The 72,089-nt window shown below is 48.5% G+C and overlaps 2 long non-coding RNA genes across 2 annotated transcripts; one reads left to right on the forward strand and one right to left on the reverse strand.

Moving 5' to 3' along the window:
- Positions 1-1,824: 1,824 nt before the first annotated feature.
- LOC142871855 (uncharacterized) lies at positions 1,825-18,090 on the reverse strand. The gene is made up of 4 exons (XR_012920023.1): positions 17,998-18,090; positions 11,832-11,930; positions 11,138-11,245; positions 1,825-2,466 (listed from the first exon to the last, which is right to left on the reverse strand). It is a non-coding gene; the product is annotated as an uncharacterized LOC142871855 (long non-coding RNA).
- Positions 18,091-22,040: 3,950 nt separating this feature from the next.
- Positions 22,041-38,440, forward strand: LOC142871920 (uncharacterized). The gene is made up of 3 exons (XR_012920136.1): positions 22,041-22,395; positions 22,599-22,699; positions 38,352-38,440. It is a non-coding gene; the product is annotated as an uncharacterized LOC142871920 (long non-coding RNA).
- Positions 38,441-72,089: the final 33,649 nt, after the last annotated feature.

Here is a 72,089-nt window from a genome sequence, read left to right on the forward strand (position 1 = left end):
AATATCTGGGGAAACATTCTGTTGCTGGTATGAAGCCGGGTGCCATCCCGAGAGACAACTGCCCGGCCTACAGATAGTCTGACCCACACAAGGGCGCTCTGCAAAAGTCACTAAGGTCAGGCCCTGATGATCCACATGTCACCTCATCGCCAAGCACCCCCCTGCTTCCATCATTCCTTGACTTAAGAATGGAAAAGGACAGTCAGAGTCTCAGGCGGCCTTGGGGACTTATGGTCTGAGCACAGTGGGGACCTCTCTTTCTCTTTCAGCCAACATGTAGATAATCCCCGTAACCATTTTGCCTTTTGATAAAGATAATCTCTATATGGTAACATACAAAGATGTTTTTGGTATACTTCCATGATGAATACGTAGCCCACAATGTCTAAAGAAGAAAAACCAGTTCAAATACAGTCAGGTCTCGCAATGAGGTTTGGGTCAATGATGAACCGCATATACAACGGTGGACCCATAAGATTATAATGGAGCTGAAAAATTCCTCTCACCTAGTGACATCGTAGCCTTTGCAACGTCATAGCACGAGGCGGTACTCATGTGTGTGTGGTGATGCTGGTGTAAACAAACCTACTGGGCTGCCAGTCATGTAACAGTATAGCACATACAATTACATACAGTATATAATCTTGATAGGAAACGATCATATTATTGGTTGACAAATTTACTACACCATACTTTTTATTGTTATTTTACAGTGTACTTCTATTTATATTTTTAAAAAGTTACGTTTAAAACTCTTTAACACAGACTCAGGCATGCCGTCCAGGAAGTAGCTATGAGGCATACTGATCATAGAAGATGACAGCTCCATATGTGTTACTGCCCCTGAAGATCTTCCAGTGGGACAAGATGTGAGGGTGGAAGCCAGTGATATGGACGATCCTCATCCTGTGTGGGCCTAGCTTCATGTGTGCGTTTTTGCCTTAATTTTCAACAAATAAGGTTAAAAATTGAACTAAAAATGTTTTAAATAAAAGAAAGCTTATAGAATAAGTAAAGAAAATATTTTTGTACAGTTGTACAATGTGTTTGTGTCTTAAGCTAAGTGTTATTACAAGAATCAAAATTTTTTTTAAATGAAAAAGTTTATAAAGTAGAAATGTTACAGTAAGTTAAGATTACTATCTAAGAAACAAACATTTTCATAAATTTAGTATAGCCTAAGTGTGCAGTGTCTGTAAAGTCTACAGTAGTGCACAGGAATGTTCTATGACTTCACATCCACTCACCGCTCACTTTCAGTCCTGCAAGCTCCAGTCATGGTAAGCGCCCTGGCCAGGTGTGCCATTTTTCACCTTGTATACCGTATTTTTACTGTACTTCTTCTATGTTTACATATACAAATACTTACCATTGTGTTACAATTGCCTACAGTATTCAGTACAGTACCATGCTGTACAGGTTGGTAGTCTGGGAGCAACGGGCTATGCCCACCTAGATTTGTCTAAGTATACCCTGCCATGTTTGCACAATGACAAAATCACCTATAGACAAACTTCTCAGGATATATCCCCATCAAGTGACACATGACTGTACTAAAATCACAAAGTAATCCCTGCGTATGTAGTAAAATCGAGAAGAACAGATACGCTTAGAGACTGCACTATGGGTGTCTGAGTACATGCAGGCAATCAAATGTTCATGAATGTCGCGCCCGCCTCGCCAGCAAGGAAGACGCGGCAACAGGAGTTCTTCTGACCGTGCTTTAATGGGGTTCCCTTTAAACTTGCATGATGCGGAAGACCTCCTGTTGCCGCGTCTTCCTTGCTGGCGAGGCGGGCGCGACAAGTGGTGCCGAAACCCGGGATTGCTCCATGCACTCTTCCTGGTTAATGGACTTCCAATCTAAATACTGACCTGTAGTCAGTACTGCCTTGACGAGCTGACTCCAATCTCTGGGCGTCATTGCTGAATTGCCCAGTCTCTCTACCAAAGATAAGGTGTAGGAGGCCCCATGTCCCCAGTTTCGGACAGCCTCCGCCACATGAACGTTTTCAACAAACAATAATTTGCTTTATTTCTCTCTTAAAATAAACCATAAGAGGGCCAACTGGAGGCACCGTGGATCAGTGTCTCTGATTTACAAGGGAGCAATGGAGAGCAAAATTTCTCTGAGGAATGGGGGAAGATGAGGAGACCTTCCCAGGAGCGGTTCTCAAGTCAGTGCGTTTCTGACTATGATAGAGGCAAGGATCAGGACGCTTTTCGACTCCCCAAAACTCACAGTTCCTTCTGGGATGGGCTCCTCAATTGTACTATCAAGGCTTATGTCCTGGTCAATAGTACTAGGTCCTCCTTCATTGCACTGCATGGCACCACAGCAACGAACAAAATAGAAACTATTCGTCTTGAGGCGTCTTGGGGCTTCAGGAGGCACTTGAGAGTGATATAAAAATGTGCAGTTGGTCGTACAGTTCTTATAAATGAGTAGTTCACGAGCGTTTAAACCTAAAAATGAAGTAGCAATGAAAATTATTGATTTCAAGTTTTCTGTTTATAGATATCAAAGCACCACACCTCACATTCAACCATAACTAACTCATTTCTACATTTCCAACCGTTACAACATTGTCTAGAATTCTTTACTGAGAATGTTCAAGTCCACTAGACCGTCTCATTACTCCAAGAACAACTTCTTCTGGAGATATTTTTCTATCCAAGCTGCCATCTTTATGTCTGCCTCTGGCCCTCCCAAAATGGCATACAATGGTACCCTGTCGTGTAGCTATACAAATAAAATATATTCTCATTTTTTTGCAATAAGAATTTTAGAGCTCTAGAAATTAAATGAAGACTAGGAATGATGCTTTAATTATGCCCCAGAGATCGCACAGACCTGTCACAGGCTTGCCCATATTAATGTGGCCTTGACCTGGTTTTCTGCCCTTGGAAAGACCCCTTTGGGTAAGCTTCTTCCCAGGACCCTCAGCCTGGTGTTTCAAAACTCCTGGACCAACATATAAATGCTGATGAGCCCTTAATGCCGGCCTTCTCCCAGCACAGACTTGACACACCATTACAACTAGGGTTGCACAGTGATGTGATTACCTTAACTAGAGGGCTCACTCAGTAGCCTCTGTCAACCAGTCCTGCCTGAACAAAGCTCCATCTGAGGTCCCCTTCAAGAATCCCTGGGTTATGTATCTTGGCCCTCACCACTACTTCTGTTCCCCTTGCAGTCTACACAGTACCTACACAAACACTTTATTCAGGAACTTACCACGATTGACTTATTCATTCATGGTTCTGGGTCTTGCCTCCTCTATGACACCAGAAGGAACTAATGATTAAAGACCACTCACCGTTTTCCTTTATTTTCCACGTAAAAAGTTTATTGAACTTCAACATGCTACGGAAAGTACATAATCACGAGTTGACAGCTCAGTGGCTTTTCACAAAGTGCACACAAGCATGTGATCGGCATCCAGATTAAGAAACAGAGCTGGAAGAAAGCTTTGAACTCCCCACTCAGACACTACTAGAAGCAGCCAAGGCCACAGATAAGAAGCATATGGGCTTCCAAGCTCATATATTAGTTATGCCTGGTTTTGAACTTTATGGAATGAAATCATGCATTATGTTTGTATTTGTGTATGGCTTGTTTTGCTCTACTTTGTGTTTATGAAATTCATCTCTGTTCTTGCATGTTGTTGTATATTATTCGTTCTCATAGCTGTGTGCCATTACATCGATGAATATACCACAATTCATTGTCAATGGACATAATGGTCGTTTCTGGCTTTCATCTCCAAATAGTGCCGCAATGAACATTCTTGTACTCGTCTTCAGGTGAGCCTGTCTGATATTTTTTATTAGCTACGTACCTAGGACTAGAAATGCTGAGTCTTTGGATAGGCGACCTTGGCAGATAATGTGGAAGTGTTTTCCAGACTGGGTTGAACCTATCTATACTCCAAAGGATTGTGTACACTTAAAAACCTTCACAACACTTGGTATGGTTATTTTCGGATATTTAGTCATTTCTTGTGGTATTATCGTGTTGTGGTTTTAAGTTGCATTTCCATCAAGAAGAATGACACCGAATGACTTTTCTTACATCTGTTACCCATTCAGATATCATGTTCTGCTATATTTCTCTTAAGCATTTTGTTCAAATTTCTGCCACACGATCTGCTTTTTATTCATTAATTTGTAGGCAGAATTTCCTTATGTATTATGAACAAGAGCTCTTGAGGGGTGGACGAGCGAGCAAAGCTTCGTCTCCATTTACAGCTGCTCCCCATCACTCCCATCACCACCGGAGCTCCGCCTCCCCCACTACCCTCCCCATGCACAGAAAACTGTCTTCCATGAAATGGGTCCCTGGTGCTACAAAGGTTAAGAGGCCGCTGCTTTAGCAGATACATGTTTTGAAATGCTTTCTCTTCATCTGTGGCTTGCATTTGTCCTGTTTTATAGGTATTTTCTTAGGAGCAAACGCTGTGAAATTTAACGGAATCCAATTTCTCAATTTCATTCTTATATGATCGCACTATTTTATTCTGTTTTTAAATGTCTTAATTCCCAAAGGACACAAATACATTATTCTACATTTTCCTCTAAAAACTTTGTTTAGTATTTACAGTGAGATCTACAAACCACCTGAAACTGCTTCTTTTGTATAGTACAAGTATTGTGTATAAAGATCTACCATAGCCACCACAATGTAATGCAAACAAGTGTCTTCCCCCACTACACGGCAGGCTCAACTTTGTCAGAGATTGAGTAACTGGATATATGTGGCTTTTGCTGAACTCTTTCTCTCCTAGTGTTTTATTTTGTGATCCTAACCACAGGATCCAACACAAACTATCTTCATTAATTAAACTATATAAATAATCTTGATAGTTCGGAGCACAAGGCCTCCAGCTTTTTTCTTTTTCTTCAAGATAGGCCTGGCTATCCCTAGCCCTTTACATTTCAAAAAGCATTCAGAATCAAGTTGTCAACACACACACACACACACACACACACACACACACACACACACACACACACACAGACCTGCTGAGACTCTGAAATTCTATTGAATTCATAGATTAACGTGAGGTAAACAGACATCTTTACTCTCTTGGGTCTCACAACCTATAAGCATGGTGTATTCTTCCGTGTATTTAAGTCTTCAACAGTGTTTTTGCAGTTTTGGTGTTGAAATCTGGCAAAAATCCAGTTACATTTCTTCCGAGGGATTGATTTTGTGGTGCTTTGAAAAATAGGATTCTTCTTGTAAATTTTATTGTCAGCTTGTTTCTTGCTGTATGGAAAGACAACTGATGTTTGAATGCTTATCTTGTATCCAGGGTCCTTGCTAAAGTCACTTGTTATCTGAAAAGTTTGTGTCTGTTGAATAGTAGCAGTTTAAATTCTTTCCAATCTCCAAGTGTTTCAATTCTTCCTCTTACCTAACTGAACTAAGAACTCAAGTTCCATTAGGAACAGAGGTGGTGATGGGAGTCATCTTATCTCATTTTTCACTTCAAGGGGAAATCTGTGATACATTCTCATTTAATTCTCATCATTTCTATGATATGCAATTTCCTTTCTGCTTCCGTTTCCCTCAGAGATTTTTTTTTTAATTTGGAAAAGGTATCGGACTTTATCAAAAAGTTTCAGTGCCTACAGTTATGTTTCTCCTTTTCTCTGTTAATATGGTGAATTAAACTAGTGGGTTTCAAATTGTAAACCACACGGCAATTCTGAAATTGAATCCATGAAGTAGTGGTTATGATGTGTGTGCGCGTGTGTGCACACATACATGTGTATGTGTAAAGGAACTTTTTATTTTAAAATAGTCTTCAATTTTCAGAAAAGTTGCAAAGATAGAGTTCCTACACACCTCGTATCCAGGTTCTTTGTCTCACATTACTTATATCTCTATGGTACATTTGTCACAACTAATGAACAATTATTGATAAATTCTTATTAAGACAACTCATATGTTATTCAGATTCCATTCATTTTTCCTTAGTGTTCTATGCCTGTTCCAGAATCTCACCCAGGGTACTGCATGGCATTGGATGTACTTATGTAAATCCAGGATTTTGCTGGTTAACATTTTGTTACTATTTATTTTTGCATTTATTGTCATGAGAGAAGGTGGTCTATAATTTCCCTTTCTTGCAAAGTCTTTGCTGGGTTTTGGTAATAGCATGAAACTGCCTTCCTAAATGTGTTAGGAAGCAATTCTTCCTTGTTTACCATCTGAAGGAGCATGTGTAAGATCAGTGTTATTTCTCCCATAAATATTTGGAAGAATTTGCCAGTGAAGCAATCCAGGCCAGGTTACTTGGTGGGTGGGTTTTTCATAAAGGATTGCATTTCATTAACAGGACACATCAGCATTACAATTTCACTGTGGGTCAGATAGGGTTGTTTTTCAAGTTTTGTTCATTTCATTAAGAATCTCAAATTATCACACACGGTCTATTCATGATAGCCTCTTATTTTCTTTGTAAGATCTGATGATGCCTACTGTTTTATTCCTGATATTGGAAATGTGAATTTTATTTTTCTGCCTTAGATTCTTCTCACTAAGTTTTACAAATACTATGAATCTTTCCAAGAACCACCTATTGGCTTTGTTGATTTTATATATATTATTTTCGACTTCAAGGATTTCTTCAGTCCTCTTTATATTTCCTTCCTCATTGCTTTGGGGAAACTTTTCTTTCTTTTTCCAGCTTCTTCAATGGAAGCTCAAATGTTTCCAGCCTTTGTTCCCTCTGCTATCTGACTGTGCCGGTAGAGATTTTGCTCTGAATCTCTTCTTCAGCCACTTTCCACTCATTTGACATGTCATGTCTTCATCATCATTCAGACCTTAGTATTTCCTCATCTCTGTGGTCGCTTCTCTTTCTGTGATTGGTTTTATCTAGAAACACTCTGTTTAATTTCCATGAGGTTGGGAGTTTCCTAGTTCACGATGATTTCTAGCTAAATTTCACTGTCACAGAGAAGGAACTCTAAATAGTTCCAGTCATTTGAACTTTGCTAATGCTTGTGTTATGTCATGTCATTAATTTTGTAAATGTCAATATCATAAGCGTCATGCGTACTCTTGTAAAGATGTCTACTTGCTCATTCCTGGCTCTGACGGTATACATATGGGTATTTCATTTGCTAATGAAATATCAGACCTTCTATAAAAGAGGTTGGCAAACAAGAGCCCAGGGGACAAATCCATCCCACCAACTGTGTCTGTAAATAAACCTTTGTTGGAACACTGCAATGATAATGTTTACTTATCATTTCTGGCCCCACCCATACAAAGGCAAAGCAAGGTAGTTTCCACAGAGACCAGATTGTCTAAAAAGCCAAAACCATTCAGTATCTGGCCCTTTACAGAAAGAGTTCACTGACCCCTGCACTATAGCCATAGCAGGTGCTGTCTCCTGGTGAAAGCATTCAGAAGCTATGAAGAGAGGTGTGTTGATGACAACTATATCATTGTGCATTTGCCTATATTTTCTGTCACTTTTTTTCTGTATATATTTTCATCCTGCATTATTTGGTACAGATTTAGATCCAGACATCTTCCTGGTAGTTCCCTTCATCTCCATAAAATATTGCTTTTCACATAAGTAGTGCTCTTGCCAGGCAGTTTACTTTGCCTGAGTGCATGTATAAGTTTTCTTTAGACAATGTTACCTATGTATACCGTTTTCTATATTTTATTTTTCGACTTTCTGTGTTCTGATTTTAAGTATATCTCCAGTAAAAAGAAAATGCTATTTATTGTTTTCTCTACTCTCAAAGTCCCAGGCTGCTAAATATAACCATTTTAATGTTTAATGTAGTTAGTGGTGTGTTAAGTTTCTTAACTTCTTTTTCATTAAATATTTTATTTCAAGATAATTCTTTATGCAAATGCAGCTGCACGAAAAAACACAAGATAGATCCCGTGTACACTTTACTCAGTTGCTCCCAGGGATAACAGCTTGCAAAACTACAGTACCTACAACAAGGAAAGTACTGTCACGGAAAACAGAACACACAACCGTGTTATCACAAGAATCTCTCACTCGGATACACTTTTCCCACCCAGCTCATCTCCTTGTTCCTCTGCAAACTAAGCTGGTGTTTGTTTTTATAACTTTGTCATTGCTAGAACGTTGCATGAATGGAACCATATGGTATGTAACCTCTAGAGATTGCTTTTTTTTACTCAGTAGAAACCCCTGAATATTCATTTAAGTTATGTGTATCAATAGTGTCTTCCTATCTTGTGCTGAGCAGCATGGCATGGTGTGGACACACTCTGGGGTTTGCTGAACCCTGTACCCACTGAAGGGTATCTAGAATGTTTCCAGTTTGGGGATATTAATAAGCGAAGCCATTGTGAACACCCGTGTACATGTTTTTTGTGAACACAAGTTTTTAGTTCTGTGGAAAAAGATGCCCAGGAGTGCCATTTTGGGGATGTATGGTGGTTGATTTTTAGTTTTTAAAGAAACTGCCGCACTGTTTGCTATAGTGGCTACATCATTTTACAGTCCTATCAGGAGTCTATCAACGGTGTGGTTTCCTTGCATTTTCACCAGCATTTGGTATTGTCACCATTATTTACTTTGGTCATTCTGATTAGGGCCATCTAACTGAGGTTTTTTATGCACTTCCCTAATGGCTAAAGATGTTTAGAATTTATTCACGAGCTCATGTGCCATCTGTGAATCCACTTTGATGAAATGTCTTCTTATGCCTTTTGCCTACTTTCTAATGAGACTGGTTGCGTTTGACCGTTGAACTTTGAGATTTCTTCATGTGTTCAAGATACTTGTTCTTTGTTGGATGTGTGGTTTACAGACATTTTCTCCCAGGTTGTATTTTGTCTTTTCATCCTCTTAACAGGGTCACTCACAGAACAACAGATTTTTAATTGGCTGAACCCCATGTCACAAGATGGCTCTGATGGGTAATGCTTTGGTGCCAAGTCCAAGATTCTCTGCTTCTCTGCAGATGCTGAAGATTTCCTCTTATGTGTTTTTTTCCTATAAGATTTAGACTTTGACCATGCCCATTTAAGCTCACGGTCCATTTTGAGTTAATTTTCATGTAAGGTTACCGTGCAGGTTCCTTTATGAATGAATGAAGAAGAAGTGAGCCTCCCTCCATTGATGGTGTTTGCACCTTTGTCCAAAGTCATATGGGGGCTAGGGGCGGTGGCCTGTGAAATGCTAGCACTCTGGAATGCCAAGGCAGGAGGACTGCCTGAGCTCAGGAGTTCCAGACCAGCTGAGCAAGTACAATACACTGTCTCCACTGAAAATGGAAAAAAATTAGCCAGGCATGGTGTCATGCACCTGTAGTCTCATCTACTCAGGAGGCTGAGGCAGGAGGCTCGCCTGAGCCCAAGAGTGTGAGGTTGAAGTGAGCTGTGACGATGTCCTTGCACTCCCACCTGGGCAACAGAGCAAGACTCAATCTCAATAAAAAAAAAAAAAAAAAAATCAGTTGGGCATATTCATCTGGAGCTGTTTCTTGGTTCTCTATTCTATTCCCTAGATCTTGTGTCCGTCCTTCCAACAACATCTAGTTGATATAGGCTATGGATGGAAGCTCTCAGTTGCTGACATTCAAAAGATTTTCATAGAGGTCTTTTGATTACCATCCTGCACAGCCCCAGAACTCAGCAAATATCCCAAAGGGGAAAATGTCCAAATGCATTCTAGCATTCCTAAATCTCTGCCAAAGGCTCGTATAAATTCTTTGTCCTAGTATCCATCAGGGTTTGTCCACGAAAACAGAGTCCCACAATTTATGAAATATAGATCTTATAGATTCCATGCCCATGGGAGGAGCCAAGAAAGGGATGTGAGTTGGGGAGGCTGAAAAGGAACAGCCCAGAACCAGGTCCCCTTGAAGCTGAGGCATGGTGGAAAAGTACAACTTTTGAGGAAATTATCAAAAACCATTCAAAAGCCATGCACCTCTGTCCTCCCCGGTAAGCAAAATACAAAGGGGTCTCTTGCAGAGATGTTTAAACTGCTCCCCTGGAGCACCTGTCATCTTTGTGAGCCAGTGGCCAGGCACTTATTGGGGCCTAGAAATTGCTGTTGGTGAAAAGACCCACAGTGGAGAAGAGGGGATGAACGTGAATGAGCGAAAGAGTGAGGACATGCTGGGGTTCACTGGTGTCCATCATGGTGTGAAAGACCTTGACCTTCCAAAGAAATGGTCTGTGCTTCACCTCAACCTTGCACATCTCAGTCTAGTTCTCTTCTTTGCCAACAACACTCCAGAGCCACACAGGGATGGAGATTCTTGAAAAAACAGTTCCCTGCCTCATTCAGGAGCAGTAAACCCAAAATGACAGCATACAACCCACTGAAATTTCCCAGAGGTGGCGCACTGCATGGACAAAGCCCAGATCTCAGCTTCCTACCCATGTCCCAAATCAGCAGATGCCCACACAGTAGTGGCAGTTGGTACAACGCAGTGGCCATCAGAGGAAGTTTTTGCACAGAGCTTAGAACACACAATGACATGTGAAGCAGCAACCACAATCACAGACACTGGGTACAGCAGGGGCTAGGGAGCTGCACCTTCCCTGTTGCTTGATTGGTCACTGGGCCTCTGACCATACATTTTTCTCAGGTAGGGCCCTGGGGAGAGCCACACCTTTCTCAGAGCACTAGAGGCCTCTGGGTAAGAAGACAAAGCATCTTGGACGCTCAGGCTCTACACTGACTGCATGCTTGGCCTTCCCTTCTGTGTGTCGTAGGCATTGCCCTGAGGAGTCCATGGTGGGGCCAGTGCTTGGATCTGCCTAGCTTGAAGCCTCCTCTCAGACGACCGGAAACCAAATGGGCAATGAAGGACACCCAGGCCTACTGGGGTGTCTACACATACAACCTGGGACGTACAAGAGTCAGAGACTTTGAAGTCCTGCAGTGCTCATACCCTCAGAGACACCACAGATGTGTGGACTGACTGCCCCATCTCACAGAATGTGATGCATATGGCCTGAGCAAGGGCCTAGCCTAGTGCCTGTGGGCACGCTCTCAGGCCAGGGAAGCCTAACAGGGCTGGGTGCAGACAAAAGCAGACCAGCCCTTCCCCTAGAAACTGCTCCGGTAGGAGACTAATCCATAAGGTGTCAAAATGACAAAGAGTTACTTACGAACGGAAATGGTCATACAGCGCCTAATGTCATACGGACATTCCCTTACACGTGCACAGTTGAAGTTGTTGATGATCTCACAGTCGAAGCATTTCAATTTATAGGTCCCTGAGAAAGGAAAAAGAGGCATCAGGCCTTCTCCACCCATTACCAGTCCACTCCACCCTCCTCCAACAGCCAGCCCCTCCCCACCGCCTCCAAGGATTTCCTTACGCATCACAGCTCAGCTGTCCGTGCCGTCTGGGTATGGACAACACCAGCTCCCGTGAGAGAAGCAGGTACACACAGGAGCTCTTCCTGCTCCAGGGACAGATCTGAGGGAGCACCCTGGCAGCCAGATGTGGGACTGCTGTGCTCTGCAGACCAGTCTCACCTCACCAAGGAAAGCCAGCATCCTCCTGGATTTCCCTGGACACATCCCCACCTGCCTGGCTTGACGGAGAAGTGTCACTCGAGAGGCCCCCTCAGGTCTCCTGGTCACTTAGCTACTCAACTGGGGAAGTCTTCCTGCCTCCTAGCCCTTCCCTCGATCCTGAACACTTCCCAAATTGACCAGTGCTCACTCACAATTACACTGACAATGCAGACCCCAGGCAGTTGAGATGACCCAAATTCTAGTCAACCTTCCCAAAGACCCCTGTCAAGTCTGGGTGAATCCTGACCCCTCAAGACAGTGAGAAGGAATGATACTTACAACGTGCCTGATAAGAGATGGTGACGTTTGTTCCGACCAATGGGAGCCCCATGGCAAGAATGAAGGCAAAGGGAAGCATCATTTCCTGCAGGGCTTGGCCTGAAGGTGAGGAAGAACAGATGCCACGTCAGGCCACGTCAGCCAGGGCTCGCCTCTGTGCACCAGCTTCCTGCTGCCAGCATCAAAGGCCCGGTTCACTCCCCCCGCCCACCTGAACGCCTTCCCCACTGGGCAGGCAGCTCCTCCGGCCAGGGAGGTGGGGTTGGGTAGGTCTTACCCACACACAAAGGCCTTGCCTTGCTCATGCCTTCATCTTACACACACTCATGTCACCTCTCCAGTCAAGGAGGTCCTGGTGCTGCTTCACATGGCAGCTCACCCTGGGTCCCCGTGCCCCAAATATTCCTCTGTATCCACTGGTTGACTCTGGACCTCAAAACCAGCTCATGAAACATTCTTGAATATTGCCCGCTGAGGTATTTCCTCTTCTTACAAGCAACTCCAGAACACGAGGGGTGAGGTGACTGGAGAAGGGGAACAAGTACAGAACATCCCAGAAGCCAAATCTGAATCTGGCTTAGGAAATGTCCTTAGGAAAGAATCCCCCCTGGAATCAAGTATTCCTTGGACTCGGACACCACAGAGACATCCATTAGTTACTGGCAATGGGAGGGTCCAGGGCACCTCGCACCTGAGTCCTGAACCAGCACTGTGGGCCTGGGAATGCCCACCTCCCGCCAGGGTACCAAAGAGGGCAGGCCCTTCAGAGTGAGCGGCTTTCATTGCTGATACATTTGTCACTTTGGGTGCCGGCTGAAAGCCAGTGTGGCCACGGACAGGGTCTCCAGGAGGGAACACACACTGGAGTACTCTCTTTGCTCACAGGGGGCAGAAGTGGCCTGAAGTCCCCAGGAACCCTAAAGACCAAGCAGGCTTTCCCATGGGAGAGCCTCCGAGGGCTGAGGTGGGAGGAAACCTGGGAGGCCAGACAAGGCCAAGTACAATCCCTGGAGTGTGGTAGATCCTAGGAGACAAAGTGCTCCTGGAGGAAGCCCGCCACAATCACACCACTGGTCTCTGCCATCAGCCAGTGGCCCAGGTGGAACAGGTGTGTGAGGTGAAGTTCAAGAGAGAAGGTCAAAGCCTACGAAGGAAAAACTGTCGGTGCTGAGGATTCAGAGACAAGCCACATGTTTTAGCAAACGCTTGGGTCAAGCCAATTCTCCCTGACCGCACACAGCTAGGAGACAAAAGCGCATGAACTGAACCAAAAGCAAGGCAGCCCTCCTCCTCAAACCTCTGCACAAGTGGCAGCTGGCTGGGCTAAAAGCAAAAGACCATAGCTCACATCTGTTTCAGTTAGGAGTAGGGACAAGAGCTGGCTGCAGAGGTGGCATGGGTCTGGTTAGCTGCAACCATCCCAACCAGGCTCGGTTCCTGAGAAGACCCATGGACTAGGCCTTCCCACAGTCTCCCTGAGAGACGAGAGGGCAGACGTCCCCAGAAGTAACATACGTAAAGGAAAACAAAATCTCAGGACCACCCCCAACTCCTCATGCAAAAGGGAAGGTCGAACCTGGGGGCCCTGCCACACAGCACCTCCTTCCACACGAAGACTGTTCCTAACGTCGCCCACCAACCAGGGCCCCAGGGGAAGGGAAAAGGCCTGACGTGTCTGCAAGGCTTGCCCCACAGATCATCCATAAGGAAATTCCTCGCTGGCCTCCCACGAACAAGGACGTGCAAGCTGTAACTGTGCATCTGCAGGCTGAGTCCACCTCCTAAAACTAAGGTCTGTTCAATTCCACACTAATAATTGGGTTACAAGTTTATCTTCCCAGGTGCAGAGCAGAGACAAGATCAAACATTCTTCCACCTACCCAGAGACATAGACATAATTGAGGCTTCCTTCACTCCATATTGCCTCTAACATTTGCTTTATCTCATGTAAAATGCAGACTTCCTGGGGCCTCCTAAGAACGTAAGCATCCATCTCACAGCCCACCCCTCCTCTTTTTCCCTTTTGTATGCCCTATCCCTTTTAACCACTCCGGTACCAGCGTTGACTACAGTCGATAGCCACAGATGAACCCGTGCAGCCCAGAGTCAACTAAAGTCGACAGACACAGATGAACGCGCACAGGGACTTTAGCCGACAGCCTTGATATGAAGGCGCACAGCCGAGCGTCGACTTTAGCCGACAGCCGTGATATGACTTTTCTAATTTTTCATCTATCAAATTAAATTGTGAACATTTAAAAATAACGTAATAAAAACATGTATGTATATGTTACCTATTCTGATTTATATTCAAGTAAAGCTGCTGTAAAGTAAAACAAGCTTTCAGTGCCTTAAAGCTTTCTTCATCACACAAGGGCAAAGCGGATTCGTCGTCAATGCACAGCACAAAGTATCGTGCAGACTGTGAGTGCCGACTGTGGGCAAGGTTTCGAGGCCGGTGAGCGCAGCAGCACCGAAGTGGTTAGGAACACAGCTCCCAAACCCCACTTCAGAAAAAGAGTCAGATTCATCTGTGGTTTGCGTTTTCCCTGGTGCATCCTCAAACTTGGGCTCAATAAATCTCTACTGATTGAGATACTCGCTGCCTCTGTCACTTATGCTGGGTTGTCACATACAGCCAACTACAAGCTGTGCAGCTATTTCATACACAATACCACGGGGCATGGAAGAGCTACGGATAGGTCACTGCTAATCAATGGAACGGCAATGGAAATAAACTCACAGTTCACTCAAATATTGACATTAGCATACAAGTGCTTTAAAAAATTACACTGAGAATAGTAAAGAGAAAGAGAAAGCTAACTAAATTGATTTGTTCTAAAAGATGAAACAAAAAAACACAGGATTATAAGACATAGCAATAGGGGACTATACCATAAACGATTTCTCTAACACCATACTTCTGACACCAAATGTGGGGGTTTTTCCACATAAACCAATTCTCCAACCGTCCGGACACCAAGCGAGGATCCAACAATTCAACACAATCTGACGCCCCACTTGGAGTTCGGGCAGAACTTCCAGGTAGAGAGCTCAGTGCCACAGACTGCTCTCACGTCAGATAGCAATCCTCACTGTGGGCCACCTGCACTTCTGACTGACCAGCGCTAAGTCAGGGGTTCCCAAGACCTCCTCCTCTGAATTTGCTGCAACCGCTCACAGAACATAGTCAAAGATTTTACTTACTACTACCAGTGTACTTACTATAAAGGATGCAACTCAGAAACAGTCAAATGGAAGAGATGCACAGGGCAGGCTACGGACAGAGGAGTTCAAGCCTCCACACCATCTCTGGGCACCACTCTCCCCACATCTCCATGTGTTCACCCATTAAAAAGCTCTCTGAACCTCACAGCTTATGGGTCTTATGGAGGTTCCACTGTGTAGGTATGATTGTTTAAACCATTGGCAACTGGTGACTGCCTCAATCTTGAGCCCCCTCATGGTCCCCTGAGGCTCGGGAGGGGGACTGCTGCCTTCATCTTTCCAATGATCAGCCACAGTTATCTCATTAGCCTGCAAAAGACACTCTTCCACTCCTCAGATCCCAAAGGTCCCAAGCTCTTGTCTCAGTAAGGAGACACAGTCCTCCCTCAGTATCTGAGGGGAACTGATTCCAGGAAAGCCTCCTCCACAGGATAGCAAAATTCAAGGATCCTCTTGTGCCTTATATAGAATGGCACAGTATTTGCATGTCCTATGCATACCGCTCTATATACTTTAAATCACCTCTACGTTATTTATACCTAATACAATTAAATGCTATCTTCACAGTTGTCACATTATTAGTTTTTAAATTTTTTTTACCATATTGTTTTTTTTTAATTTTTGTTTTTTTCAAGTGTTTTCAGTCTGCAGTCGGTTGAATCATTGAATGCAGAAGCTGCAGATACTGAGGGCCAACTGTACTAAGAGCAAATATTATGACCCAAAAAAATGCTCCTATCACCCCTATCACTCAGAAAATTACAAATGTTTTAGGAGCTCTGTGCCAGGCACGGGGGAAAACAACCAAATATATCTTTCATAATATCAGAGAATGCTAATCAATAAAACAGAAGAAGAAGTAAACGACAGTCCGTTAAAATGCTGGTGTTAGTATACGCACACTGTAAAATAATTATAACAAAAATATCAAAGAGGAAAGATAGTATCAATTTTTAAAAGATGAAAACTACCAATAGAGAAACAAACTCTATAGAGAGAATCAAACAAACATTCTAGAACAGAAAAACAAAATATTAGAAATTTAAAAATTCACTGGATGGCATTAACAGCCAACCAGACTCAGTAAAAGAGGAAATTAAAAAATACAAAGATAGTTCTATAAAATATATACAAACTGATACCCACAAAGATAAAGAGAAGAGAATGAAGAAAAACAGGAAAAGAAGATGAATAAATAGAAGGCAGTCCAATGTGTAGCACACGTGTAATTGGAGTCCCACAAGGATAGGGCAGAGAAATGAAGAGAGGAAATATTGGAAGAGTTATTGAGATAGAAACTTTCCAATATGAATGAAAGGTTATCAACCCCAAAATTTAAAAAGTTCAGCAGTTCCAAGGCAGAATCATGCAAGGAAAACCAATCTTAGACACACCACAGTGGCACGACTGAAGAAAAGTGAAAAATCTTAACAGCAGCCAGAGTGGAAAAAAGACAATGTTTTAAATAGCAACCGTCCAAATGGTGGTCATCTTTCAAGAGAACCTGTGAAAAACAAAAACCAAGAGAACAATAGCTTCAAACTGGTGAAGGAGGAAGCAATACCAAGCACTCTAGTCCACAGATGTGAAAAGACTCTTCACAAATGAAGGCAAAATGAAGATGACTTCAGACAACAGCTGGGATATGTTGTTACCAGGAGACCAGACCCACTACAAGAACTGTTGAGTTGATAACATACTTAGAAATAAAACATACCACAATAGCCCAAAGCAGGGGAGGCTCTGCAAGGTGGAAACCGTTACGGTAGCGACAGGGAGCGCAGACTTCTAGGGGGAAAGTATTGCAAGAGATGAGGAGGGATGGACATTTCAGGACCAAAAGTATTCTTGAAACTCAAAGGACATTTTCCGACGATAGTGGCATTAAGCAAAAAAGTCACTCACAGAAAGATAACTAGAAAATCCTCACGTTTGAAAAGTAAGAGCACTTCCAAACAATAAATGAGCCCCCAAATCATTCCCAATAGAAATAAACAAACATTTTGGACAAAGTGATAATTAAAAAAGACATATGCAAACGCTAAACGCCACATAAGTAGCGACCTGAGGGAAAAGTAGAGTCCCGAAAGCGTCCATTAGAAAAGGAAGAACGGTTGGAAACCAATGTCTAGTTTTCTATTTCCTAACAGTAAGAAGAGGACAGCAAATCACGCCCTATGCAAATAGCCCGAAAAGAATAATAAAGAGCAGAAGGTGGAAGGGGTTAGGGGAGCTGCTAGGACTCCAGGCTAGGAGGACAAAGCCGGTTTGGACTAGGCGGGTATGGGGCTAGCCTAGGGCTCCGAAGGGAGCGGCATTCCAAGGGGAGTGGGGGACCCGGGACCCTCGGGGAAGCGGTGTTCCAAGGGCAGTGGGGGGACCCCGGACCCCAGGCAGTGGTGAGGGAAAAGGCAAACCCCAGCCCCGCCCTGAGGGACGCTGCCCCAGACGCTGACCTGGATCCTGGTCCAGTCCGCTGTGTGATGGCCGCGCCTAGAGCTTCTGAGCCGCCCTGGCTGCGACCTGCCCCCTTTCTGGAACCTTCCACAGCAGCGCTCTACCCCACCCCGCCAAGCACGAAGCGCCCTCCCCCACGGGCTCTCCAAGGCTGGCGGGGTCCCCTCGGGGACCCTGAAGGGAAAATGCCTCTCGAGGAAATCCCTGCTGCCCTGGCTAGGTCCACACACCTCTCAGGAGTGCTGGGGAATGTTCTAGAAGCCCAGGGCCCTGGAAGCAGGAGGAATGGAAAGCCTCTGCTCCTCAGGACGCCTGTCGGTTCCACCCACACCCTGCAGCCTCTGAGGGCTCCCCTGGGGACCTTGGCCCCACCCTGTCCCTCAGCCCCCTCGCCTGGGGGACCCTACCTCCCCCACTCCCTCAGCCCCCTCTCTTCAGGGGTCCCAGGAAGCCCCTTCTGTCAGGAACCGACCCAGGTTACCTGCGGAGTCAGCCCCTGAAACCTCCTTCTCTCTGGCTTCTCTCTTTCCCTGTGGTCTCTGTGCGCACACACGGGCTGCCCTGCACCTTCCGCCACGAGAGCAAGTCCCCCGTATCCCTCCGCGGAAGCAGGTGCTGCTGTCCTGCTTGCTGCACAGCCCTGAGGACTGAGAGCCAAATAAACCTCTTGCATTTATACATTACCCGGCTCCGGCGTTCCTTCACAGCCGTGCAAACGGACTACGACAGGTTTAGTAATCGCAATATGGAAAGCGTCTATCAGAGAAATGAAGCCAAACACAATCACCGATAGGTGTGAATGGCTTGAGCCTTAAACAAAAAAGACTTACATGGAGTTCGTCAGCAAGAACACACTACATAAAGTGAAGAAGAGACACACCTAAATAAAAGGGTGTAAAAAGAAGTACCTGATATCAAAGACCAAATGTGGACTAAAGAACACTTGTATTGCTGAAAACCACAATTCACAATGAAGTCGTGACAGTTACGAGTATCTATGCACAAAATGACACAGCAACCACCTGAAGACGTGAGGAGACACAGACAGAAACGCACAAATAAGAAGCAGAAACTGGTCACCGGCATTTGCATTCCCAGGGGGCCGTTCCCAGGGCATCAGGAACCCTGCTATCCTCTCCAGGGCACCCCAAAGTAGATGTGGAGGAAGCATCTTTCGAAGGGAAGATTGAAAGGCGGTGCCAGGCCTTAAATGGGGGTTTCTTTCACTGCCTCACCTTGCAGTGAAGGGCACAAGCAACATTAATTCTTTCTTCAAAGATTGATGCGGATGGTCTGTTGCTGCAGGCTTCATTTTCAACATCGTCTCGTCCCCTCTTAAAGTGAAATTATCCATTTGCAAACTGCTGATTTTTTTGGAAGTAGTGTCCTCACTCTCTCTCTACCTCCCTCACACACCACCTCCTCATCCCCAAGCTTGCATGTGACCACCTGCTGGACACCTGCTTAGAGAGCTCCACGGGACGTTTCCATTCTCTTTGTGTCCAGGGCTCCCAAGGTTTCTACACTTTCATGCTCATCTCCATCTGATCTCTGAGAGCTTGTTACAGTTCTAGCTTGTGCGGTCTCCTCATATCCACTTTCCACAGCATCCATTGCCTGCTCCTCTGGTCTGCCCGGGGCAATAGCTTCAGGGCCACATGTCTCAAGGAAGCGAGGGCCACGCTGGAGTTCTGTTCACCTGGCTGCCTTGCACCCTCAGCTTCCTGGTGGGCTGAGAGGTTATGCGTTTGTAGGTTATGCTTTTGTAGGTCAGCCAGCTTTCTCTCGTCATTGTTGCTGTTAGGGTGGGAGAGATGTTCTCTTGTGACTTTCTACTTCCTAACCGGACAAACTGAAAAAGGATGAAGCAAGAGTCATTCTCAAAAGCACGATGAGGGCCCACCACACATTAAAACGTATGCTCTACAGACCTGGTCATTGAAACAACGGTGTTAGTCATGAATCGACAGACAAAACAACGGAAAGAACACAACCAATCCACAAAGAGTCCGCGTGCATATGATGGAGACATCTCAAATCAACCGCAGGTAGGATGAACGTTACAACAAATCGTGTTGAGATAACTGAATAGGCATCAGGAAAAAAAATATATACCTTTGCTGGACAATCTCCAGGTGGATCATGGACTCGTGTCTTTATAAAGGGCTTGGGGGAGTGATTTTGGTTCTTCTGTCCCTTCACCACGTGAGGACAGCTAGATGGTGCCATCTATGAGGAACAGACCCTCACAGGACACCAAACCTGCCGGCACCTGATCCTGCACTTCCAGGCTCCACAGCTGTGAGAGATACATTTCTGCTGTTTGTAAATGATCCAGCCACAGGAATTTTGTTCTAGCAGCCCCAACAGCCTAAGACACATGGTTAAAAGCAGACACTTGCTTGGCAAAAATACCAAGACTGATATGAAATGGGAAAAAGGCTTTTTTGGAAATGTTATCACTGGCAAAGACTCATCTCACCATACAAAAGGAGATCACCAGGAAAATGGACAATAGACATCGGTAGAGAGATCACAGAGAAAGGAATACAAGTATCCACTAGAAATATAAAAACCTGCTCAACCTCACTCTTAATGAAAGAATGCAAATTTAAAATCTACCAAGACATGATTTGCATGTATCAGACTAGTGAAAATCGAAAGGTTGAATAAGAATACTTTTCCACAGTGCCATGGAAACAGGCACTCACTTCCCAGTTAGGAGAGGATAAAATTGTCCTAGGGAGACGGAGCACCTGGGCTGCAAATACATCTAACCTCTGACTTTCAATCTCAGTTCTGGAAAGTTTCCCTTCTGGCAGAGCTGTATGTGTGAGGGATGACATTATGGACAATTGCAGTGTTGTGTCTGTGAAAGTTGATTTCCCAAACTGGATTATTCAGAGTCAAGGGACTGGGGAAAAGCACTCAGGCACAGCGCATGTACTCCAAGAATTATTTGCAACCCAGCCTGCTGAAACAGCTGCTGTAACCCTAAGGCCGGTTTTACCCACCGCTGTCACTCACCAAGCTGAGCTGGCCTCCTCCGGGACCCTGCATAGTGCCCATGAGCCTTCTTTCCATCAACATGCAACATTTCTCTCATAAAACCCCCAACCTTCTCTTTGTTCCTTGGGCACACCGAAGACTACCCTGTTCTGTGCCCATGCCCCAGATTGCACTTGTTTCTCCCCCAGCCAAAATTTTAAGATTCATCCCTATATTTTATTTTGATTTTGACATGTAAAATATAAAAACACTGTGAACAACACAAACGTTCACTAAAGGAGGACATTTCAACAAAGGATAGTACATCCAGGCCACGGAATACAATGCAACCATTAAAAAAATTAGAAATGAATGTGAAAGCTCTGCAGGTGTTAACAGGGACCATCTCCTGAGAGGGCGGTGGGGGTAACGCAAGGTGGAGGACGGTACACGCGGAAAGTCCTCTGGTGTCACAGAAAAGAGAAAATCTGAACATACATCCAGATGGGCTGTGTCACAATCTGGGAGAGCTCCCTGAGCGGTGGGGACGGCGGGCTCCTCACACCGCACCCTCCCCTCGCTCTCTGCACCCGGAAGCCATCAGACCGACCCCTGCCCGGGCGTGGGCGGCTGAGGGGGCGGCGGGGGACGGTTGGTGGCCCGTGTAGACACAGAGGCCCGGGCGGGCGCGTCCTGGGGGCAGGGAGCAAGTTTGGGAGGCGCAGGCAGGCTGGCAAGGACCTGCGCCCCCAGACCCCGCCGCCCTGCGGCCCCAGTCCTCCGCCGCCCCCTGCCGGGCTGCAGGGAATCAAGCCACTCGCTCTGAGGAACAGAGAACTGGGGGAAGGTTCTAGAAGGAGCCAGGGTAGCACCCACGAGGTGGCAGTGTGGGGAGCCAGGACGGGCCCTGGGACGCTAGGATCTCTGCTGAGGCCGGTGGGCACCCCAAGGCGGGAGATTCAGGCTGGCCCTGGGGACAGGGGGGGCGGATTAAAGGAGAGGGGGTCGGGGGACGGAGACAGAGGCTGTAGGGTGAGACAGGACAGGGGTGGGGAGGCCCAGAATGGGGATTGGAGATCTGGAGTGTGGGGTGGGCCCAGGTGGGGGCTGGGGGCTCAGGGTCCCGGGGTGAAGGGTGAGGGGGCCGCCGTTGGGGGCACCCGGGATAGGGACTGTGGGGTCAGGGGTCCTGGGGTGCGGGGTTGAGGGGAGGCCCGGGGTGCGGGATGAGGGGAGGTCCGGTGTGGGGGATGAGGGGCTCCCGGGGTGAGGCGTCTGGGGTGGGGGACCGCAGCGCTCATGTGAGGCCGGCCTCCTGTCCCGCCCAGGGCTTGGCGCCCACTGAAGAGATGGCCCTGCTACCCTTGCTCCTGGTCTTGGGCCTGCCTCTGGTGCAGGCAGAAACCAACAGCACTGCCAGACAAGGTTAGTCCCTGCGCCCTGGGCTGGGGAGTAACCGGGTTGCCAGGGCAGAGCAAGGCGGGGCGTGCTCGGGCGTCTGGGGGCACAGAGCCCAGGGGCCCACAGAGCCTGGGTGCATCACGGGGGCCTTTTCATTCGGGGTTGCTCCAGTCTGGGCCCAGACCCCTCTATCCTCAGCAGCGCCACATCCCGGGAGCGGTCAGGCTGGAAGCGAAGGCTGGCCTGGTCTCTTGGGCCTTCCAGTGCTGCCTGAGCCCCAACCGGAAGAGCTGCCGGGGACTAGCCCCTTCTTCCCCAGAGCTAGTGTGGCCCCGACCCAAGAGAGCCTACTTCCTGCGGAGCAGGGCCTGGGGACAAGGAGGGTGGGCCAGGAAGGGGGTGACTAGGCACCTGGGAGCGGGCACCGAACCCAGGGGTCTCTTCCGTGGAACGCATCTTCCCTGGGCAGCTGTGGTTGCGGTGGATGTGGGTATGTCACTGCGTGTCTGGGCGCAGAGGTGCGTGTTTTGGGGTGTGCGTGCATGTTGTGTGCGTGGGTGCAGGCGCCTGAGAGAGAGAGAGAGAGTGTGGGTGGAGGAGGAAACCCCCAGGAGCAAAGACAGAACTCAGGTGAAACCGGGTGGGAACGATGGGAGCCGCTGAGGTCCTACCTTCTTTTCTTCTTCCTCATAGCGGCACGGCTGCAGTGCCACGTTTGTGAGGAAGAGAACGACTTCGCCTGCAAGAACCCATCACAATGTGGAGAACATGAGAAGTTTTGTGGTATCATTACCGTGAGTGAGTACTGTCATTCATGTTGGGGGCCCGCAGACAGATGGATAGAATCCTTTGAGGAATCAGGATCTGTCTAGTTTTCTTCAACAGAAAATAACTAATAAAACGTGACTTTCTTTTTCTTTCAAACCTGAAAGAGCAAAATTCTGAGAGGCTGGGGGTGGTGGGGGTCTGGCTGATGTAGGGTGGCACCCTCAACAGTGGATAAGGATGAAATACTGGGGGATAGTGTCAACGGGAAAAAAGCCAACCTCTGTAAAATAATTTTGAAGAGATTTATTCTGAGACAGATCGCTTGGTGACCCGGAGCCACGCCCAAGAAGTCTTGAGCAGTGGACTCGATGTGGTTAGGTTACAGTTTGGTTTTATACATTTCAGGGAGACAGGGGTTACAGGGTAAAGTCATAAATCAATACGTGGGAGGCATACATTGCTTTGGCCCAAAAAGGTGGGACATCTCCAAGCGGGGAGCTTATAGGTCATAGGTGGGTTTGAAGATTTTTTGGCTTGTAATTGGTTAAAGACATGAAGCTTTGTGTAATAAAGGCTTGGAATGTTTTAACATAAGGGGCTGTTACCAGAGATAAACCAGTGGAGGTAGATTTGTTGTGTGAATTGAGGACCTGCAGGTTTGTCTTGCATACCCTTAGGCCTGTTGATGGGTCAGTTACAAAGCATGTCCCCAAGAAGGAAGGGGGCTATGATGAGGCATGTCTGACCTCCCTCCTCCTGACAGACAATTTAGTTTTAGGATATTGCTCTGGCCACGAGGGGGTCCATTTAGCCGGTGGGGTTGGGGGTGGTGGTGGGGTTGAGCCTTAAAATTTTACTTTAGTTCACAATTTCCCCTCCGCCCCCCTTTTGGCCAAGATCTGTCAGAGGCAGCATCTATGGCCAAACTTTCATTTTGTCCCATCCGTTGCCAGGGTGGTGTGGCTACCTGCCCTGGATTCATCTAGTCCCTTGGTGGGACCCTTTTGACCAAGAGGACTGAAGAGCCAAACTGGGGCTTACAGCCAGTTAAATAAGCCAAACAGGACCGGAGGTAGACAGGCACTCATTAATACTCTAAAATCTTTTAGATGACATAAGAGTAAAATGCAAAATATCAAAAGCAAAGCTATAAAGCTAATTTACCTACAAGTTCGAGGCACTATATTCTTGGGTTTAGTAGTAGACTTGTAGCAAATATAAGCATCATTAACATTTAAGTTAAGGGACTTTTAGAGACTTTTATTGTGTCACAACATTTCAGTCTCTTTAGTAATTTATATTAAGGTGGCTGATAAATTGCTCATTATATTTCCTTTTGTGTAACTCTATAACTGATAAAAATTATACTCAGTAAGTTCTAAGTCTATAGAAAGCAGGGAAAAAAAACCATTTATTATTGATTTGGATATCTGCAGCATATGGCCTGAAAAGACCAAGTATTTCATTTAGTATTCTTTTAGGCTTTTGTGTGTCCCTCCCTTGATCTGGAGGGTCTAAACTAATTCCATCCCTCAGAATTGGCCCTTACAATCTGACACGCTCCCTCTTCCGAGATATACCCTGGGCATAGAGGGAGGATATTTGAACAGGGGTTTGGCAGATTCCATGGTTCTCAGGTCCCAGAGATCAGGTAAACTTGCTATTTACTTAAAATTTGTCAGGACTCTGAAAAACAAAAGAATTAGTAATGTTTTAAATAAAGCGTCTTTTTATGAAAATTTAGTGCTGTCTCATGAGGTTGTGTTAGCTATACTCATGGTCATATACTCATGGTCATAGTTTTTTACTTAAAGTTAAAGTCCTGGAAGTTTGTTTTGTTTTAGTCCAGTGGTATATAATCTCCAGAGTTATCAGAAACCAGTATTCAAATGGATTTGTCAGTCCTTTCCATGACTTTTACTTGAAGAAGTCAACTTTGGACTTAGCCAGAAAGAACCACTTTCTGAGGTGAATCAAAGTAAAATAATAATTTCTAAAAGATGATAAAACTCGGACCAGCCATGGTTAGAGACAATTGACAAACCAAATTGGTTATTTTGTGACAAATAGCAATTTACAAAATAACCATAATTATTACTGACAGCACACACCAAGACATGTCAATATTTGACAACACTAAAATATATACTAAAAACATACAAGTACAGCCCAAAGAAAGTTAAACACCATTTCATATTTGACAATGTTCCTGGATGGTTTTGACACACCAAATAAATCTAATGTCTGTCTTAGACTTTTAGTGATCCTAATGTATAAAAAGCTAGTTTAAGGTCAAAAGGCTAGATTTAGAATTTAAGTTTTGGAAAACTTATTGTCAAATATCAAAGGCTTAAAACATTTGTTCATATACAATCACAAACCACTATAAAATAATTTATTCAACCAAGAGAGATAGTCATCAAAAGATTCTAAAGGTGATAAAGTTATATGGGTATAAATCTTAATCCTTTGAAACGTTTAGTTTTTCTAGTTAGTCAAAACCTAATAAGGCTCACAGGGATGATCTGATAAAGCATAAAATCTGTATTTTTTTAGGTCAATTACCAAAATTTTAAAAAAAAAATTTTTGTAGTGCATTATTTTTTGCATTAAAAAGGAAATGAACATGTTATGGAATCAAAATGAGTGCATTATATGTCATTTTATTAAGAGTAACTTAATATTAACAGAAATCTTTGTTTTAGCCAAAATTTCTTAATAAATTCCCTTTTATAAACTTTATCCCAACCTGCACGTACCATATACTATCTGCAAAACATACCTTAAAACTTTTGGTTTTGTCCTAACATTCCCTTTTCCTAAATAACCAGTCATTTTAGGACAAAAATTCCATGCAAGATCCTTTCTTTACATTATTCTTTCAGTTTAACCTTTCTTACCAAAAACATATTTCTATATTCATTGCCTTTTTACATCTTTTGCTTACTCACAAGTGGAATTTTGTTTTTATTGTCTTTCTAAATTTGATTCAACCTTTAAATAACCTCTGAATTAGACAAAGTTATGTATACTTTAATAAGAACACATGCTGTTTTATAATTTTTCTTATTAAAAAATCTTATTCTTTGGTACACCTTATATATAATTATACACATTGACTAGAATTCTTCTTTTTGGTAACTTTAAATTTTAGTGAAAGCTTAAAAAGTAGAAAGTCATGAATTGTTCATTGTAAGACACTTGTCATGAAACAAGATTGCAGGTTACTATAAAATTATAGCCAAATTAATAATTCAAATATATATATATATTTTTTAATGTAAAAATCCTATCTTTTTGAGAAAGGAGGCTCAGTTTCTCAAACAAGAATAAGACCTAATGCAGTGCAAGTTAATAAGGAAGCTGAATCTGTGTCTTTCTTTCCTTCCCTTCCTTTTTGCAGTCTATTAAAAGGTGAATAAAAATCTTGTTATTCCTGTTAATATCATATGACAATTTAGTTCAAAAGAGAAAACAAAATTTTATTGCAGTAGTGTATTAATGATAAAGTTAATTTTAATAAAATCTTATAACCAAATCCATCGAATTTAACCAATTTGACTATAAGGTAAGACTTTTATAAACCTTCTCTAACCTTTAACTTTTATATCCATTTAATTTTTAATGATCATTTACATGTTGAATAAGTACTTTCAAATACAAATAAATTCAACAAAATATCTTTTAACAAAACTAATACTTATGTTGTATAACATTTTCATTAAAAGAATTTTTTGTATAGAGTTGTTTCTCTTTCCTCTAGAAGTTTTAATTACATGTACTAATCATAATGTCAACGCTTAGAAAAACCTAGGAAGCTAAAGTAACTTTGAACTTTTAGTCACCAATTTTATTAGTATTCCTAAATATAAAGCTAAGATATCAAGGTGTAAGCTTAAACTTATGTTTAAGAACTGATGTTCCGGCCGGGTGGCTCACGCCTGTAATCCTAGCACTCTGGGAGGCTGAAGCAGGCGGACTGCTCCAGGTCAGGCGTTCGAAACCAGCCTGAGCAAGAGCGAGACCCCGTCTCTACTATAAATAGAAAGAAATTAATTGGCCAACTAATATATGTAGAAAGAATTAGCTGGGCATGGTGGTGCATGCCTGTAGTCCCAGCTACTCGGGAGGCTGAGGCAGTTGGATTGCTTGAGCCCAGGAGTTTAAGGTTGCTGTGAGCTAGGCTGGCGCCACGGCACTCACTCTAGCCTGGGCAACAAAGTGAGACCCTATCTCAAAAAAAAAAAAAAAAAAAAAAGGAACTGATGTTCTAGTATTTTACCTTATAAATGACGGACATTTTATGATTATCTTTTGTTAACATAATGACTTTAAGATTTTAAATTATATGAAAATTTCATTTGTATTTATTTCATTTATATTTACCTACTTCATCTTATTTATTTATCTTAGCAGTTCGCTTAGATTTTAGCCATTAGTTTAAGTTACTTTTCTGTTAACCATTTTTATACACTGGAAATTAGATACATATAACACAGAACAGGGATCAAAATACAAGCTCATAAATCTTACCAAGAAAAAATAAATATTTCAATCAGACTTGTTCTTTTAAACAAGTATAACATCACTTCTAAATTTTATAAACATAGTAGTCATTTTAGAATATCTTGTTGAAAGGTATTAGCTGATTACATCCTTCCAAAACATCGCATCTCCAAACATAATCTGTTGACATCATAGTGCTTAAAGTGTCTCTGGCTCCCAGAGTTTGGGAGCAAAGGCCACTGTTCTCATAAAGGCTTGCTGAAAATCTACTGACATTAAGATTAATAGGATTCATAGGAGAAAGGATTAAAACTTATACATGGATGCCTTTAGAATGAACACAACGATGCAGGGGAAATTGTCCATTTTTTATGTTTAAAGTATGGACAGCTGTGTAGAAATATGATTGGACAAAAAGGGGATGAGCTAATTCTAACAGGCTGAGTGGCAGAACCAGCAAGGCGTTTTATATTTCTGCTTGGCCTCTTGAGTGTGCATTTTTTCTTTCTGGGTGTAGGGCAAGCCCTTTCTGGTTATGGGGTTTTACAGTAAAACAAAGTAAAAACAAAGTAGGTCAGATAATTACTTTATGGCCATTTTACATAGAATAATTTTAGGTTTTATGGCTAGCTTCAGGGAAGAATTGGTACAAGAGGCAGGCAAGCTCAGAAAATTTTGTTTCTGAAGCCGTCATTTTAAGTTAGTTTTCTGAATCCCATCAACATAAGACCATCTGACTGTAGACTGAGGGGAAAAAAATACTTTCAGCACCAATGTTAACATATCAAACAACGATACAAAGTGGTCACATGCTTTTTACATGAGGATCAAGATTAAGCTGTTTTAAAAAACGATCTTAATAGTCTCAAAACAATTTTGGTGGGGTATGAACTTGAGCACATACAATATTTATAAAGAGTAAGACTGCTTTGAGATTCTCATGGATTTTAACCATCAGTCACTTTTTATCTTAAAATAAATTACTATAGAAAAATTAACAATTTAGAAATTTTTCCCTAGGCAAAAGCTTTGATACAGCAACATAATGTACACATAACCGGCTAGCTTGTAAAGAGTAGGACAAAAATGGACAAGACCAAGGGAAAACTAAAGCTTTCAATTTAAGTTCTTTAACTACAACTTTTAGGACAACTTTGAATCCCTAACAGTACTGTTAATATTAGATGATAGTGAGTTAGAAACACCTTTAGTGTACCTCTCTACAGGCATTGATTCGGTGGAAGTAAAACTATATTTGCAGTTAGGATTAAAAGACCAAAACCAAAATGTTTTCATAAACCTTTGACGATTCAGTTTGTCTTTTGCTCTTTGGTGTTTTATTTATTCTGATTTGCTGACACTTAGGCACATTTGCATTTTTACCTTAAATTTAAACACATAAGTATATTTGTTGGTAACTCAGATTTAGTGATTATCATTTGACCAAATACTAAATTTTCTTTACTTATCAAAAATCACGCATTATTTTGTCTTTGAGTTTATATTGTTACAACCTTTATATCAAATCTTTACACCTCAAGAACATAAAAATGTCCTGTAAAACCCAGGCAAAAACAAATGTATGCTGACAATTTTCCAAAGCATTTTTACTATTACTTTACTAATAACACCTTTTTATTTTTTAATAATAGCTCAGATTATTTACCAAAGATTGCTAAATTCACGTGAAGCATTTGGGTTTAATTTATGAGCGCTCCCTTAATTTTAAGCCAGTCTGGAACCACATAAGCACAGACACGTAATACATGGACAGACATAAAACATACCCAAACGTATATACTCTCTCATGCCCATACACACACACAAAGTTCTAATAGATTTTTACCCTAGAACTCTAGCCATGAAATGGTAACTCAGACTCACCAGTCTGTAAGAGACAGCTGGATTCAAATTTCTTCTGATGAGACTGGAACTTGTTCCCATGGCAAGCTTCAGTTGCCCTGATAGGTAACCTAATTAGGCCTGTAGATCAAAGTTTTGGGTAAAGCAGTTTCCATGGCAGTTTGATTTTTAAAAAACCTTTACTCCCCTCCCCCCCCCCATTTTTCTTTCTTCAATTCAAAATGAGTTTTCAGTGTTAGCATTTTAGCTAGAATTGACTGCAGGATCTCCAGGTAGCCTTTCAATTGTAAATACCGTAAACAATGAGTTATCTTAACATCAATAGAAAAAGTAAGCACGTTTTAGAGTAGCCAGAAGAGAGAAAAATACCTGAGACATTTTAATCATGGTAGGTGGACTATTTCAGCTCTGAATTTTCCTTGATGTAATATGTCCTTCCATAAAAACTTGTGCACAAGAATTAGCTATAACCAGCCAGAGGCCTAGAAACCCTGGCATGCCTTTGAATCTTTTCATTTACCAAACTACTTGCAAATAGAGGCGCCACAAACCAACTGGGGTGTCCAGCAGGAGTCATTCTCCTTGTCTTTCTCATTCTGAAAGAATTAGTTTCTCATTTTTTGTTTGTTTGTTGTGTTTTGTTTTCAAGGAACCGAACTGTGGTCTAGGATTTGGTGTCCTGGGTCAGAGTGTGCTGGTTGTGGGTGGGGCTCCTCAATGTTTCACCATTGAGTCAGTCCCACCCTCTTACGTGTCTCAGTTTCTCTGTTCCGGAGTCTAGTACCTCCGAGAGGGCTCAAAACGCCAAGTGATCAGCTCTTATATGGGTTTCCCGAACGAGCCTTCTTTTAATTAATGCCGTGGCCCGTTTGCAAACGGGGGATGAACACAGAATACAAAAAGACACACAAACACACACAAAGACGATTACAAGACTGCAGTGCAGAATGCACCATTCGTTTTATTTTTATACACCCAAAATCAAAGTTAGTTCCTTGTACGTGCCCACCCAGGCTTTGCAGCAATGGCCGTAAATTCTGGAACACGTAGCCTAAGGGTACAGATGTCCCTGACTTAAGGTTTCCAGGCGGTTGCTCAAAACATAGGTCACAGGCTGAGATAAGCGAGGTTAAGCAAGGCAGCCACAGGGGGCATTTTGCGTCCCCAGTTCCTCTTGGTTGGCTCCCCTGTGGCTGTGTCTGTCTTAGGTTGTTCCTCCTTGAGGAATCTTGCCCATCATTGACTATCCAGCCATCTTACAGGGCTAAACAGCAATCAAAAGAACAATGTGCTTATTGTGTGGCCTCCAGGCCTCCACTTATCATGGGGCTGGGCAGCTCTTGCCTCAATGCAGAAACTCAGGCCTATTGTTATGCCTCTAGGCAGCAACCTTGTCCAGAGCACATTACTCTTAAATGTTCTGGGCAGGGCACGTACGTTACTCACTGAATTTAATTCTGAAACCAAGAAAGTATAATGTCAGTCCCCAACAATTAATTTGTTCGGGGGCTCCCCGTGGGGCTACTCACGCCTCGGGGAATCACCCCAGGCAACTCCTAATCAGGGCCCTGGTCACCCAGGGCTGCCTTAGGACTGAGAGGAGTAAGCTGCCCCTTATCTTCGGGGCTGAGAAACTCAGTCTCTCATTTATCTACAAATAGGACAATTGGGTTCCTTGTGCAAATACGCAGATAAGCCAATTGAAATTAGTTTTGAGAGGAAAAAAGGCAACGGAGAAAGCCATTTAGAGTGCACTTCCAAACCTAAATTGGGATCCAAAACAACAATTGCTAAGAAAAGAACCACCTCAGAATAAACCAGACCATCAACCAAAAACAGGAGTTCTGGAATTCAGGACAACTTATCAGTTCCTCCAAAGGAGAAGCTCTGAGTCGGAGGGCCTAAAAGGGCCATCCCAGTACCTGGTGCCAAGTTCGCATTGCTCCTTAGGCGGTCCTGAGTCTTCTCTGAGATCCTGCTGACTGTGCCAAAATTGTCAACGGAAAAAAAGCCAAAGTCTGTGAAATAATTTTTAAAGAGATTTATTCTGAGTCAAATTTGAGGACCATGACCCGGAGCCACGCCCAAGAAGTCTTGAGCAGTGGACTCGATGTGGTTAGATTACAGTTTGGTTTTACACATTTCAGGGAGACAGGGGTTACAGGGTAAAGTCATAAATCAATACGTGGGAGGCATACATTGCTTTGGCCCGAAAAGGTGGGACATCTCCAAGCGGGGAGCTTATAGGTCATAGGTGGGTTTGAAGATTTTTTGGCTTGTAATTGGTTAAAGACATGAAGCTTTGTGTAAAGGCTTGGAATGTTTTAACATAAGGGGCTGTTACCAAAGACAAGCCACTGAACATAGATTGGTTTTGTAAATTGAGGACCTGCAGGTTTGTCTCGTATACACTTAGGCCTTTAAATGGGTTACAAATTGTTAGGGACCGACATTCCACAGCCCCACCGGACAGAAAAGCAGAGACATCGAGGATGTAATTACACAAGAGGAGGTTTATTTTCTGGCTAGCCAGGGTCCAAGCCCTAGAGCACCAACGCAGTGGCCACTCTTGCAGGCAAGGACCCTGACTGGGGTTGCAGCGGGCCTTTTATCCCTATGGTGCATACGCTCTGCAGTGGCTGATCACGCGTGGATCATGCATTGACCTTTAACATGATTGGTTGGCTGGTAGCCCCACTATACAGGGGTTCAGACAATGCAAAGTTGGCGCAAACAAGCAAGCAAGCAACGGTTTCCATGGCAAGCAAGCAACAGTTTCCAGAAGCCGGATGTTGGTTCCAGCTTCACTGGGGGTGTGGGCCTTGCAGGTATGCAATGTCTCGACCCCTCACATTCTCCCCTTTCTTTAGAAGCTGGTCGAGCACTCTTGCTCGTCTCTTGGGTCTTCTAAAGGTTCCAAGTCTGTGCTACCTGACTAGAGCTTCTGATACTGCGGCTGCAACACTAAAAGCTGTACTGTATTAACCCTTTCTTTTACAAAGGTTATTATTTTGTTTAATAATCTTTAGACCCATGTAAGGTCATGGGGTTGGTGGGGATTCGGGGCAGTAAGAACAGCTGTAGGTCTTTATCCCAAAAACATTAGACCCACAACAACCAACCCCACCTCAACCCATCCATGTTTGTCACCCAGTTTAATCCTTAGATGCCACAACCCCAGTCCAAGTCTGTGGCAGCAGTCCTGGGCTGTCGCTGCCACGTGGGTCAGTCTGGTCTTCAGAGGATTCTTCGGGTCTGCAGTCGCTTTCTACTGGTCCTGGCACCGCTCCTGGTCTTTTTATTAGCAGGTCTCACGTGGGAGTGGTGTATTTAGGTCGCTATTTTATCGACCTTAAGAGCAGTGGGGGTAACAAGAATAATTTGATAGGGGCCCTTTCACCTTGGCTCGAGAGTTCTGCTGTTATGCCATTTCACCCACACCCAGTCCCCCGGCTGGTGTGGGTGAAACGGGTGTCCGGCACCCTCTTCTTCAGGCCGGTAGATAGCACGGAGGGCCAGCCATACTTGACTGTGGACACTTTGCAGACCCTGCACCGCTTGTAACACTTCTTTGGGATGTCCCGGAAGAGCCTCAGGGCTCATCCTAGGAACTACAGGAGGGGGTGTGCCGTACATGATTTCAAGAGGGGTTAAACCCAAGTGATAAGGGGTGTTCCGGGCTCGGAACAGGGTGAAGGGAAGAAGGGTCACCCAGTCTCCGCCAGTCTCCAGGGCCAATTCAGTCAGGGTCTCCTTTATTGTTTTATTTATTTGCTCTACCTGCCCAGAGCTCTGGGGGTTATATGCACAATGTAATTTTTAATCTATCCCCATAGCCTGGGCCAGCCCTTGACTAACCTGACTGACAAACGCAGGTCTATTATCTGATCGTATCCCTTTTGGCAGTCCATACCTGGGGACTATTTTTTCTAACATTTTTTTAGCTACTGTCAAAGCTGTTTCTCTCCTTTCATAGGGAAGGCCTCGACCCATCTAGAGAACGTATCTACCATGACCAGCAAATACCGATACCCATATTTTCCGGGCTTTACCTCTGTGAAGTTCACTTTCTAAAATAGTCCTGGCTGCCTCCCCCTTTCCCTCGTACCTGCGTGGGTCCCTCTGGTCTTCCCCGGCTGCATGACCTGACAGGCTCGGCAGCCTCTGACAATGTTATCTGCAACCCGTCCTTGTGACTTGAACCTGAGTTGAGCAGTGTCCAGCAGCTGTAGCATTTTTCTTCTTCCCTAGATGCGTGGTCTGGTGTAGGTGCTCCAACAGGTGGCGTCTTAAGGTCTCTGGCACTATCAGGCGATGCCCTTCGTCCTGAAACCAGCCATCCTCGCCTTGTGTTGCATGCAACTGTTCTGTAACCCAGGCTTCGTAAGTCTCTCTGGGCCATCTGGGTTCCAGCCAGGATCTCAAGGCAGTCATGCTTAGGCGTGGCTGAATTGGGGCCGGGCAAAAGCGTGGCCGGATTCAGGACGACAGGTGTTTGGAACTCAATGAGGGGGGCGTCCAACAGAAGCCTCTGGTAGTGTGTCAGCCTCGCATTTGTGATCCACCGTCCCGGTGGCTGCTTCAGGACCCCCTCTATGGCATGTGGGGTGGTGATCTGCAGCCGCTGCCCTAGGGTGAGCTTAACGGCGTCTTTGACCAACAGGGCTGTGGCTGCGATGATATGCAAGCACGCTGGCCACGCTGCCGCCACCATATCTAGTTTTTTGTTGTTTTTTTTTTTGACAAGTATGCCACTGGTCACTTCCAGGGTCCCAGGGCCTGTGTGAGTACCCCCTTGGCTATTCCCCTCTTCTCATCTATGAACAGGTGAAACTCTTTTGTAGGATCAGGGAGTGCTAGGGCTGGGGCTTCCAGCATGGCTGCCCTCAGGGCTTGAAAAGTGTCTTCCATTAGCACAGTCCACTCCCATGCTCGCCCCACCTTACACCCTTCTACAGAGGTCGAGCCTTTTAGTCCTTACACCCCGGTTTCTTCACCGGCAACAGGGGGGTGTTCCAGGCCGACTGGCATTTCCAGAGAATCCCACTGTCCAGGAGTCTCTGAATGTGGGGCGTAATTCCCACTCTGGCTTCCTGGGACATGGGGTACTGTCTGACTCGGGCTTGCTCGGCTCCGGGTTTTAACTCGACATAAAGAGGCGGCCGGTGTTTTGCCCATCCTGTGCCCCCTGTCTTGGCCCACGCCATGGGAAATTTACAGAGCCATTGCTCCATGCCTTTTTCTCTGCTTTTTATGGGCTGGTACAGTCTATATTCATTTTCCTGTGTCAGGGTCAGGATCTGAGTGACCCGGGGCTGTTGATGAGATTGCCTTTATTATAAGTTATTATTACTCCCTCTTTTTTAAAATGAATTTGAGCCTTAAGCTTGGTAAGGATGTCTCTTCCCAGTAGCAGCGTGGGGCACTCAGGGATGACCATAAAGGCGTGACTCACTTGTCCTGAACCCAAATCTAATCTCCGCTGTGTGGTCCACCGATATAGTTTAGCTCCTATTGCCCCCTGCACCCAACTGGTCTTACTGGACAATTTTCCTGTGTCTTCCGTTAGTACCGAATGCTGTATCTGCTCCTGTATCTATGAGGAAGCTGACTGGGTTCCCCTCTACTTGCAAAGTTACCCTAGGTTCGGGGAGGGGGACCGAACCCCGTCTTCCCTATTCATCTGTCACCTGTCCAGCAACCATGACTTTTTCAGGACCTCTAAGTCTTCACCCCCCTTTCTTTTGAGGGCACTCTCGGGCCCAATGCCCATGCTCCTTGCAATTGGCACATTGATCCTTGCCTAGCCTCTTCCGCCGGGGCCTTTTTTTTTTTTCTGACCCTATCTGCCCCCCTCTTGTGGTGCCTAGCAGGAATTTAGCCATTTCTCTGTTTGCTTTACATGCCTCTCTAGCTTGGAATTTCCTATCTTCTATCCCGATCCTCTCTAACCTCTCTTTTGGCGTTTCTCTATTGTTATCGACCTTCTCTGCCACTTCTAACAGGTCCTGCAGAGTCTTCTCGCCTAATCTATCTATTCTCTGCACCTTGTGCCTGATGTCTGGGGCTGCCTGATTAACAAATGCCATCATAACAGCGGCTTGCTGTCTTCCATAGTGGGATCTATGGGGGTGTACTGCCGGATCCTCTCTAAGTATGCTGCCGGGCTCTCCTCCGGCCCCTGACGAACATCTCCTACCTTGGCCAAATTGGTCGGCTTTTGAGCCGCCATACAGAGACTGGCCATCAGAGTCTGGCGGTAGACCTGGAGACGCTCCCTACCTTTAGCCTCATCGTAGGCCCAGGGTGGCCATTCAAGGGGGAAGGTCTGATCAATGGTCTGCGGATTCGTGGCAGGTCTGCCATCTTCACCCGGGACCAGCTTCCGCGCCTCCCCCTGAATTCTTTCTCTTTCCTCCGTTGTGAAAAGCACCTTAAGTAACTGCTGGCAATCATCTCAGGTGGGCTGATGAGTAAAAAGAACAGAGTCTAAAATATTAATTAGGTCTCTCAGATTCTTGGAGAAGTTCAAGTTTTGAGATTTCCAATTATAAAGGTCACTGGTAGAGGAGGGCCAATATTGGAATGTCTGTGCTCTGTCCTTCCCCAGGGGTCCCACTGCTCTCAGAGGGAGCGCCTTTAAGGGCTCCGGATCTGGGGCCCGGCCAGTCCGCTGTCTGGTCTCATAGGCCGGCCCTGCTGCCGGTGGTCCCGAGTCCTCCTGGGCTGGGGGAGCTGCAGAGGCTGCCCCGGGGTTATAGGGTGGAGGCGTGTTCCATTCGAGACCTGTCAGGTCTGGGTAGAGATTGGAGTCTGGCAACACTGGTGTCCCAGTGGACCTCGGACTCCGTGCCCCTCACCTTTCTGACTTCTTTAACTGCCAGAACTTCCGCCTTTTCCCTCGGGGCAGGAAGGGGGGCCTTCAGCCAGGGTGGCGGGTCTCGAACCCAGTCTTGCCAGACCACAATATAGGGGATCTGATCAGGGTGTCCGTGGTGGCCAAATACCACCCCTTTTACCTTTTTGATCAAGGAGGCATCAAACGAGCCCTCCCTGGGCCACCCCACTGCAAACGTGGGCCACTCGGCCTCACAAAGGGTAACAAACTTTCCCTTCTTGACCTCCAGGGACAGGTTGTGTGCCCTTGCCCTGACATCCTTAAAATGGCTCACCAGGATGGACAACGGCGTTGTTAGAGCCTGTCCCATGGCTAGTCAATAATAGGCAGATGTGCAAACCGATATTCCGCAGTTGGGGCACTGGGGACAAGGATCTGAATCCCTAGCCTTTCACACTCCCTGCAGAGGTAACGGCCGTGCCCCTCCCGCACTAGCCACTCCTGGCATGGGTGGCAGGAGATACACTGTGTGCTGCCAGCCCATGCAGGGGAATACTCACCTGGAGGTTCTAGTCACCCCTGCGGATCTTTTCATGGGTCCCCTGATTCCACGGCCCCAGCCCGAAAACCCATGCAACCCTGATGGGTTCTCGGGCTGAAACCACAGAACCCAGAGACTCCAACAAGCCAAGGAGAGATGTCACACTCACTCACACACACACAGAAAGCCAGCGACAAACAAAGCAGACAACAGACAAGTGGACAGTGAGGTAAACAGACAACCTAACCTGGTCCGGACCTACTCCCCGGTCTCCTCCTGACCGAGCCGTTGGCTACAAGGTCAGCTCCGGAGTCCCAACGGGGCCAGAGGACGTCTCCGCCTGCCTCCGACCGGCGACCCACCAGCACGTCCGCCTAGGTCCTGTGCCGGCGTCCTGATCCGGGGTCCTGCAAGGGGATTCCTCGTCCCTTGCCCAACACCACACCCGGCTAGTCCGGGGTGGATATTCACACTCCTCCCTCAGCCCTGAATTCTATCCGATAGTCTGTGGGGAAGGCAAATCCCGGACGAGCCCCCAAATGTTAGGGACTGACCTTCCACAGCCCCACCGGACAGAAAAGCAGAGACATCGAGGATGTAATTACACAAGAGGAGATTTATTTTCTGGCTAGCCAGGGTCCAAGCCCTAGAGCACCAACGCAGTGGCCACTCTTGCAGGCAAGGACCCTGACTGGGGTTGCAGCGGGCCTTTTATCCCTATGGTGCATACGCTCTGCAGTGGCTGATCACGCGTGGATCATGCATTGACCTTTAACATGATTGGTTGGCTGGTACCCCCACTATACAGGGGTTCAAACAATGCAATGTTGGCGCAAACAAGCAAGCAAGCAACAGTTTCCAGAAGTCGGATGTTGGTTCCGGCCTCACTGGGGGTGTGGGCCTTGCAGGTATGCAATGTCTCGACCCCTCACACAAAGGATGTCCCCAAGAAGGGAGGGGGCTATGATGAGGCATGTCTGACCTCCCTCCTCCTGGCAGACAATTTAGTTTTAGGATATTGCTTTGGCCACGACGGGGTCCATTTGGTCAGCCGCTGGCGGGGGGAAGATTGAGCCTTAAAATTTTACTTTAGTTCAGAATTGGAAGAAAATCTAAGTTTCGTTTCAATCATTCATTTTTAAATGAAAAGTTAAGCTTTTATATTGTTAAATTCCCCACTGCAAATAGGGTCTAGAGAGCTTTTACAAGAGAAGCACAAAACTAGGTGGACAGGTAAAAATATGTTCTGTCCGTCGTAATTCTCCTGAGAACTTCCAGGCACACAAAACTCTCCCCAAGGGGAATCTGAACACCTGGGACATTCTGCCCTCAGTGCCATCTTCAGAGCTTGAGAATTCAAGCTCTGTCCAGGCCTTCTGTGCTCCAGGAAGTCTGCGGGACGCTTAGGCGATGGCTAAGGCTCAGGTCAGCCAACGTGGACTTTGTAACCTAATATGGATAAACGATTTGCACAGTGGAGTAGGAGATGAGGTGAGGTCATAAGATGAGCCCTGGCCCAGAGCTGAACCTGGCGCACTGAGAAGCCAGCTCTGAGCTCTGGACAGGGGCCAGGATGGTCGAGAGTCCTTGCTCTTAATTGACTTATCTGTGTTTGAGAAGTTGAGGCTGAAAGAACTTGTATGTTCCCAAACAGCAATCCCCAGAACCACATGCCCAGTGCAGAGGGACAGGCCAGGGCTGGCGTCACCTGACATCCACACCACACACAAGCCAGCCCCCTCACTGGAGCAGCTTTAAACACAAAGGCCTGACCCACTTGGTGGTGGCTCCTGACTTCTCCACTGAGTGTGCCCCTCTGAAAGGGGCCCTCAAAGGGTGAGGGTTTGACAGACACAGACAGAAAGGCTTTGTTTTAGAGCTTGGATTCACGTGATTTTCTCTCTCTCTCTCTGTCTCTCTTTCCTATTAGAAATATTTCCACGTTTCTTCATGACTTCAAAGCAGTGCGCGAGATGGTGCCCAGCAATTGAGGAACCCCCCGCTCGTCGAACCAAGCGGTTTCTAATAGAAGGGCCTATGCCCTTCTTCTATATACTGTGTTGTAAAAGCAACTTATGCAATGAAGTCGGGCCAACCATGGACTATACAACGTTCAGACAATACACTGGCAGAGCAAGTGAGGTCAGCCTCAGCAGTTCCAGGCTGGCCATCTTTATGGCGTTCACCGCCACCGTAGTCGGCCTTGGCCTGCCATGAGCTACGGGCAGTGCCGTAGGCCCAACCCCCTAGAGCTCCGACTCACTGCAGACTATTGGAAGCTGTTGCATTAAACTTTTTTCCGTGGATTCCCTCTTGGTCTGACTTCTTGGCAGAGGGTAGGGGCAAGTGTAGTTGGCTCTGATCAAGGGCCTCCTCAGTTTGCATTCAGAGCAAGTCCAAATCTCGTGGTAGTGGTTTTGGTGACAAGATTTTCTCCTTGAAATCAAACCTTGTAACTCTGGTTGTTGCTGACAATCACTCTTTTCCTCTACTCCTCTTTGCCTCTGAGAGCTTCAGTGTTGATGGGGAAGGGGCCGAGGTCCACCATAAACCATAAAAAGGGTGTGCTCAGATGCTTCTGACCTTTCAGGTGACCCAGTACCTGTGGGGGAGACTGAATGATTGGGCTGAGACATCCCTGCAGTGAAGAACTCCTCAGCATGGGGCAGTGGGGCACCATCCAGGGGACACTCCTGTTCCAGTGGGAGAGGTGCCATGGCCACCCTTCCTCAGCTCTTTCTTCCGGATTCCAGAAGACAGAAGGTCAGGATCTCCACTGAAGGAACTTGGATTTCACCCGCCAGCTGGCACAGGTGCATGGAGTCATGAGTTCTCCCACGTGGACCTTTCCAACATCGGAAACTTGGGCCAAGTAGACAGCAGCAGAGACAATGTCTTTTGTTTTACAATTAAGACACAGCTGCCCAAAGAGAGCTGAGAAATCAAAGTTTTATCCAAATCAAAAACAAGGGGACTACAAAAAGTTCATGGACAAATGTGATTAAAAGATAAAGTAAAAATAAACAGTATTTCTCGGCATAGGCTCTCTCAAGGTCGAGACACTTTTGTCAGGGATGACCCCAGCCTTTTAATCCGTCCCTGAAGAACTGAGGGTCCTGAGGATTTAACCGCATCAATGCAGTCTTTTTTTACACTATTAACTGAAGAAAAGCGGGGCCTTTAAGATTTTTTACAAATAGGGAACAAAAGGAAGTCAGAGGGAGCCAAATCAGGACTGCAAGGTGGGTGCCTACTGATTTCCCACGGAAACTCGCACACGATCGCCCGCGTTTGGGGAGAGGAGCGCGCAGGAGCGCCGTGGGGGTGGAGAAGGACTCTCCGGTGAAGCTTTCCCAGGCATTGTTCTGCTGAAGCTTTGGCTAACTTTCCCCAAACACTCATGATAAGCAGATGTTGTTGTTCTTTGGCTCCCCGGACAGTCAACGAGCAAAACGGCTTGAGCATCCCCAAAATCTATCGCCATGACCTTTGTCCTTGACTGCTTGTGCTGTGCCGGGACCACGTCCACTTCCTGGTAGCCGTTGCTTTCATTGTACTGTGTCCTCAGGATCCTATTGGTAAAGCCATATTCTGTCTCCCAGTACAGTTCTTTAAAGAAACCCTTCAGGATCTTGATCCCAGGTGTTTCAAATTTCCGTTGAGAAGTCTGCTCTTGTCAGGAGCAGCCATCCGGTGGACAGTTTGCTCAATTTGAGTATTTCAGTCAGGACCGTGTAAGCTGAACCATTGGAAATGCCTGGGGTGTTGTTGGCTGTTATTTCTACTGATAATCGCTGGTCCTCTTTAATTAGGGCACGAACAAGATTAACTTTTCCTCAAGGATTGATGTGGATGGTCGGCTACTGCGGGCTTCAATTTCAACATTATCTCATGCTTCTTAAAGTGAGTTATCCATTTATGAACTGCTGATTTCTTTGGAGCATTGTCACCATAAACTTTTCATGACGCATCAGTGATTTCACCGTTCTTCCACACAGCTTCCACCCACCATAAATGTAATGTTTGCTCTCGCTTCCATTTTAGCAGAGTTTGTGTTGCTCTGTTGGGGGCTCCTTTCAAACTGCTGTCCTATCCTTCTTAGTGCCTCAAACTAGATGCTGTTCAGACAGGTTATAACAAATTAGTATGAGTTTATTTTAGTGTAAGAAAGTTTTAAAATTCACGTGTAGTTTTTCATAATATGCTTTTTCCTCGAACTTTTTAAAGACCCTGGTACTCTCTCCCCACGCTGGCCACTCAGCTTCAGGGCAGGATGTGGTCCCACCCACTCCCTACCTTCCTCTCCTCTCTGTCCGCACCATCCTGGCCGGTCCCAACCTGCTCTGACACAGGAAGGCTGCAGAGTGGGAAAGCTGGGGGACCTCCCAGAAAGAGTTTTTGTGCTATTCCTGAGGCATGGAGGACAGGGCCAACTCAGCCACATATGAACCTAAACCTAAGGCCAAAGTTCATTCTGTGGACAATAGGCAGGGGGGATCCCTGAGGGCTGGCCAGAAACTTCAGGACTGCATAAGACCCCCAATGCTCATTGGACTCCACCTGTGTGCACATCTTCTTGCCCACGATAGGCTTTGCCTTCAGACCCTGCTGTAAGTGCCTGCACCCAGTTACAGTACCTGCACCCGGTTACGGTATCCCAGCCGCTCCTGAGTCAGATCCCTGGGCTGGAGTTCAGGGAGCACCACTTTTGTTAGGGCAGGCAAAAGTGGGTATTTCACTCAGAAAGAGCAAGCGACGTAGGAAGTCAACCAATGACAGAGTTTCCATGGCAACGTACCAGTGAAGTCTCTCCCTACGGAGGACATAATCTACAGTGTAAAAAAACAGGAAGTCAAGAAGCGTGAATATGGAAGTCCTAAATTTGGACTGCACATGGCAGAAGGGGATAGGATGCTCCCTGCAGTCTCTTTATTTATTTATTATTTATTTATTTATTTTTATTTTAGCGTATTAAAGGGGTACAAGTGTTAAGGTTACATATATTGCCCATGCTCCCCTCCCCCCGCAAGTAAGAGCTTCAGCTTTTGTCAGGGCAATAATCTCCTTCATGGGCGTGGAACTCTCATGACCTAAATACCTCCCAAATGGCCCCACCTCTTAATACCTCTGCAATGGTGATTAAATTTCAACATGAGTTTTGGAGGGACACAACATTCAGACCATAGCAATCGCTAAAACCCTCCTATTATAAAATACGTTAAAGTGCTCAATGAGAAAATATTTTAAATTCTTTTCAACTGTATGCCAAGCTAACACAAACATTTCAGAGGTCAAAAATAAAATAAATAATATGAAGTAAAATAGAAATCGGATCACAGGTCAACATGGTAGTTAAGTCCCGAGGCTGGCAGCCGCCTTGAGAATGTTTGCTTTGTTCTAATCATCTTGTGCCATGTGCAGGCACTGGATCTCCATAAGATAGGAAATTAAAATAAACATAAATGAGGAGCTTAGGAAGTGATATATCCTAAATTAAATACTAAACTAGGAAAGGAGACACTCTGCACAGGGAAACCTGTCTGTCTCAGAATTGACTCTGCATGAAGAAAAAATATGAAGAGAAGTTTCTCCCGAAAATCTCGAAACTCCCATTAGTATGGGGTTTCTATTTCCATCACTAGTTCCATCCAGTAAACTCTAAGCCAGGAAATAAATGTAAGGTGGTAATGGATTGGTTTTCCTATTGGATGCCTGGAAAAGCAAAGGAACATCCTCTCTGAAGTGATAGACCCTGAGTGCAGAAATCCTCATAGGTATTACCTCCATGAATATTAAAATTTAAATTTACCTAATAAATAAACTAAAGATATTAAAATTTACCAAAAAAACCCAGAAAAATAAGAAACAATGAGCAAATAGAAGTAGGTCATGAAAAGTTTCAAACATTGAAAATAATAGATACCAAATACAAAATAAGTCTTCTTAAATAAATAAAAGAGCATAGAAAGCATGAGGAAAGAACAAGATGCCATCGAAAAATTTGGGACAGACTTCACAATAAAAAAAATAAACCTAAACAGAACTTCTAGAACTGAAAAAACATAACCATCAGATATAAAAACTCCAGGGATTACATTTAAAAACAGATTACACACAGATGAAGAGAGAATTAGGAACTGGAACTTGAGATGAAGAAACTACTCAAATGCAACCCAGAGATAAAAAGAGATGGGAAATATAAAGAAAAGGCTAGAAGACATGGAGAATAGAATGAGACAGTCTAATATAGAAATAAGCAGAATTTCAGAAGAAGAGAATGAAGCACAGACAATATTCAAAGAAATAACAAAGAATGAGTTTCCAAAATTGATTAAAGACATGAATACTCAGATAAAGGATTTGTAACTGATGTGTACTGAGATGCATTTGGAGTATGACTTCAGGATTCCAAAGCCAAGAGACTATGTTAAAAGCTCCTAGAGAGAAGACACAGGTCTTTAAAAGAACAACAATCACGCTTTGTGCAGACTTCCGAACTTGAACATGGAAGTCAGAAGAAGACAGCGTATTAATATTTCCAATGTGTTGAAAGAAAGTAATCGGGAATTAACCTGGAATATCTAAACAGAGGCATTTTCTGATAAATAAAACCTAAAATTCTTTACCGCTGATTAGCCATTATTTAAGGAACTCCTAAAAACCTTCTTTAAGAGGAGTGAAAATAATCCCAGACAGAAGGACGTAGTGAAAGAAGCAATCACAAACAAAGAGCTGTAGTAGCGTGTTGGGCTATGGACTGAATTATTTCATTTTCCCTACTCACTCCCCAAATTCACATAGTGAAGCCCTAACCTCCAGAGTTACCGTATTTGGAGTAAGGAAGTAATTACGCTTAAATGAGGTCATAAGGGTGTAGGTCTCTTATCCTATAATATTAGAATCCTTATAAGAAGAGACATCAGAAAGCTCCTTCTCTCTCCACTATGTGAGGACATCATGACAAGTCACCATCTATGAACCAGGTAATGAGCCCTCACCATTCACTGAATCTGCTGGCACTTTGATGCTGGACTTCCCAGCCTGCAGAACTGTAAGAAATATGTATCTGTTTCTTAAACCACACAATCTGTGGTAATTTATTATGGTAGCCTGAGAAGACTGAGATATATGGATAAATCCAAACAATCATTGACTAGATAGCACAATCATAATTTCTAATTTGAGGGGGATTAAAGAAAATAAGAGAAATAATCCTGGATACAAATAAGATAAAAGGCAGAAGAGGGCTCATTAGAATTGTTCTCTAGTGTTTTCTTGATAGTTCACAAGCAGGTTCAGAGATATTGAAAACAAATTAGGCACAGAGAATAAATACCAAAGTGGCAGAAACAGAGTTTTTATCATATATATATATAGAAAAAGATAAGACAAAGGATAAAAGAAATAAAAAATACTAACCAAGGTGATAGAAATGCATCTATACACCTTAGCAACTACAATAAATCATCAGTTCAAAGATAATCAGATTAAATTTTTCTTTTAATCCATAAAAAGACACACTCTAAAATGAGAACACAGAAAAGTTAGTCATAAAAAAGACAGCAGGGCCGGGCGCTGTGGCTCACGCCTGTAATCCTAGCTCTTGGGAGGCCGAGGCGGGCGGATTGCTCAAGGTCAGGAGTTCAAAACCAGCCTGAGCAAGAGCGAGACCCCGTCTCTACTATAAATAGAAAGAAATTAATTGGCCAACTAATATATATATAAAAAATTAGCCGGGCATGGTGGCGCATGCCTGTAGTCCCAGCTACCCGGGAGGCTGAGGCAGAAGGATTGCTCGAGCCCAGGAGTTTGAGGTTGCTGTGAGCTAGGCTGACGCCACGGCACTCACTCTAGCCTGTGCAACAAAGCGAGACTCTGTCTCAAAAAAAAAAAAAAAAAAAAAAAAAAGACAGCAGAAGATATGGCGAACTTACACTATTAATGTGAGACAAATAGACTTTAAGGCAAAAAGTGTTAAGCAACATAAATGACATAAATGACAAAATATTCAATTCACCATAAAAATATTTTAACAATTAAAAATTATATGTATCTTACAGAAGTGCTTCCTTATAACATAAAATAAAAAGTGTTAGAAATACAAGGAAAAATTGATAAAACCAGGAACATAGCAGAATGTTTTAACACATCTCACCGTAGTTGATAGAGCTAGAAAATTTAGTGAAAAAAATTGAACGATGCAACTAACAATACTGGCTTAATATTGTCACATACAGGACTCTTCACCCACGAATTACAGAATAAACATTCTTCTCAAAAAATGGGAAACCTGCAGGGCGAGAGTAGTATTTGAGGCAGGCCCCTGAGGAGATTAGCTACTTCTCCCCAGGGAGCCAACTCCCTAAGATAGGGGTCCACACAGAGGATAAGGAAATTGATAGGCAACAGAGAGAAATAAAAGAATACACAGAGACTAAGGTATAGTTTATAGTTTTATATATATAAAAAGGTCAGATATAACACAGCGAGGACTACCCAGGAGACTGGCGCATCTCCTCAAACGCCAGCAATGTGGTTAGATTCATACAAGTTTTTGTAATCGCAGACATCAATTACCAGTCGTCAGGGTAACATATTTGCATATCAGGAAATGCAGTTGCTAGGGGATACAGGTAGTGGGTTAGGGTCAAAAGTCCTCTCAAGGGGCTTCTAATCTATCTAGGTGAACAAACAGGTACAAAGTCGTTCAGGGGCTAGCTTATAAGTTATAAGAGGTAGTTGTCAATTAACAAAGGTAAAGCAAGAGGTATAGTGACTCTATATATCTTGATTAGTATATCTTGATTAGTATACTAGACTCTATATATCTTGACTCTATATATCTTTGATTAGTTATGGTGGACTTCAAGGTAGACAGACAGGAGAGAGCAGGAAGCCCATCTCTATAAAACAGGCTGTTTATAACAACCGGGGCAATCTCTGGGCAAAGCGCACTCATTGTCTCCGGCTCCCATCCTGTGGGCCATATTTGCCTTGTCTTGTCTTTCAAGACACAGGGAAGCTCATAGATTTCGAGATACCGGGAAGCCTTCCTGGAAAACATCCCTACTGGAGATTTGAGAGCTCTCCCATGATAGCAGCCTCTAATAAGTGAACCATTGAGTCCACACATTCCTTCAGGGCAAAACCCTGAAAACTCCTGTTTCTGCCTTTAATATAGTAATACTGGGTTATACAATAGAATAATGATCTGATGAGCCACATTCCATTAATTCCTCAATCATATTTTCACAACAGTAACCAAAATGAAAATTTTAAAATACTTTAATTTGAACAGTTAACAAAAGTCTACACAGAAACAGAAAACAAAAGAAAACAAAACAGAACTTTAGGATAAAGCTAAAGCAGTACCCAGGGAGAAATTTATAAGCAGTTAGAAATGTAAATGTTTAGACTAGCAGAGAAGACAATTGGGAAAATAATGAATTAAACACTCAATTTTAAAGGTTAGAAATTAGTATTAAGAAAATAAAGTGACAGAACTTAATGAAATAGAAATCAAGAGTATGGTGGAAAGGATTGAGAGCTGAATTTAACAGCACATTAGATAATCAAAGAAAGGAGTGGTAAACGAGCAGTAGGTAGAAAATACCAGACTGAAGATTGTCAGGTTCAAGTGTAATGTCAGCTTCATGCATTCCCTGGTTCTTTTGTGTCAGTACCGAAGGATGATTACTGAGACTGGGTTGATGGAACAAATGAGCAGGCAAGACAGATGCAAACAAGCCACACAGCAAGATTTATTAAGCACAGTACATTCCAGAGAGGGAACAGGTTTATCTCTGCAAGTGGAGACGACCCTGAGTTTCTAATACTGACACACTTTTCTATGGTAAATGAACTGTCCCCTCCTTTCTTTAGGTGGAGTTTTCACTCCCACCCTTGGGTGTTTGACATCTTGAGGTTATGTAACTACCTACTTTGTGCACATGCACAATTCCCAGAATTCCCTTTGACTGCCCATGGGATCTGGGGGGGGCGGGGGGGGCAGCAAATCTGCAATGCTAATCAGATGGGAATGAACCCACAGTCAGTTAAGGACACTTGAAATCTCCCAGTGATTTACATCTGTAGGATTTCGTTAAAAAAAAAAAAAAAAGAAATCTCCCAGTGCACATGGACCAGTTGATTCCAGTTGTGGCCCTGGCCATACCTCCATTTTGTGGTTTCTCTATCTCTTTTTGGCTGGTCAGTCCCCGCCATGGACAAAATACCTATTCCTCTCCCCTCCTCCTTATACTCTAACAAGATTATAAAATTTCAAAAAAATTGAAAATATAGAAAAGAGCTGGATATCTGGGACATGGTGAAAATATATACATAGATCTAATTATTGGCCCCATACAACACTCTCCACCATATAACTTTGCAGTCTCTCTCCAACCAAAGGCTGGGTCTATTTTTCTGACTTTAACTTTGGACTTAGTTATGTGACTCGCTTCAGGCAGTGAGCTATGAATGGGTGTGACAAAAGCAAAGACTTGATATGAGCTTGTGTGATTGGGGTTGCTTCCTGATGCCTCCACCATCATTATGAGAAGAAACTGCTGCAGCTAGTCCATTTGTACCATGAGAATAAGAAACAGAAAGAGTTGACTCATCCTAGTTGACTCAAGATCTGTGCTGAGAAGCAGAGCTCCCCAGCTGAACTGAGCCTACCCATAGATACATAGATGAATGATAATAAATGATGGATGTTTTGCATTCGTGAACTTTGGGGTGGCTGATTATGCAGCAGTAGCTAATTGATAAAACACAGATCCACCAAGAGGCAGAAGAGAAATGACACAATATTTCAAGAGACAGACACAATATTTCAAGATACAGCAGACAATTTTTGAAAAGTGATTGAAGATACAAAACCACAGATTTGAGAAACTCTAAGAAATTGAATAGATATAAAGAAAAATCATACCTAAGCACATCAGAGCAAAACTGCTGAAAACCAAAAATAACAAGAAAATATTAAATGCAGCCAGAGGAGACAGCCCCAATACTTAAAGAAGCAACAATAAGACTAATAACCAAGTTCCAATAAGAAAAATGTAAGTAATGAAAGTGTTAACGAACCCACAGCGGGGATTCAGTGTTGCTTGCCACACAGAAAGCCAATTGCTGAGACAAGGAGGATTGTCCAAGAAGAAAGGATTTATTGCAGGGGACACACCTACTGCAAGGAGGGAGGTATAAACAGCCCCAAATCCACCTCCCCAGTCAACGGTCAGGGCTTTTTCTGGAGCTGAAATGAATAATGCACGAGGGGAGTGTTTGGGGTTGAGGGTAGGGCATACAAGCTCAGTGAGAAATGATGCCACCACATCAATGATCATAATTTTAGATCATCCCATGATCAAAAAATGGAGTTAGGTAAGTCCCTCCCAGGGCAGGAATCTCAGTAGAATAATGAGCTAGAGGGGTTTCATATTGGCCTTTCTTTCAGCCTTGTGACAGGCTCAGTGGATCCTGGGACACACTATGTGGTGGGAGTATCACTTATCTTCTGGGACAAACAGGTTGTGTGAGGTGGTACACAGGTAGTGTGAAGCGGGTGTGAGGCTTTCTAGTTATCTCGGGGCTGCAAGGAGGCTGCACTGTTTCTGGGAAAGAAACTTAAAAGGGAATATATCAGTGCAACAGAAAGTTACAAAGTTCTGGTCAGCAAATCTTACTGGCCTGGGAACTTGAAACATGGAGAACTACAACAACAACAACAACAAAAACCTACAAAAAAAATGTTTTCTTGCTTATGGACCCAGTTGCAGAAGAAGATAGTGGAATGACATTGTCAAACTGCTGGAAGAAATAGCTGCTCATCCATAACTTTACACAAAACAAAAATACCCTTCGAAATTCAAAAGTAGAGACAGAAAAACAAAGTATGATAGAATTTATCACACCAAGGGAAATACAAAAGGTAGAGAAAAATTATCTCCAACACAACAAATGCAGGAAAAAATAAGAAGCAATGGAAAGAATATGTGAGTTAATAGAAATGGATATCTATTGTATAAACGATAATAACGAGAGTGTTGGGGATTTAATATATAGAGTTAAAGAATTATACAGCATATTTTATAGAGTTAAAGAATTATACAGCATATTTAACACAGTGAATATAGTGTAAAGTATTATCTACGACCATAGTAACAGAACGTGGCAGAGGGAAGAATGGAATCAAAAGTATTTTAATCCCCAAGCATTGTTCTGAGAGATAGTAAGTATGAAAATGAATAAAAATAGTTGTTCCAATAAAACGTATTTGAATTTCATATCTATTCATGGAAAATTCTTTTTTCCCTAAATAAACAAGAAACTATTTAAATATTACACTTAAAATGTATTATTATTGATAGTAGTACAGTTAAATAAAATTCTTAGCGCACAAAAACAGATGGATTTGGCGTGTAGGCTGCAGTTTGCCAACCCACGTGGCAGGGAAACGGCAACCCTGAGAGCTAACTGCCACCTCCCGACCTGGAGTCACAAAGGGAAAAGACAGGAGGTAACTAGGTCCGGAGCCCAGGGGGAGACACAGGAAGCCTTACGTGTACCAAAATGCCGTTTTATTTTGAGCATCCGAGGGCAGACGGGTGGAGGTCAAAGAGCGTCCTCCCCGAGGGAGGGGAGAGCCTTGGGTTTTATAGAGGGCTTTTCCCGAGGGAGTACCACCTGCACAGACACGGGACGGACGTAGCTTCCTCCCTCTCATGGGGCATAGGAATGCTCGCCTGGCTGCAGCTGCTTGTAGTCCAAGTTAGATTTGCAGCCTCGGACTCCCCAGACTCCCGCGGCTTTTGTTTCACAGGCTTTCTGATATGTTTCGGGTTCCCACTCTAAGTAGCCCTATCAGTAACAGCGCGCAGGGCCCCGGCCCCACGCAGAGGACCACGGCGGCGGGGCCGGATGTCAGCTACAGCCCGCGCGCCGGCTCAACAGCGCAGGCTCCGGAGCGGCGGACAGAAAACGGAAGCAGGCGGGAAGGAGCGCATCCCTGCCTCCGCCCCAGCCTCGCCCCCTTCTCTGGCGCCCCTAGCGGGGGAGCCTAGCATGGCCCGAGCTGGCCTAGCAGAGCCGGGTTTGCAGAGTGGGGCTGGCGCTGTGGCGTCCTTACTAAACACAAGAGGTCTGTAAAGTTTCTGCTATCAGACAAAGGCGATACCAATACAAGAAACATTACTATAATCGAGGGTTTTTCACAGTTGTAAAAGAGTAAATCCAGCAGGTGGACATAAGAATTCTAAATTTATGTGCATCAATTAACGTAGCCTCAAGATATATAAAGCCAACATTACCAGAAATAAAAAATGAACTGGTAGGTTTCAACATACTTCTCTCAGCCTGTGGTGGAACAAGCTGGCAAATTAATAAAGATATGCAATAATCTTGGCCCAATAACATACATAGAGCACTGCCCCCAACAACTGAAAAAATCAGTCTTTTTATAGAACATGAAATGTTCCACGATGTACGTGGAACGTCGTTCATCAAAGTTTTGTCCATGTGCCGAGTATAAAGCAAATCTAAATAATTTCCATGGCCTAAAATCATCTGGAGTATGTTTTTGGCCATAGTGAAATTAAATGAGAAACTAATAACAATAATTAAAATATCCCCAAATGTGTGGAGGTTAAGCAATAAAGTTCTAAATATCCTCAGTCTCAAAATCACAATGGAATTTAGAAAATATTTATATTAAATTATAATGTAGACATGACAGAACGTGCTAAAGCCATGCTTAACAGAAATTTGTGATCTTAAATCATACATTCATGAGAAAACATCTGAACGATATCTGAGTAACTATTTCAAGAAATTAGAAAAAGGATAGTAAATATACCCAAAGACATTAGAAAGAAGCAGAAACTAATGAAACAGAAAATTCACAGAAGAATCAATAAAATCAAAAGTTGTTTTGCTCAAAAAACTAATAAACCTTGTAAATCACTAGAAAGATTGATCATCACTCAGAGAAGGCACAAATAATATCAGGAATAAAAACGATGACATTTCTACATTAAAAAGACATAAAAAAACAATGCAATCTGTGGCTAGGCAAAGAGTTCTTAGAGTCGATACCAAAAGCTTAATCCATAAAAGGAACAATTGATAAGTTGGATTTCACCAAAATTAGGACATTTACTCTACTAATGATGGAGTTAAGAGGATGAAAAGGCAAGCTACAGACTGGGAGAAAGTATTTGCAAGCCACACATCTGACAAATAAGACTTATCTAAAATAAATAAAGAACTCTTAAAACTCCACAGAAACACACACAAAAAATCAACTAGAAAATTGGCCAGACACATGAACGTTCATCAACAAGCAGATATGGGTGGCAAATGAACACATGAAAAAATGTTCAACATTGTTATGCTTTATGAAATGCAAATTCAAGCCACAGTGAGATATCACCACATACCTATGAGCATGGCTAAAATAAAAATGAGTGACAACACCACGCTGGGTGTGATGGTACATGCCAACTATTTGGGAGGCCAAGGCAGGAGGCTTGCTTGAGCCCAGGAGTTCAAGGCTGCAGTGAGCTATGATTGTGCCACTGCACTCCAGCATGGGCGACAGAGCCAGACCCTGTCTCGTGGTGACGACACCGAAGACTGGCAAGAATACACAGAAATTGGATCATTCACACACTGCTGGTGAAAATGTGAAATGGCACATCTGAGTGTGCATAGGTGTATGTTGCATGTACGTGCGTGTGTGAGAGGCAGGAAACAGGTGCGGGGCGGGGACCAGTGGCTGGGATGAGATGGGGGCTCTCGTGTAGAAGGGCTGTGAGTGTGTGATCACTTAGTGCACACCAGACGCCAGTTCGGGATTTGAGGTGCAAGAACACTGCGTGAGAAAGGCCTGCGAAGGACGGAAGGGGGAACGGCAGTGGGCCGTGGGAGCCACGGGACTCCATGCGGCTCTGGCAGCTGCAGAAGGAGGTGGGAGGTTCCTAGATGGCAGGGCCATTCTGAGATGTCAGCCAGGTCCGTGAGACGTCCAGCCAAAGTTGCCCTACGAGGGGCCCATGGCAGGAACAGTCCCCACGGTGCCCGGTCACTGGCTGGCAGCACCGCAGGGCTTAAGAGAGCTGGGTTCAAAGCGCAGGGGCCAGGGCGCCTGTCCCCTCTGTTCCACACAGTGGAAAGGGTCCCCAGGGGCGCCCTGCCTTGGCTGCCCAGCTGTGGCGAAGGGATGAACTTGGCTGCCAGCCCAACCTCTGTGTTATGCTGGGGCAGGCGACAACTCCGTGAGCCGCTTTGCCAGCAGGGGCTGCTAGAGGGAGGCTGGGACATCACAGTACACAGGATGGCACATCAAACTCCTCAGCCAGGCTCTGCCCGGGGTTGCTGAAATTTCTGTCCCATGTGCTAAAAAGAACTGCAGAGCGGCATGTTCAGAGAGAGGGGAATATTCCCTGAGAGGACTGCCACATTCACCGGGCCCCTACTGTGGCTTTTCTCCCCTATTCACCCTTCCTGGCCCACCTCCAGTGCCCCTATCTGTAGGCCCTGCAGGAGCAGCCCGTGGCTCAGTCCCAGGGTGCACGGGAAGGCAGGTCGAGCTGTCCCCATGTGCCCTGAAGGATCCTGGGAGTGGACCGTGGGGCAGGGCGGGGGCCAGGCCACCTTGGTTGATCCAGTACGCCACCTCTTTTCTCCTGGAATATACCAGCAGCTCCCCTGCATCCTGGCTCCTGGCTGCCAGACCTGCCGGAATGTGCACCCAGCCTGCCTGGGAACCAGGGAGAAGTACCTGTGTCCTCTACCTCCCTTCCCCAGGCCTCCTCCTGAGGGAGCCAGCACAGCTCAGGGAGGCGGGCAGCCAGGACATGCCTGGGCAAGCAGCTGAGGTGCAGCCCTTTGCAGCACTCAGTAAAACCGGAACCCAAGGCCAGCCTCCCCCAGGGTGGGTTTAGAAAAGCTGGTGTCCTCCCTGCTACAGGAGGACAGAGACAGCAGGAGGCAGGGGTTGCAGCACCCGGCTTCCAGCAGGAAGGAAAGGAGTCAGAAGAAGCAAGGATGGCCAAGGGCAGGTGCCCTGGGACACCTTGGAATGCTCGACTTTCACCTCGGTGCTCCCTCAAAGAGCCCCACCACCTTGAATTCCCAGCTGCTCTTTGAGCCCTTTGAAGGGTTCTCTGTGCCCCTGAGCAAACCGGCATTTTTTTGCTTCCCCCAAACTCTGATCTTAGATCCTAAGGTTACATCATCCAATCCCTACAACCAGGGGCAGGGCTCAGAAGGTGAGCAAGATAAGGGCATGGTGTGTGACAAGGGTGTGACCAGGTTCCAGGTCTAAGCCTTGCCTGGAAATTAGAATATCCGTTGTGGAATGATGATGGATGGTGAGGACTAAACTCTGATCTTTTTCTTTGGCCCAAATTCCGTTCTAAGGGGGCCTGGTGAGTCACGCCTACAGATGATAAAATCTCAGTAAACAGGATTTTATGATGAGGTTTACTTCCCATATAGCATCACATAAAGGATAGAAGACCCTTATCTTAACTCAAGTGTTCCTTTCCACTGATTTCCTGGTTTTGGACAAAGCCTAACTCTTTCAGCTAATGGTCAACTAAAGAATCCCTAAATCCACCTATGACTTGTAAGCCCCCGTTGAGCTGTCCCACCTTTTCAGGCCAAACCAACGGACACCTTCCATGTATTGATTGATGACTTTACCTGTAATTCCTGTTTCCCTAAAATGCATAAAACCAAACTGGAACCCAGCCCCAGCGAGTCCACTTGCTCAAGGCTTCTTGGGTGTGGTGGCTCTGGGTTATGGTCCTCCAATTGGGCTCAGAATAAGCATCTTTAAATTATTTTGCAGAGTTTGGCTTCTTTTCTGTTGACAATGGACATGGACCTGGTCGTGGCTTCATCATCTTGGCACTTTATCTCCTGAGACGGACCATTTCCAGGTCTTCTTCAAGCTACAGAAAGACAGTGCTGCCGCCTGCACAGCAAAGCCAGCCCCACGGTGGCGCCTTCCAGGGGCAGGGGCGGCAGAGCCACAAGCGGGGTCACTGCTTGGCCACAGGAAGGGTGGTGACTGCCCCCCACGGCTCTGCTAGTCACTTCTGGAGGTATTGCTACATTTTTGACAGAAACTTCTTATTTTAGAGTAGTTTTAGATTTACAGAAAAGTTGCGAAAGGTGGTACTGACAGTTCCCACATTCCCCACACCCAGATACCCCTGTTTTAACATCTTACATCCCCCTGGTCCATTTGTGACAATGAACCAACACTGATACATTATTATTAACTAAAGGCCACACTTTATTCAGATTTCCTTCCTTTTCCTCTAATGCTGCAGTCCCCAAGCCCCTGGCCGGGGACCAGTACCAACCACGGCCTGTTGGGAACAGGGGCACAGAGCACAGCTCCACTGCGCCTCCATCCACTCCCCCCACCCAGCCACGGAAAAATTATCTTCCGTGAAACTTTGGAAGGGGAGAGGCGTGCCAGGGGGTGAGTGGCAGCGAGGTGACTGGTACCACCGCCCGAGCTCCACCTCACAGCCCAGTAGCTCGGGCACCGCAGCTCTAACATCTTTTTCTGTTCCAGGGTCCCGTCCAGGAGGCCACATGACACTTCCTCATCGTGTTTCCTTACCCTCCTCTGGACTGTGACAGTTTCACAGACTTTTCTTGTTTTTGATGACCTGGACAGTTCTCAGGAGTACTGGTCAGGTATTTTGTAGACTGTTTCTCAAGGGGGGTTCCGCTGGTGGTTTCCCATGGGTAGGCTGGGGTGACGTGTTTGGAAGACCACAGCGGAAGCGAAGCCCATTTTCATCACAGAGGAGGATCCGGGGGCCACACTATCATCGGGACTCGTCACTGTCGATGCTGACTTTGACCACTTGGATGATGTGGTATTTGCCAGGTTTCCCTCCTAGTGCGCCTCCACCACTCCCCGCCCGCCTTTCCCACACCCTGCTTGCTGGGAGGAGTCCCTGAGAGCAGCCACAGTGAGGAGTGGCAATCTAAGCTCCTTGAGGGCAGAGTATCTATGTAGATTTTTTGGAATTCTTATGTACAGAAGACCTGTCTGTTCCTCATTTGCTTCTTCCTTCAACCATTTATACCACATAGGGGCCCATAGGCATTTATCTTACGCACAGGGTTGTAATCCAACATTGTTACTTTGCTGCTCAAATTGTTCCAGCTCTGGCTGTGGGAAGAGTTTTCAGCTGCCTTCTGGACCCCTCTGACAAGGCCCATCATTTTGGGTTTTAGCTTTTAGGATTTCCTTTCTCTCCGGCCCCACGCGATGCTCCACAACCCAAACGTCCATCGACTGACGCCCGATGAACACAATGTGGTCGACCACATGGTGAAATGTCATTCCATCCTCAAAAGGGACGAAGCAGTGACAGGCTACAGCACAGATGAGCTTGAAAACGTCCCCTGAGTGAGAAAAGCCAGACACAAAAGGCCACATGCTGTGTGACCCTACTTACATGAAATGTGCAGAGTGGACAGACAAAGCCACAGAGACAGAAAGCAGAGTCGGGTGATCGGGCTGAGGGAGGAGCAGTGGGGCGTGGCTGCTGAGGAGCGCGGGTTTCCTTTTGGAGTAGTAAAAATATTCCAAAGGTAGATTGTGGTGATGCTTGCACAACTCTGTGAATATGCCAATGCACTGTTCACTTTAAACGGGTGACTTTTATGGCATGTAAACTATATGTCAATAAAGACCTTAAAAAGCAAAAAAGCACTTCAGACTCATCTTGTATTCCTCCTGTCCCACCCCTAGAGTCAGCGACCTCCCAGGAGCCTTCCCTCCTTCCACTGGAGGAAGGTGTTGGGGCCAAGATGCCAGCGCTGGGAGGGCACTGCTTGATTATTCAGCTGGACTTTGGGTCTCCTCGTCCGGTTGATAAGCCCTAACCCGGGGCATCCTCTGGTAGTAGTTGTCACCACTGTCACTCTTATTCTTCAGATGGCAAACTGGAGGCTTGGGGGGCAGATGGGGGGCAGGCCCAGCACCCCACAGCATGGGTGAGCGGGCTTGGCTGTAGGTGCTTTTCTAGACCCCTGTGTCTCTCCCTGAGGGAGGAGCTGGGATTCTCTTGGACTCTGGTCCCAGCCCAGGGCCTGAACCAGGGGACTGCTCTCCCCTGACACAAAGATTCCCGTGGGCCGCATGGCCACAGGAGGCCCAAGCCCAGCACATCTCCTTTCCACCTGGCTCCTCCCCAACCCCCACTCAGACTCAGTTTCTCTTGCATGAAGCCCCGCTATTGGGCAAGCTCACACTGCTTGGGCACCACTCAGGCCCCACCTGCTCCAAGCCCGGGACAGGGAGGGCACCGCAGGCGAGACGGGCTCTGGGAGGTCTTGGGGTGTAGGGGTGTGGTAGGACACAGCAGGCAGCAGGTGGGGGCGGCCATGCAGGCCTTGAGCTGTGGTCTATAAAGTGCGTCCTCACTGCAAGGCCAAGTCAATGAGCCCCTCGGCCTGCTGGTTAAAGGCTCCAATGAGGTGGGTGTGGGTGTCCAAGCATCCAGGTGGGCAGGGAACACGTCCTCAGGACTCCTAGGGACTCAGTGCAGTGGCGAGGCCTGCCCCCTCTCCAGGGCCTGTGCCTGAAGCCCCTGCAGCCTCAGCCCCCAGCACAGGTCAGAGGGGCTGGGGGAGAGGAAGGGAGGGGAGAAAGGGGGAGAGGGAGGAGCCTATTGAGGGAGAGGGGAGAGGGGCTTCAGGAAGGAGACAAAGTAGGAGGAGGGGAGGAAAGAGGAGGGGAGGCAGGAGGGAGGAGGAGGGAGGACTGGAGTAGGAGCAGGACCCAACCACTGGCTGACTTGGAGGCCTTAGGCTCCTAACTGATGTCCCAGGTCCCTCCTGGAGGTGGGATCAGCTCTTCTGGGCTGGCAAGGCTTCCCTGGCTCCCTCACCTGTCCTGCCACCCTGAGACCGGGATCCCCTGTGTCCCTGTCCCCTCTCAACCTCTCTAGGGAGCTGAGTCTAATGCCAGGCTGAAGAAGCCCTAGGAGCGTGTGCACAACGCCCAGCTTTTAAAGGAGTGATGCCTGGGGCACAACCCACCCCCAGCCAGACGGGGACATGGGGCAGTCGGGCTGCATTCCTCCACCCACCATAGTCCAGCCTGAGCAGCCACTGCCCTCAGGCTCTCCCACAACCCCAGGGCCCAGCTCAGCACCCCACCCGGGGAGCTGCAGCATCTTTGCCTCCGAAAGGCCCTTTGGGACCATTGAGTTCAGCATTTCTCAAATCCCTCTGCAGCCTCACAGAGCCAGCACACAGACCCTGCTGTGAGTCCTGTCCTGGCCCCAGCCCACTCTGCCTGCGCTAAGAAGCTGAGAAGTTCAGGGATAGTCTGGCCCTGCCTGGTCCGCTCTACCCCAGGTAGTCCCCTGCTTTCGAGAACCCCCCTCCCTCATCCATCAAAATGCAGCCCACCTTCTCCAGGGAGTGGCCCCTGGTACCGCCGGCCTGCACACAGGCCCCACTGGAGTTACCTGACCGTGGCTGTTTCTCTTACTGTGAGCCACGGCACTCACACTCACGGACATCCTCCCGCCCACAGCCCCTTGTCCCTGCTCCCCCAGCAACCGGGATCCCCAGCCTGGCGCCAGTTGGTTCACTATTCAGGGCAGGGGGGAACCCAGCACCCTGCTTCTCTCACCCCCTCCTGCTGCCTCTGGGGCCCACGTCCCCGTTGCACCCTCACGGGCAGACCCCTGTGACCAGGCTACCAGGGCGCTAGGAGAGGGCGGGGAAGAGGTCTGGGTTCAGGGAGAGGAGGCTTGTCATAGTCCAAGATGGCAGGGGCAGCTTGCACAGGCCTCCCTTTCCCCAGGCAGAGCCCTGCGGGAAGAGCTGGAGTAACGCTGCCGCCTTGAGACACCCATCGGGGCCCTCCTACTGCAGATGCCCACCCTGGGGGCACGCTCTGACCCTCCCCCTTCCCTCTGAGGCTAGGGCCTGGGCACTGCCCAGCTCTCCCTGCCAGCGCCAGTCTTGCTTCCATCACACCTTTCCCGACCTCCTGCTCCAGAGCAGAGTGAGGAAACTTTCTTAGCCCTGGGTAGAGGTCTGAGGTGGCATCTGCGAAAGTGCCCGGTCCCCGTCCCGGGAAAGCTCTAGGCAGGGCTGGGCTAGGGACCTGGGAAGCCAGGGGCTGTTGGGCATGGCCAAGCCCTTGAGAACTGCAGGGCCTGGCTGGGACTCCCACACCATCTCGGTCCATGGCCAGGAGACCACCAAGCTCAGAGGTGACACGGAGTGGACGGTGTGGGAGGAGCTGAATGGAGCAGGCTGCAGGGTGTGGCGCACTGGGATGGCCCAGCCAGCACCTGCCGCGCCTTGGGGCACAGACGTGCACTTATCCCAGGGGCAGTGATCAGAACTCCACTTTCAGCCCTCCGTGGTCCCCTCCGGTGTCCTGAGGAGGGTGGGCCCTTCTGTATCATGTTGGGCTGAGGCAAAGATGGGCCCACACGCCGTGCACCCAGAAATATGGAAGTTCTGAAAGAAGCTAAAGAACAGTTCAAATAAAATACTGTTAACAAATATACTGTCAACACCATCCGGAGGAAAGCCTAGGGAGAATTTAAATTCCAGGCTCCCTGGCCTTGGTGTTGGGAAGGGGGGCACAGAGGCCTTGGTGTTGGGAAGGGGGGCACAGAGCCCCTTCCAGGCTCCCTGGCCTTGGTGTTGGGAAGGGGGGCACAGAGCCAGTCCGAGCCCTCAAGTGGGCCCTGCACTGCCCACCCCTGGCCCCTTCCCGAGTGGCCCCCCGAGGGGCATCCAGCCCCACCTCCCAGCCCCCACCCTGCGGGCAGGCCAGAGGGAGATGAGGCCCCTTGGGCTCCCGGCAGCGTCTGGAAAGGGGCCCAGGCCCAGGCAAAGGGGTCTAAGAGTGCTCCAGACAAGGATGACCTTGCTGGGTGGGGATGGAGGAAGAGTGTTCCGGCCACAAGGCTCAGCCTCAGCAAGGGCCCGGAGGGGGTGTGGGTGGCCCATGCAAGGGCTGCGGAGGGCAGACAGGAGGTGAGGAAGAGGAGGCTGCAGGAGACTGCAGGAGCTCGGGAGGCCTGGGGAGGGGCATCCTCTGAGTGTGGGAGCTGTTGAGGGGATGGAGGACAGACACCAGGTGGCATCAACTCCCACCCCTCAGCCTCTGGGACAGCAATGGGACAGCCCCACTCCGAACGGACCATTTCCCGCATCCGTGGGACACCCGTGCCCCCCGTGTCACTCTGTTGTCCCCTGAGCCTGGTCTGGCGCCAGATGGACAGTGACTCAGACGGGGCCAGAGCTGCCCCTGTTCACCTCTGGCTCTGGCCTGGTCCAAGAGCACCAGGAAAGCAGAGCGTCCTCAGGCAGCATCAGCGTTGTAAGCAGATGCCCAGGGGATCACAACACTGAAGATTAAGGGGTGCAGGTCCAAAGCCCTCTTTCAGCCTACAGTGCCCCAGTTCCCCTTAGAATGGGTTTGGCACCTCCCTCCCCGCCCTGGTGCACTGGGCAGGGCAGAGGGGACATGGCTGTGCACACTGAGAAGAGCTGTGGGCGGGCCGGTTTCCTCAGACCACGGAGCCAAGCCATGGCCCTCTGAGGACTCCCAGGACCCAGGACAGGGCTGTCACCCACCAACCACCTTTCTTCCCCTGGCCCTACTGGGGCCTCTTGGTACGTGCAGGGAGGTAGGCCTGTGGCTCAGACCAAGGGACAGGCGAGAGGGGACACAGGGCACCTCTGAGAGCTCTGGGGCCCTGGGGGAGGGCAGAGGGAGGTCCAGGCATGAGTCAGGCCAGCCATGCTCTCCCCAGCTCATCCTCCAGATAAATTACCAGGTCTGGTCCTAGTCAGGCTGTCGCCATATAAAGGCACCCCCGCACTGGTGGGTCCCCAGTCGCTGGTGGACATCCCATGATGAGGCCTCTCCTGGTGCTGCTGCTCCTGGCTGCTCTGTGTGCTGCCCTGGGTAAGACCACCGGCCACTCCCCGGGTGGGACCAGGAGAGGCAGGCACCGGGCTGGGACTGCAGGGGCTGGCTCCGGCTGAGGAGCTTGGGGTGCCCATCTGGGGTGTCAGCCTGAACAGAGGCCTGTAGGAAGAGAGGTGGACTTCGTGGCACCTCCCTGTCCTGCCAGGTAGTGTGGAGACCTCTTTCCGGTGTCTTTCTGGCTCTTGTGGGGGGTGAAAAGCCCCATGTGAGTCTTGAGGCCACAGAGCTTCTTGGCCAGGCACTGGGACCTGGGCTCCAGACAGGGTGACAAACCATCCTCTATTTCCCAGGACAGAGGAGATTCCTGAAGTGTGGGACTCTCAGTGCTAATAACAAGAAAGTCCTGGGCAAGCCAGGATGAGTTGGTCACCCCCTTCTAGAGCAGCTCTGCCCTGACCTTGATGACCTGGCTTTGGAGGCGGGTGGTGGGGTGGCAGAGTCTGTGATTAACAACTGAATAATTACCATCTCCAGGATAATTAGGCTTCCCCTGAGAGTGGGGTGGCCACATGCATGGGGAGGGGAGGGGCAGGAGTCCTTGGGGAGCAGCTCCAGCTTGAGAAGGGGCCCACAAGGGGGGTCTGGACAGACAGATGGAGGGGCCATAGGCAAGGGCCCGGGCTGCCCCAGGACACAGGGCACAGGTCAGGTTGGCCTGAGGCATCACAATCAGAATAGCTGCAAGGGGAACCGGTGCCCAGAAGTCCCAAACTAGGGCATCCACTCCAGTTCCTCCCTCCCCAGTGGGAGAAGAGGGTTAGGGTTAGGCTGGGTCAGGACATGGGGACACCAGCCTGGCATGACTGTGTACTCCAGGGCTTACCTTTTCTGAGAGGTTCACACCTATAGTGTCAATTCTCAGATAGCAGCCAGCAGGAGCTGGCCACCGCTCCAAGAACCTAACAAGTGTGATCGTGTCCCCTCTCTTTACAGCCCAAGGTCAGGGGACTGTCAGGACACTCCTGGGGAAACTGAGGTACTGTACGTCCTTGCTCAGAGTAGCCTAGGAGTGGCTCCCTGGCCCCCGTCCCCGAGTGGGGACTCAGTTGCAGGCAGGGGGCCAGGAACAGACAGCCTTATTTCTCTTGAGGCCCTGCAGCCTGAGAATCATAGCCTCTGAGCCAGGAAGGGGGGCTGTGAGGGTCTGAGCCAGACTATTTGCTGCCTGGGGTTCAGCTTCAAGTGCCCCCCCCCCGGAGAAGACGAATGGCTTTGACATCGGCTGCTGTGTGTGTGGAAGGTGCAGCTACCCCACTGAGCAGGTACTGACTCTGGAGTCAGAGCGAGTGTGCTTCACCCAGGGCACCCACACAGGACACCCCCGCAGGACACTCTCCGGGGGACACCCCCACAGAACAGTCCCACAGAACACTCTGCACAGGACAGTCTCATAGGACAGTCCTACAGGACCCCCACAAGGACATCCCCACAGGACACTCCCTACAAAGCACCCCTCCCAGGGCCTCCACCCCTGAGCCCTGGCACAGCGATGCCTTTCCAGGCAGCACAGCCTCCACACCAGGACAGTGTTTCTGGCTTCCCCACTCACTGGCATGCCGGTCACAGCTCCTGGGTCCTCATGGCCTGCACAAGGTGTTTTTGCCTCTGCTGTGCTGCACCTTCTGCCCCATTTTGTGTTCCCCAGACTACAAACAGGAATCCATGCAACTAGGCCCAGCTCCAGGGCCTCCCACTCCAGGAAGGCTTCCCAGGTCACCCTTGCCCTCTATCAAAACCAAGTTCCCTCTTGGCCTGGGGTCTCCACAGAGTGTCCGTTGCACCTTCCCTCTGTCTGCTCCAGGTGTCACCTGAGCATCTGTCAGCCACGCCCAAGGAGCCTGTGGCTCTCCAGAGTAGCAGCCCTGTCCCTGTCCTCCCTGTCATCGGAAGGTGGGGCCGACCACACAGCGCACAGGAGCCAGCCAGGACCAGAGTCCCCACCTCTCCCCACCTGCAACGGGAACCAGGGCCCCCCATCCCACCACCTGCAGCCTGGACCAAGGCCCCCACCCCCCCACCTGAAGCCTGGACCCGGGCCCCCCACCTCCCCCCACCTGCAGCCTGGACCAAGGCCCCCCACCTGCAGCCTGGACCAGGTTCCCTCACCTGCAGCCTGGACCAGAGCTCCCAACCTCCCCCCACCTGCAGCCTGGACCAAGGCCCCCCACTTGCAGCCCAGACCAAGGCCCCCCACCTCCCCCCACCTGCAGCCTGTACCAGGGTCCCTCACCTCCCCATACCTGCAGCCTGGACCAGGGTCCCTCACGTGAAGCCTGGACTAGGGCCCCCGCCTCCCCCTACCTGCAGCCTGGACCAGAGCCCCCACCTTCCCCCACCTGCAGCCTGGACCAGGGTCCCCACCTCCCCCCACCTGCAGCCTGGACCAGGGCCCCACACCTGCAGCCTGGACCAGGGCCCCCCACCTCCCCCTACCTGCAGCCTGGACCAGGGCCCCCACCTTTTCCCACCTGCAGCCTGGACCAGGGCCCCCACCTCCCCCCACCTGCAGCCTGGACCAAGGCCCCATACCTCCCCCCACCTGCAGCCTGGACCAGGGCCCCCCCGACCCCCACCTTCAGTCTGGACCAGGGCCCCTCCTCCCCCCACCTGCAGCCTGGACCAGGACCCCCCCTCCCCCCACCTGCAGCCTGGACCAGGGCTCCCCCTTCCCCCACCTGCAGCCTGGACCAGGACCCCCCCACCCCCCACCTGCAGCCTGGACCAGGGCTCCCCCTTCCCCAACCTGTAGCCTGGACCAGGGCCCCCCACCTCCCCCCACCTGCAGCCTGGACCAGGGCCCTTTGCTGCACTCAGCAGGTGGGGTCACCAACAGGCTTCAGGTAGATAGAGAGGAGCCCATTGCCTATTCCTTCCCTCTAACTTAACAGCCCTTAAGCACCTATTGTGTGCAAAGTCCTCAGAGCCACATCTCCCCGTGTAAAGCAACCCAGTTGCCTCTGGTTTCCAGGCAGCCTTGCAGCCCTGGAGCCTCCTGTAATCCTTTCCAGAGAAACAAGGGTGAGGCAGCAGCCAGATGTCTTGTGCATTGCATGATTTCAGCCTCTCACAAGCCCAACAGCCTGGGCTGTTATTATTCCAGTCTTATGGTTGAGGACATTGTGGTTCAGACAGGAGACAAGGACAGTGAGAAGTGGAACCCAGATCACCTTTCAAGTTACCTCTCCTATATGCATCACATTGCCCCATCCCTTCCCGTCTACCAACCACCCCTTCATCCCTCCACCCTTCCATTCATCCACACCCACTCATCCAACTTTCTACCCATCCCCCCATCCACCCACTCATCCTCCTATCCCGCCATCCATCCACCCCCCCACCCCCATCCATCCACCCACACACCCCCATCCATCCACCCACACACCATCTCTCCATCCCCGCTCCACCGCCCCCACCCTCCCACCAGTCCACACATCCATATTTCCTAATTTCCTGGTCTTTCCCTTGTTTAGCTGATGTGGTTCCACTACCTCTTCTAGAGTCCTCCATCCCCTCCCAAGAGGCAGCTGCAGGGGACAGGGGGGCAGATGAGTGCATAGGGGGTTGTCAGTGAGACTAGTATGGAGACAGCCTGCTCAACTCCACACCTACCCCTCCCTCATGCTGAGAGCCTGACACACACACACGCAGGACAAAAGGGGACAGAGTGAGGAGCCACTACCAAGGAGTCCTTAGACCCTTAGCCCCATCCCAGAGGACCCTGAGCTCCAGTGGAGGGAGGGAGGAAGAGGAGGCGCAGAGAGAGCGAACTTGGGTGGGCCACAAGCAGGCAGCCTGGCGCTTAGCTCCCCACTCCCAGCCCAGAGTGACCAGCCCGTGCTTCCTTCCCCCAGCCCAGGCCCTGCACTGCCATGTGTGCTGCGGCCATGAGCACTGCGAATCTCTGGTGGAGTGCGCCCCGACCGACAAGTACTGTGTGATCACGCGGGCCAGTGAGTACAGGGGCAGCCCGCCCCGCCCGGCCCCGCCCAGCCCAGCATCGCCCCCTTCACACCCCCTTCAGCTTCTTAGCCCTGCTTCTGCCAGGCCCGCTCACAGGCACAATGCCCTGGTCCAGAGCTGACACCATTGCCCTCCAGTGGGATCCCACCAGGGCCTGTGCCCTCAGGCTGTCAGCGGCAGACTAATGCATCTAGTTTAGTAGCCATGCATTTATGAGAGCCTGTTACAGAAAGCCCCGCAGCTCCCTAATAATATTGTCAGAACAAGGCCAAAAAGGGGCTTTACAGTTTAACTGTAAACCAGAGGGGGTCCATTTAAAATATTAGGGAGGCAGAGGCGGTGCTGAAAGCACAGCTCCCCTGGGAGGCATCTATCAGCACCGTCTCCTGCCATAACCTCTATCCCAGTTGCTGCTTGCTGAGCCAGGAACTCTGGCCTTTGCATGTGCGGCAGATCGGCCTCTCCCAAGTCGCCTTGCCAGCGCCCTCCCTGCATGCACCCCAGGACAGACACTATCCTTTCTCTGACTTCCCATGAACCCCTCTGCTGTCTGGTTCTGGCCTTTGCTGAGCTAGGCCTCAGCACTCAGGTGTAGGGGGACACAGGGGAGGAGGGGTGGGAATGGGGAGGTGGTGACAGGTAGGGGCAGGGTCTCATAAGGCTGCAAGAGCTCTTGGAGGCCTGAGCAGGGTGGGAAAGTGACAAAGCTGCAGGCAGAGGCAGTAGGTCCCTCGCCAATGGTGACCCCCCCATGTCAAAGGCCCCTCCAGCTCCACTCAGAGCCACCCATATTACAGAGAGACGCAGTGTCCTGCCCAGAGCCAGGGCTGCCTCCTGTACTATGCACCACACCCCAGCTGGCCAGCCAGGAAGCAGCACACCCCCTGATGCCTCCAGGAAACCCCCTACCCCATTGGGCAGAAAAGGTCCCTGCCCAGAGACACCAGTTCTGTCTCTCTGGGGCAGCTCTGGCTGCCCCCATGCCCAGGGCAGGGGTGACACAGGGAGAGGCTGCTCCTCCTCCACCCCCAGCATTTTCCCTGGGCTCCTAGTGAGCCCCCGCAGGTGCTGGGCCTGCCACTGCACAAGGCAGGAACAAGGAGGACAGGATCTTACCATGGGGGGGCTTTCTAGGGGAAGGTGGCCAGAAAACAATGAGCCACAGAGCAAAGGGGCTCTGGAGAGACAGAAGCGAGAGGGACAGAGAGGGGCAGAAGGGAACTCTTCTCCCCAGGGGCCCCCAGCACAGCCAGTAACCCCTGGGCCCCCCTTGCCTGAAGGAAGTCTCAGGTCTTACACTAGGATGGGGCCAGCTGCCCTGGGGGCTTCTCTCAGACTCCTCAGGGTATGCCCCTGCCTCTCCTCCAGCCTCCCCTCCCTGTGCATGCACCTGTCCGTCCATGGGTCTGCCAGGCAGCACCTCCTCACACAGAGATCAGTGGGGCCCTCCCTGTCTCCCAGGAGCCTCAGAGGTCACAGCCAAGCCTGACCATGTGGAAATATGGGTGCCAGAGCTGACTCTTGGGGAGGGTGGTCATCAGAAGGGCAGTGTGGGCAGGAGGCATCCAGAAACAGCCAGGGGGGGCTGGCTCCCACAGGATCTGGGGAAAAGGGTCCTGGGTGGTCAGTCCTGACCCTGCTGAGCAATAGACCCCATGTGGTTTCATCCCTCTTCTGACTCAACCCTCAATAACCCCAGCTCAATATCCCCCATTTCTCAGGTGAGGAAACTAGGGCTCAGATCCCACCCTACCCCAGCAAGGAAGTGGCCAAGCTCCCATTGGAGCCCAGGACCTTCTGTCTCCAAACCCTCTGGCTAATGACTAACAGCCAGGCCTGTCCTATCTCCCCAGCAATTACTCAAAATAAGGGTCAGTGAACATTGTTTCCATTCCATTTTATCCATGGAACAAAGCTCCTTATTTCATTTTAAAAAATTTATTATTTTTAGAAACAGAGTCTCAGGCTGGAGTGCAGTGGCTAATTTTTCTGTTTTTGTAGAGACAGGATCTCGCTATGTTGCCCAGGCTGGTCACAAATTCCCGACCTCAAGTGATCCTCCTGCCTCCTCTCCCACAATGCTGGGATTACAGGCCTGATCCACTGCACTTGGCCCTTTTTTAAAAGCTGAGCATAAGCATCACTAACCACCACATTTAGTTAAAGAATTATCTCTGTGCTGCTCCAGGCTTGGGAGGAGGCATGCCCACAGAGGTGGCACCTGAGGGATGACTCAGCCATTCCTCTCTGCCCCTCACGTGGATTACCACTTGCTCTGGTGCTGTCCTTAGTCCAGAAGCCACTTGCATCCATCCAGATCTGGTGGTTCTGTGTCTTATCTGCCAAGGCTGGGACGTTCAGAACTTGACTCTAAACTTCACTGCTAACTGCACAGGGCTAATAATTAACCAGCACCGGCCATGCACCGTGTCCTGGCGCTGCCCTCATGTTCCTCAGAAATTCCTTCATTTAAACCCAAAACATTCACAGAGGGGGCTTCTATTATAATCCCTTTTTTTCCAGACCAGAAAACTGAGGCACAGACTGATCAAGCACCTTGAGATAGAATCCCCCACCCAACCCGTGGTTCCTGGGCCAGGTTTGGACAAGAGGTCCATTTGGCCGGGTTACCATTTCCAGAATGTTCTGAACAGTGTGAGTTAAGGGAAGCAACTCATGTTTCCTCACAGCTGCTGGGTCCTGAGTGGCCTGCTGCAGGGTCACCTCAGGAATGCTATTGTCCCCACTGTGTGGCTGCAGAAGCCCAGTGAGTCTGCCACAGAGTCAGGCCCCCTGGGAAGGCCCAACTCCATCTCTTTATGGAACACGAGACCATTTCATATGACTTTCTCGCCTCAGGGCAAGGCTGAGAGCCAAGGCCAAGCCACCTCTGCACCTCTCCAGAGAGGGAGTGGGAAACTGGAGGAGGGAAGAGCCCCCTGGTCTCTCTCTGGGACACGTCCCCAAAAGCCATCCCCCCAAGGTGCCACCTCAAGGTACCACAGGCATTTGGAGCCCCCACAGCAGGCTGCGGCTGTGATGCCCCGTGGTGTCCCCAGGTCCCTGAAGGTGGGGTGGGAGTGCACAACACGCAGCACCCACAGACCCTCCTCTCTTTGCAGCCAGCCCGGGTGGCATCCTGGTCATGAAGTCCTGCTCTCCAACGTGCCCCAATAGCACCGTGTCCTCCGACGGCCGTGCTCTCTCTGTCTCCTGCTGCCAGGGCAGCCAGTGCAACCGCAGTGCAGCTGAGAGCCTGGCCGGCAGCCTCGGAGCTCTATGGGCCAGCATTGTGGCCAGCCTGCTGTGGGCGCTGCTTCGGGCGGCCTGCTGAGGGCCCAGCCCTGGGTCCCTCTGGGCCCTCTCAGCATGGGCCCCTCTACAGCCTCAGCAGCTCCCACACACCCTACCCTGTGGAGAAGGGTCCTGGTCCACTGCCACTCCCCTCCTTCCTTCGCCCAGGTTGCACCCACCCCTCCCAGTCCTGGAGGGACCACGGTACTGGTGAGGGAAGCTCTGCCTCCGCCTCAGGGAACCACCTGATGGGACCCCACAGAGGGGAGCACCTGCCCCAAGACCCCACCTCCAGGACACCTTCCATCCTTTGCTGGGGTCCTGGAGACCTCTGGCCATCTGCCAGTGGGAAAAGCCCCCCAGCTCTCCCCAGCACCTCTAACCCACATTTCAGGGACTAGAAGAGGTCCCTCCTGCTCAGGCCCTCTGGCCTCCTCCTGTACCATCGTGGCCCTTGCAGGAAGGACGGGCTCAAAGGCTTGGTCTTTGGACTCCTGGGGCTATTCATCCCCTCCACCAGCCCCTTCTCACTCCTCCCTCCTGCCTTCCGCTGCTCATCTCCTGGGCTCACTTGCCTCCCCCTCCCCACCCCTCCTACCCTGCCAGGCCCCCTGGGCTACTGCACACACCCATCATCCTGAGACACCCTGAGAAGAGACCTGCCTCCAGGATCTCAGGGGGGCAGGGAGCAGTCTTCGAGCTAGAGTCCCCAGCCCAGAGACCCCTTCCAGGAGAATGCAGGACTTTTAAATAGTCCCCTGACTGCCCACTGAGGGATGGGGCAGGTCACCTTGGGGCTCAGGGCCAGGCATTGGAATGGGGGGGCATCCATTTTCACTGGACGTCAGGTGGGGACCAACCTAACCCCCAGCAGTGCCATCTGCCAGCCCTCTCCAGGCTGTTGTAAGAGAATAAAACTGCAAGCTCAGCTTGGTCCTTCTCCAAGATGTTGGGTCTGGGGACTTTCTTGTCGTTGGTCAGCCTCAAGGGAGGGGAAGGGCCCCACCAGAGGCAGCAGGAACACTTTACAGAGGGAGGGGAATCCCCGCTGCTCAGGGCGGGAGAAATGCACTTGTCTGCTGCCTTGGAGTCCCATGTTTGCCTAGCCCCTTGGCAGAAACACAGTCCCAATTAGGGGTGTCACCTGGGGTCTTCTGGGGAGCCCTTCTGACCCTGACTGTCCCCTGTCAGTGCTGCCCCCTGGATGCCCACATCCTGTGTGCTCAGTCCTGGGCCCTGCAGGGTGCCCCCCCACCCCACACCACTCAGGACTCCCAAGAACATGTCTCCTCCCAGGGCTGCAGCTGGGTGGCAGGGTGAGGGCTCCCCACCCCCCAGGCGTTGGCTGCCAGGGCAGGCACAGGGCCCTTGCTCAGAACCTACCCAGGGTTCCCTGCTGTGGGACCCTGAGGCCTTGTCCTTCTGTCCTACTCTCCTGGGCTCAGAAGCCAGGCAGAGATGTCCTCTCCCTCCACCCTTAATTCCTTATATCCCTTTCCTAGGGACCAGGGCAAACTCCCTGGCCAGGTGAGTGGCAGCAGCCCTCCTGCCTGCAGAGGCTGCTCTCACAGCCAGGGCAGGGCGGAGGGGGTGGGGGGTGGGGGCCCCACAGGCCAGGAGCAGGGCCCATATCCCACAGCCCAGAGGGTTTCCACAAGCTGGGGCAGGAGTTCTACAACCCTGGGGGGTTCCCACATCCTGGAGGGTTCCCACAACCCAGGATACCCATAACTTGGGTGCTTGAGCCTGGGAGCCCCCTAGTCAGGTGTTCACCTCCTCTGAGAATCCACACAGGTGTGTAGCTATGCCAGATGCCCAGCCTCCCACAGCCTCTGCAGCCTCCACCCACCCCAGCGGCAGGCCTCCTGGCAGGGAGCCTCCCTCAGACTCCCCTCCCACCACCCCAACACCCCCCGCTGCTGGCCTGAGAATGCTGGCAGCATTCCGTGCCAATCCCCATGGCCCGGCTTTCCCAGCAGCTACCTCTTCAGCCTCCCTAGGGCCACTGCCCGCCCTTGGTGTCCAGACTCAAGTCCCCCACCCTTTCGTGCTCTGCGTGTCCCTGCCTGAGCCTGTGCTGAGGCCGAAGGAGATGCTCCTGGCGCCCAGGACGCAGAGGGCTCAGGCCGGGGAGGAGGGCTCCTTGTCTCTCACTGGGGCTTCTTCCTATTACTGCGCCTTGAGCTGTCTGGAGGATAAGAAAGGACAAGACGGGCTGAGGGGAGCTGGGTGAGTGCGTGAAGTCAGGCAGTCAGGACGCCTTCGGGCCCTCCAAGGCTCTGGCATGACCTCCCTGCATGGCACAGCTGTTGGGCTACAGGGACGCACGTGTTGGTGGGTACGGGCCCTGTGGGGGCAGCTGGCCCAGGAGCAAAGCTGGGTTTTCCTTTCCTAAGGAAGGGGGGTTTCTGACTGTCATGTCTGATGGGTCTTCCCAATCCTCCTGACTCTGGAAGGGCCCCACACTTAAGAGCAGCCCCTACCCAGAGAGTCACAGCCACGTGGATGTGGCCAACTCCTGCAAGAGCACCAGCACCAGTGTGCAGAAGTTAGGGTGGGGCCAGGGGACCGTTGCCACACAAAGGTAATCAATACTCTCCCTCCCGAGGCACAAAGAGCTCTGTGGACTTGCCTGGCCCCACAGCTCCTGGGCGCAGCTTGGCCTGCGGGAAGCCCGAGTTCTCCCTCTTCCCCCTGGCCTTTCCCACAGTCACAAAGCAGCACCACTCAGAGACAGCCTCCTGCATACCAGGCACCTCACGGCTTCTGACACCACAGCGACAGGCACAGTCCCTGCCCTTGTGGCAGGAGAGGCTGGGGACAGCAAGCAAAGTGACAAACCCTCATGGGCCTCAGTGCCAGGCAAGTGCCATGCAGGAGGAAAAGGCCTGGGGGGCTGCTGAGATGGGGACAGCACGTGCAAAGGCCCAGAGGCAGGAAAGGGCTCCAGGACTGTGAGGAGACCCCGAGGTGGGACAAAGTGAGAGCTGGGCCACACAAGAGTGGACAGCCTGGGCAGGGCCCCAAGCAAGGCAGGGAGGCTGGGCAGATGCTAAGAGTATGGGGAGCTCCGAGGGAGGCTGCAGGGTAGGTGCTCTGTCTGACCCAAGTACAGAGTGTCCTCCCCCCGGGAAAGCAGTGTGGACCACTGCAGCACTGGCGTGGGTGCAGAGGAAGAGGGGTGAAGGGGGCCCCAGGACTGAGGAGGTGTTGACTCAGGCGAGGGGCGGGGTGCAAGTAAGTAGGTTGGGACATGTTACCCCTGAAATGCCGCAGGGAGGTCTGGGTGGGGCAGCGGGAGGAACTGGGCTCAGAAGAGCTGGGGCCAGACGAAATGACATACATGAAGCAGAAGCTAGGGCCAGGTCTGTGGCTAGACCCAGCTGTGACACCCAGGAGTTCTGGAATGAAGATGGAGTTTTCTCAGGTCCCATCGAACCAACACGACCCTGAGTGACCTGGGTTCATGGTCAAGGCTGCCCCTCTGCCCCCGGAATAGTTTTGGGGGCTCTGGGATCCTGGCAGCCACATCCCCTCCACCCAGCACCTCTGCTCTTAAGGACCCGCCCACCCTGCCCTCTTACATAACCTCCTGGGTTGCGATGACACACCTCTTGATCCCTTAAGCTCTTAAGATCGTGGTAATGAGCAGGGGTTGGGACCCTCCTCCCTCTCTTGGAGGCCTGTCCCCACCCCTAAGGAGAACTGCAACAACATGCAAACCTCCTGGATGAACTGAGCACCAAACTGGAATCCCGGGGGCCACCAGGCTGAGTGGAGAGTGACCAGGCAGTTGTTCCAGCCTCAAAGCTAAGCAGTCACCTGAGCCTGGGGCTGGGTGGGGTGTGCAGTCAGGGACAGGGACAGGCCTCCTCAACCCCAGGCCATGCAAGGGCAATTCACACTGCCCTGTGAGAGGTTCTGGTGCCAATGACAGGTGGAGGACAGGGCACACAGTTGCATGCATGTCAGGTATTTCTTTCCTTCTTAAGAGATAGTATCAATGATGTCCTCCCAAAGGCTCTACTTACCACCCGAGTCATCATACAATCTTTAAAAAGCGTGTGTCTGCAGGCTGGGTGTTCAGCCCAGAGCTGCCACTGACCACCTGTAGACCTGAAGGTCTCAGAGCCTCCTCCAGGATTGACTCTATGAGCTTTGTGAATTACTGTTTTCTCTTGTCAGGGGCAGATGTGTGTGAATAAGAAAGGGAAGAGTGGGGAGGGGGTAGAGAAAGAGAGAAATCATTGTAACTATCTCCTAGAGGACACATAGATAGTCTGAGGGCAGTGCCCACTGGTGGGGACATCCCACTGGAGACAGGGCCTGGAGGGACAAAACCTCTGCAGACCACCTTGCCTGGTGGTCCTTACCTGGGAAGTGCTAAAGGCCACTATGTCCACAGTCTTGCTGGGACCTCCCCTGGAGCTGGTCTACACTGACTCACAAGAGAGAGAGCCTTTGGTGGGGCAGGAACTCCCCAAGGTCAAGTAGAGGACCAGAGGAAGAATAAGAAGGTGAAGGCCCATCCTGAGGGCAGGGCAGCTGGTGGGAAGTGGCCCATCCTTAAGGGGACAGTCTGGAAGGATGTAGTCAATGCCTTGGGGCTCTTTCCTTACGAGGGACTAGGGAAAAGCCACATTATGCCAGCAGCACTCACTTCATCTATGTCTCCCTCAGGTGGTCAAAAGGTCTGACCCATTGGTCCACCCTTCCTGGGTCACTCTATCCACTTGTCTTCACAGGCCCTGTCCATACCTGACATCTCAGAATGCATTTTGTTGCCTTTACAGAATGATACCCTGAGAAGGTGAGCTCTGTGAGGGTGCAGATGTTCCTTGTTCACATCTGTATTTCTGCATATAACCCAACATGCTGCCTGGCAAACAGTTGGTACACTTTAAATAATACTTATTGGCTAGATGGAGGGACATATGGTAAATTGATGGATGGATGGAGGATGGATGGGTGGATGAGTGGATGGGTGATGGATATGGATGGATGGATGGATGGATGGATGGATGGATGGATGGATGGATGGATGGATGGATGAGTGTGTGGGTGAATGAATGGATGGATGGATGGGTCAATGGGTGGATGGCTCAAGGGGTGGATGGTAAATAAATAGATGGGTGGGTAGATATTGGGAGCAAATGAAGGCAGGGGAGTGAGGAAGGAAAGTGACCAGGGTTCTGTGTTCACCACCCTTGATCCTACCCCATTGAGCTATGAGTTGGCAGCCATAAGCTCCAGGCTACAGCAGGAGGTGGAGGGAGCAATGGCGTAGCAGTGCAGAGATCCCAGGAATTGTGCATGAGCACAAACTCCTCAGTCCTTCCCTAGAGCCCTCGTGGGAGCGTGTCCTAATGTGCAGAGAATGAACCACCTCTAGGGTACCTGATT

This window comes from Microcebus murinus, chromosome 7 (genome assembly GCF_040939455.1).
Source record: "Microcebus murinus isolate Inina chromosome 7, M.murinus_Inina_mat1.0, whole genome shotgun sequence".
NCBI lineage: Eukaryota > Metazoa > Chordata > Mammalia > Primates > Cheirogaleidae > Microcebus > Microcebus murinus.